General features: G+C 50.6%; 2 protein-coding genes across 9 annotated transcripts; both read left to right on the forward strand.

Annotated features, from left to right (window-relative positions):
• The first annotated feature begins 2,319 nt into the window (after positions 1-2,319).
• On the forward strand, positions 2,320-9,398 carry PSMA4 (proteasome 20S subunit alpha 4). The gene is made up of 9 exons (XM_078880911.1): positions 2,320-2,395; positions 3,709-3,735; positions 3,905-3,947; positions 4,226-4,388; positions 5,019-5,096; positions 5,624-5,712; positions 6,390-6,520; positions 7,366-7,489; positions 8,314-9,398. The coding sequence occupies exons 2-9, from the start codon at positions 3,733-3,735 to the stop codon at positions 8,475-8,477; spliced, it is 795 nt and encodes a 264-aa protein (XP_078737037.1). The 5' UTR covers positions 2,320-2,395; positions 3,709-3,732; the 3' UTR covers positions 8,478-9,398.
• An 8,876-nt stretch (positions 9,399-18,274) lies between these two features.
• Positions 18,275-38,550, forward strand: LOC144950799 (solute carrier family 25 member 44-like). 8 transcript variants are annotated; one of them, XM_078880902.1, is made up of 7 exons: positions 18,275-18,299; positions 21,410-21,681; positions 22,314-22,596; positions 23,227-23,427; positions 24,142-24,295; positions 29,297-29,424; positions 35,214-38,550. In XM_078880902.1, the coding sequence occupies exons 2-7, from the start codon at positions 21,541-21,543 to the stop codon at positions 35,663-35,665; spliced, it is 1,359 nt and encodes a 452-aa protein (XP_078737028.1). In that variant the 5' UTR covers positions 18,275-18,299; positions 21,410-21,540; the 3' UTR covers positions 35,666-38,550. The 8 variants fall into 8 exon arrangements, with proteins under 8 accessions (XP_078737028.1, XP_078737027.1, XP_078737026.1 ...); XM_078880901.1 differs by lacking the exon at positions 18,275-18,299 and adding an exon at positions 18,338-18,592; XM_078880900.1 differs by lacking the exon at positions 18,275-18,299 and adding an exon at positions 18,338-18,498.
• Positions 38,551-50,909: the final 12,359 nt, after the last annotated feature.

Below are 50,909 nucleotides of genomic sequence, written 5' to 3' on the forward strand. Positions count from 1 at the left end.
TCACAACACAAGCGGTCTTCATCAGGCAAAAGGGGGGTTAGCCTCTAAAGGCAAACTGTTTATAAAGGTTTAGGGATGTGCGTAGCCCAAGTGTGTCAACAGCATGGGCGGGGCAGCTAATGTTAATGTGGAAAAAAACCCCGACACCAGCAGTAGGTCTACAATAATCAAAGGGCCGCCAGGCAATCATTGCACCTCGCTCCACACATCCGCACTGCTGATGGTGGAGTTTGACAAGAAAACACAAATCAAGTCATGACCCAAAGTGGTTGATGACATCTTTCCATTGATTGCTGAGCTAATGACCATCTTATTGGTTGAAATTGTGTCTATATATATGGATGGCTTCATGAACGAAACTTTGTTGATAGCCAGTAGGCTTGCAAAGTACCATCGTCTTCATTAATCGAACTGACGAAACGGTTTTCCTTAAAATGTTCTGCTTCTAGACCACCCAGATTATATGGCTTACCAAAAATCCATAAAGAAGGTACATCCCTTCGTCCCATCGTCTGCACCATTGGCTCACCCACCTACAAACTGGCCCCATAACTTTAAAAACAAACTCTTAAAATAACATACAGCAATTGTACAATGTTCAACTTTACCTCAGCCACAGCCCGGATGTTAAAGTAACGGCGGCCATGTTTGCACAGGGGCTCGATGCAACAATGGCAGCCATAATACAGGTTTTTTTGGGGGGGTTAGATCGCGTAAATATAAATGTGGTGTCGTTTAAACATGCCAGCACCACCCGACACAGCCAATTAGTAAAGTTTATCACGTAAATAGAACGTGCCAACTCGTTACGAGTACAGCACTAGCCAGTGTTGCAGCCATTTTGTATCGGGATGTTTTTTTCTGACAGCTGATTGGCTGGTGGAGCACGAGCGATGACGTATCCATAGCAACGCTATTTTTTGTGTGTAATTGTATGTGGCTGGAGCACAGAATTCTTGTGTTTTGTGTGGAAATGCGTGCAGCCGCGGTGCAACAGCAACTTTACCTCAGCCACAGCCCGGATGTTGAAGTCACGGCCGCTATTTTTACACAAGGATTCGATGCAACAATGGCAGACATAATACAGGTTTTTTTGGGGGGGGTTAGATCGCGTAAATATAAACGTGGTGTCGTTAAACCCACCACCACCCGACACAGCCAATTTGTAAGGTTTATCACGTAAATAGAATGTGCCAACTCGTTACTAATACGGCACTAACCGGTGTGGCAGCCATTTTGTATCGGGATGTTTTTCTGACAGCTGATTGGCTGGTGGAGCACGAGCGATGACGTATCCATAGCAACGTTATTTTTTGTGTGTAATTGTATATGGCTAGAACACTGGATTCTTGTGTTTTGTGTGGAAATGCGTGCAGCTGCGGTGCAACAGCTAAACTAAAATTTCAAGCCTCAAATTGGCCGTTGTAGTTGCATAAATGTCAACCCATACGATTTACCCCGTATTCTTGTACAGGGAAATTTTAGTTTTCACGTCCATACGGCGTAAAACCGTTTCAATGCGGGCAAAAAAAATGTTTTGTCTATTCGTTTGTGTTTCTCCCTTGTGATGTAACTTTGTAGGATGAACTTTGAGATTTATAAGGGCACGGGTGACCAATAATGTCTGTAACAAAGGGGTTGAGAGATACGATAAGTCAAATAGTATTTATTTATTTTTATTGATATGAGCTAGTGCAAGTCATACACCTGCAGCCATGAGATTTATAAGGGCACGGGTTGAGGGCCTCCCCACTCCATGCTGGCCGTAGGAGCGATATGCCTCAGAATCAGAATATTTATTAATACTGGAGGAATCCGATGACCTATAAAGCTCTTTTTTTACAGATGTCCAGTCGGGACGGGTAAGACCTTGACAACAATACAAAAACATGAGGTTGTCGCCCATCGAAATACTACCCAGGCTCCAACTCTGCTTAGCTTTAAATTTCGATTTAAAGCTTTCGTGACTGCAGGGATTCATCTTCTTGGTTCTTTCGGTAAAGTCACGTAGAAGGAGAATAATAAAATAATAAAACATAATAAAATAATTCTCACGACGTTTCGACCACAACGCAAGCAGCCGTCTTCAAGTGGAGAACAGGTATGTCGATCATTTTTATTTATTTATATTATTATTTCTAATAAATAAATAAAAAGTATATTTTTATTATTATTTACTTTTACCTACGTGCCTTTACCGAAAAAACCTAAGAGTAGGAATCCTTGCAGTCACGAAAGCTTCAAATCTCGATTATAGTAACTACGAAATGTACTGCCGTACACCAATCTCAGTTGCGGTCGTACAGACTACGCTTTGTCGTAAAACCCCATGCCTTGTTCGGAGGAAATCCGCTTTACGGCACCCTGCCAGGCGACCCACGGGCCTAAAGTGACGGTAAGACTCGGTGTATCTTAGTCTCCGACAAAATATAAACGATTACAACATTTACGTTTCTCTCACGCGTAGCAGCTGCGTGGCATTGCAGTCGGAGAGCTTAAGGCTCGCGTCTAACGAGCGAAAGAGTGAGATTTAATGACACAGCTGCGATGCTAAATCTGCTGTTTCACTGTGCGGCCTTGTGTGGGCTCGAGCTTTTATTGCAACCACAGCGGCGGATATTGAATGGATTAGTGGCCGATTATTGATAACTGATTGTAAATTGGTGCGAAATTAACGGGCAGTTAATGCGGGATTGGCATAAATATTCGCGAGGAAAACATTAGCTATCGGATGTTGGCTAACAACATAGTCACGATAAGTTCAATGGACATGGACTGCATGATTAAAGCCTTAAGTGACATTAACGAAGGGTTCGAAATGGGGTTAAAGATATCTATGGGCACAACAAGACTCGCAAAACAAGTGTCGCTAAACGATTGTGCATCGTTGTTATCGTAGGGATACAGCTAGAGACGCTGCGCTAAGAATCCGGCTGCCCGAGTTCGATTCAGAGACAATTGTCTGAACCGGTTCTAGCTTCCCCTAGGTCGACTCGGCCTCAAATTAGTACCAGATACAAAGCAGGCCGGGCGCGGTGCTCACCAACAACCCCTTTGTGTGCTGTGCCGACCTTCATAGCACTTGCCCCAACAGTCTTTGAAGGCTATACGGGGGATCTTTGTCCTTGACACGATGAATTAAGAAACCAGAGAGCGGGTTTTTAGTACTTTTGGGAGGCTGAACCTAATAACGAAACTTTAAATATCAATGTACCTAAAATAAGCACATATTTTAAATGAGGCCATATACTGATTATTATCTGCTTTGACACTTGCATCAGGAAACCTCTGCAGTGCATTGACAAATACATATAAAATGCTGACAAGTAAGCAAAGAAGCAAGGAGAGGGGTACGATTAAAATTACACTTGAGGCAGAAAGAGGAGGAACACGTTGATTGGACAATATACGCAGGTTATTCACATCATTCGAACTGTCAAGAACAAAAGCCAACGTCCACTAGGGAGATGGAGCGATTTTAGTCATTTTATGTATAGAAGCTAGATGGATTCTTGGCTCGTGAGATAGGCATGATATTTTGGTGGCCTTCATCCGGCAGTGGATAGATCATGGGTTAGGAGTACGCTTACTGCTGCTAATTGGCTGTACTATTTTTCCTTATATTTTCCACGTCATCGCCTCCACACATGATCATTGTAACAACGTGTACATTCTTTTTCATTAACCTGGACACCTCTTTCTTTACAGACGTGTGATCACTGAACCGCCAACATGGTAGGAAGTTCATGATGTTTTTGTTTTATCATATAACCGCATTTACACGTACAGTATTTGATTGCTTTGTTGATGGTGGAACAGGTGGTGGTGATCTTGGTGGTTGCTTGATTTGTTTATCAATGTCAGCCTGACATTTTGCCTAACATTTTTTGTTCTCTGTCACTAGTCTCGCAGATATGATTCGAGAACAACAATATTTTCGCCGGAAGGTAAGAAAGAGCACATTTAATTTACGTGGAAACATTTTGCCTTCAGTAATTGGTGGAATCTTCTTTTAACCATATTCGTTAGCAGAAAAAAACATAGACCTGTTTGTGTGTCCCAATACAAATTGCCTCCCTAAGCATACACTAAATACTCAATCAGATGACTTAATAATCAAAGGAACAGAGGCCACTGTGGCCAGTCAGAGCATTAACCTATCCCTCTCTCTGCGTGCTGGAGTAAAGTAAGTGACGGTGGAGGGCGGTGTGCTCGCTGTGTGCAGGCCGGCTCTACCAGGTGGAGTATGCCATGGAGGCCATCGGCCATGCGGGCACCTGCCTGGGCATCCTCGCCACCGATGGTGTGCTGCTGGCGGCGGAGCGGCGCAACACGCACAAGCTGCTGGACGAAGTCTTCTTCTCTGAGAAGATCTACAAGCTCAACGAGTGAGTCGCCCGCAAACCGCTTGTTGTTGTGTTTAGTTTGTTGGCCTTCCTCCGCACCTCCCGATTAGCATGGTTGGCTATGTAAGGCGCGAAATACGTTGATGCAACAGCAACACGAGATTTGGACGAGCGGAAAATGTTATTGTGTGTTGGAGAACTCCTCCTAAACCACTCCACCTAAACCACTCCACCTATGATACGTAGTTTATGCGTATCATTTTATTATTGGTCACGAACCTCATACAATAGCCTGGCACGAGACCTGAGCCCCATTTCACAATTGTGAAACAGAAAGCCACGTGCCATTTGGGGAAGGGTAAGTGCAGGGGTAAGAGGAGCTGTAAGGACCATTGTAACCGTTTTCAAAATCGGTTACCGGTTGTTGCTTAACAACCCTAGTGTATACTGGTGTCTTACGAGGATCAGGAAAGTATCGTGTGTCATTACGTTTCCCCGTCCATGGGATAGTCTGTCTGATAGTTCTGTTGCTGTGATGTAAGTTAACGGTGGGCTTAACACTCTATAACAAGTCTTGGCAGTAGTAAAATGGTTATCATTAAGCATACTTTGTTAGCTGTTTCACGTGGAGCATATATTTGCTTATGTTGTTGATTTTTCTTTGTTTATCAGGGACATGGCGTGCAGCGTCGCAGGGATCACGTCTGACGCCAACGTCCTCACAAACGAACTCAGGGTAATCGCACAAAGGTAACTCCTCCGCTCTTGTCTAATATTTAGGCAACCCCCATTCTTTCGCGCATCATGTCTTAATATTTTATATCTTCATATTTTTTTTTATCAAATTAGGTATTCTCAACGTCAAGTGGTCATCATGGCCAATTCTGTTTGTGCCACCATACCTCAACATGGCTTTGTTCGTCTAGATTCCATAGTTGGTTGAAAGTCGCCACCCAACCATCAACAAACTATACTACAGTCTCATCCCCACCACAATATGTATTTATGTTTTATAATTGTTGAAACATTGTTCAAGAGACCATTCTTAATTGAATCGCTACCGCCATCTGGCTCTAGGTCTTCCTTTTAGTGGCCAACCTCTTGGTGGTTATTCCTGGAACTATTCACAAAGTGGCCTGCCAGCATTAGTGCAAATAAATAACATTTGTCTTTCACAATATCTTCAGCTGTATGGGTGAGGACATATTTTCGTGAAATTGCGATTCCCTTTGAAAAGCGAGTTAATGATAATTGTGTTTGTTTCGCGAATCCCACAGGTATCTGTTTCAGTACCAAGAGCCGATCCCTTGCGAGCAGCTGGTCACAACACTCTGCGATATCAAACAAGCCTACACACAGTTCGGAGGTATGGCATGCCAAAGGCAATGGAGCAGATCCACTTCAAATCCTGTTGCATACATCAACATCAGAGAGGCTACTATCGAGAGGGGGCCGTTTGGTGCATCCAGCTCGCTTGGGCAGGAAACCACAGACAAGCTGGAAGGCAGCTAGAAACTGCAGCCAATAATTTCCCAAGATCTGGTCTGTTAGTAGGGGGGATACTTGCTATGTCAATTGAATACTTTTTTTAATTTGGACCATGACACTGGTACACATTGGCCTATTCTTGTGAAAGACGTCATGTGATCGTAAATGTTCACTGTCAATGAAGCAGATGGCATGTAGTATTGTATATGGTTATTACACCCGCAGTATTATTCAGGGCAGCCGCTGAATTCAAACCACGAACCTCTGAAACAAGCGGCGAACGCGGTATTGGCTGCGTCACCGCCATGATGCATATGAAATGATGAAAATGTCGAATGTCACCCCAAATGCTTGCGTTTCCTCCCAGTCTCATCAGATCAGGCACATTCCTGGTGATTGTTGTGAAATGATGAAAATGTCGAATGTCACCCCAAATGCTTGCGTTTCCTCCCAGTCTCATCAGATCAGGCACATTCCTGGTGATTGTTGTGCGCAACGATGGTGTGTGAATCGCTGGGTAATTGTGATCTGAAACATTGTGTTTTTCCTGCGAAGGCAAGCGGCCGTTTGGCGTTTCCATCCTCTACATGGGCTGGGACAAGCACTACGGCTACCAGCTCTATCAGAGTGACCCCAGCGGAAACTATGGAGGCTGGAAGGCCACCTGCATCGGCAACAACAGCGCGGTCAGTGTGGCACCCCTGTCAAACGTGTCAACGCTTAGTCTGCGCAAAACATCATTCTTCCACCTCCCACTCACAATATTGTCTCCATTCGACATCATCGTCAGTGCTGTACCCCCGGCTTGCATGCTTGGCAACTCAAGAGGAGGCGATCGTGTTAAGACTTCAGTTGTTAATTAGTTGTGCTGTCGACATCATGCAATTAATTAAAGTTCAAAGTTTATTTTCTTTAACAAGGTAATAGAATCGGAGAGATCAGGATAGAGTGTAATTTGCAAGAGTGGTCTCTGTCACCAACATGACAAAAGCAAAATAAATTAAAATCATAACAAAAACAACTGCATCATATGATGAGGAATTGAAGATACAGCAAACGTAATTCCCTGCAGCGCAAATCGACTCTGGCAGATCATCTCCGGGTTGAACAGAGAACAAAGTACGCAACTACGCTGCGGAAATATTAAACAGATATAAGGTGACTATTATACTCATGAGTAAACAAACGATATATACGTCAAAGACATCCGTTACGAACCCTCCAGCTATCATCAGCCATGTTTTTGTCGCCTTCAATAGCTGTCCATTGTGCACGTATTATCACGTTTTTTCCAGTTGTGTCCCTCCAACCAATGTCACCAATTGTTTACCGAACTTGCAGCCCGTGTTATATGTTTCGCTAAGGTCACATACTTTCACGGGCAGTATGAAATCAAGTCACGGCCTTTGTGCAATGAAGTTGCATGGTGCATCAAATGAAGCAGCAGGACGCATCTGGCCCATGGACCATAGGTTCCCCACCTCTGGTCTAACGTGAGCTGTCTGTTCCCCCGCCACTCAACCTGTTGCAGGCATCCGTGTCGATGCTGAAGCAGGAATACAAGGAAGGAGATATGACCCTCCAGTCTGCTCTGGCTCTGGCTATCAAAGTACTCAACAAGACCATGGACGTCAGCAAGCTCACGGCCGAAAAAGGCACGCGTTCTTCATTCGTTTTCGTTAATCTTTTCCCCCAGTGTCATTCTCATTGTGCCATTGGCCTAGCGTTGTCACAAGACAAAATTGATTTCCGCTTTACGACACGTACAATTTGGATTGACGTAGTGTATACATTCGACCGCATCGCAAGATGCTGTTTCAGAAAAAGTGGGCGTACCGAGGATAAAGGGAAAGGTTTTCAGCTTGGCCCTGAACAGCCACAAGGAGTCAACATCTCCAAAGGCTATGGAACGTCAGTTCCAGACCATATGACTCAATTGGGATGACACACAGCAACCAGACAGCAATCATCGCCCCCTACTGGTAGACATACTTAATTGCAGGCTATAGTGCTAAATCATCTTGTCCACGGAGGGACAGATGTTTCTGGGGATGCTCCTTTCAAATTTGTTAAGTAGAGATGCGATGTAAGTCGCGTGTAAAGCACTATGAGACGCCCTGGCATGAAGTAAGGTGGCTCCAGAGTGTGCGTGGAGGGGAGTAGTGTGAGATAAGAGGTAGGAGAGTGCGTGGAGGATCTGGAAAATGGTGAGTGCGATTTTTTAATTGATCAAGGATTGCGTTATGAGCCAAGTGGGGGGACAAGAGTATTGGGGTGATGTCTCGTTTACAGGAGCAGGTAAAGCATCTAGTCGTGGAAAATAAATCTGGGTGGCTGCTGGTCACTGCCTTGCCAAGTAATCCCATGTGGAATACCAGGTTTCCAGGAAGGTGGTACTAAGTCGTTAAGAAAATGCACATTGTAATTACGTAATCATATTGCGTCTTTAACTTGTGCTTGCCTTCGTTTCCCTCTGCAGTTGAGATCGCCACCCTGACTCGGGAGAACGGCATAACCAAAATCAAGGTTCTCAAGCAGAAGGAGGTGGAGGCCCTCGTCAAGAAACACGAGGAGGAGGAGGCCAAAGCCGAGAAAGAGAAGAAGGAGAAGGAACAGAAGGAGAAGGAGGGGAAGAGTAGCTAGAGAACGCGTATGCGTGCAAATTCCCACGGTGTCGCCACTGAAGCACAGAATGTCCTCAAAGAACCAGGCTAATTCAGCGGCGTGCTGGGGTTGCCCCAGTATATAAATGCGTTTTCTTATTAAACAAAAAAATCCCTGTTATTTTCATGAAGACCAAATCGCTCCCAATGTACAGCTGGTAAAGATTTATATTGCTGTTTATGTGAAAGAACGCAATATAAAAGAAAAGGGGGATAAAAAAAACGACACTGAAACCCCACTAAAAAGTCACGATCAATTTCGGCACACAGTAATCCGTTGTCACTGCAGTAGTTGCCGTACGAAACGCCGGCAGCGGACTGGGACCGTGCCGGTGCGTGATGCTTGCACTCAGCATGGTGGCGCAGCATCGGGAGTGTGATTATGTCAACCCCGTTTGCAGGAAATCAGTTCAAAAGCAACTGTGTCTTCACATGAGAAATCGAACAATATTGCACAAACAAGTCAATGTTAACGATTTAATTCCTTGGAGTATAACATCGGCTCTAGCTGATCATTAGTGGAACATTGGTGTTCACTTGGAGCGAAATGTCGTCCTGCGTGCCAAACAACACGCGGCACGACCCGGGAACTGACCGGCGAGCCGTGCAGCACAACCAACCCTACGCAGTTGCATTTGTGGATTTGTGTTTTAACTTTTTGGGTCAAATTTTGGGGGGGGCGGCAGTGGTGGGGGAGGGGCGTTGCGGGCTCGGGAGCAGGTGAAAATAAGGAGACGAACCTTTCTGGAATGGCCGTGCCTGCCTCGTCCCAAAAGGTAGAGTTTTTTGCGCTTCTTTGACTTCGAAGTGTGTGCCCAGATGCAGTTGGCTTTAATTAAGGTTCATTGTTGACTCGATGTGTTGTCCCGTTCCAGCCAATAAAAGTGAGATGGTGATGTCACAGACTTTTGATGTGCCCTTCAATAGGTCTACTCACTGAATTGTTTCTGGATTGCAAGTCAATTGTGCAAAACATTTCACCACTGTGGCAGTTAAAATGTTAACGTGTTGTGTAGAATTCTCCAGATATTAATATGTGTGGAAAACTGGTATTAATCCGTAAACAAAAATTATTCAGTTACCAGATATGCAAAAACAAACATTTAACCCTTTTAGGAACAATGGAAAACCAACTTAATGGTCGAAGGGTGTCCCAAAACTTGAGACAAAGCAACAGTAAAAGGACCTGGCTCCGGCACCCCCTTCGTGTATATTTGAAGACAAAAGGAAATTTTAAAGTGCCGCAGCGATGGCTCTAGGCATGAGCACAGGAATAGGGTGCCAAGTAGCTCAATGGACCCAGGATTCATAAAAGTTACGAGTGAAGCATAGCTCAAATTCTGCCTACATCTCTCAACACGTCCATCACCTCTGCATCTTCTCTCATCTTATATTTCCAAGTGTCATTGACATGTATCTCATCTCGCTACATCTCTTATGTGATCTCACTCAAGAGTATACATTTAAAGGGGGGGCCTGCAAAAATAACGTCTGCTTAGCCCCCGAGTGGGCGACTACCACAACCCGTCATGCATATGCATGATTTTTCTTACTCAGCCTTGAGTGTTTGAAAGTTGACGGAAACTGACAGCAGTGGATAGGTAACTCCACACCAACGCGTCTCGAACTCCTTACGACCCACCGCTACTGTACGTCACTATGTTTGCCACGCGTCTCCTCTTCACCACACTCGGTGTTTTGAATTATAGCTATGCACAGGGTGGCCCAAAAGTCAGGACACAGGGTGATTTCATTTATCTTAATGCTGGCATTAACACTTTTATTTTCTTAATTAAATGTGTTGTCTATTATGAATATCTTATGTTTCTTCTAACTGTGGGGTCACCTCAAATCCATCATTTACAAGACTCGACCAAAAACCCAGAATGAATTGAGACGGAACTATTGATGAATGTTAAAAAATTACAGCTGAACTCTCAAAAAAAAAGTTAATTCCCAAACCAATTCATGTTTCTGGAAATGTTAATTTAAGTCAGTTTGAACATGTGTTAATATGGATTAAATATCCCTATGTGATTTGTTAAAATAAACAATTAACATGTGTGTCTTGATATTCGGGCCACCCTGTATATTCCAACGGCGTCATTTGCGGTGTGATTTTTATTTTATTTTGGCAAATTTGGACCACTCCTGCGAATGACGTTTCCAAATCTTTAACATCCACCGTGAGCGAAATAGTAGACTTCGTAAAGTGTTTAGTTAATACGCACTATAGTATTCATCAGAGCAGCCCGCTGGATCCGAACCAAGAACCTCTGCAACAAGCGGCGAATGTTGCCGCGATAGCTGGGTTACGCCGCCGCCCTACAAAGAGGGGCTCGCTGCTCATCGATCGGAGATGGCAAAGGAATTGACGGCTGGCAAAGGAATGGTTCTGCGATCGGCAAACTCACTACGCAGTTGGGCGGGCTAAACCCCAGGTGCAAACCTCCAGTGCAAATAAATTGTGACGAGTCCCAGTGCAGGGCTGACGTTCTCCATGCCTCTTGAACTCATCAGCACGGGGTAACTGGATGATAAACGAATTAGCCGGGTGTGAGGTTTCACCGACAGCTGACATTACCACTGCTATGTTGTTCTACAAGAAACCTAACTCTGGAAATGCCGGTGACCTGTAATACAACCTTTTTTTAAACGTGGGGTACGCCCTTGAATGTTGTACGTTGCGTTTACGCCCTGCTCATTGTTGTATCGACTTGCTGGGCTGAGTTCGTGGGTCGTTGCGACGCCGAGCGACGGTGGCTGCGCCGCACGTAGCTGCCTGTGATCCAGCGCTGGTGTGGATGCGGCAGCAGCGGCAGCGAGGGTTGGTGAATCACGCACAGATGTCGTGAAACTCCCTTCCCGTGGGCGTCGAGGAGGGGTCCGTACACTGGCTGACCAGGGGAATGCAGTCGAGCAAAATGTGAATGTCCATCTGTTCCATCTTCCATTCTCGTGGGTATCGAGGCGGAACAGCACATGTGGACCAGTCTGTTCCATCTGTATGGGATATAGTGTTGCCCCCATGCACGCATGGGGTTTTTTCCGGATGTTCCGGTGTCATTAATTGGCCGATAACACCGTAATATATAGAGGCTCGCAGAGCTCACCGCCTGGCTGCTGCTTTTCCCACTCGTCTGTGGTTGTCTTTTCGAGAGCGAGCGAGTTGACATTATTATTTACGTACCCGGCAACGCGAGTTTGATTCCCGTCCACGGCTAGTTACACGTTAACCTTCACCTCTTATTATCACGGTTGGCTGCGTATGGTACGAAAGAAGTTCAACACATACATCTAAACCAGTCCTCAGCCACCCTTCCCCCAATACACACTGGCCAGCGTGGTGAAGTATGGTGAAACAGCCACCTACCTGCAACACGGTGTGGGGAGGCCTTCATCCAGCAGTGGATTAAAAATAATTGACTTTGCATCAGTCAGCTGGAGGTCACGCGGGATGATGCGCAGAGCAGTGGTGCTTCTGGCAGTCACGCACAACGTGCAGTGGCATTAAGCGCAATTCGCCTTGCGGGAAAATACTCAGCAAATCAAACACGCCGAGAAAATGCTTTGAAACAGACATTGGGTGTTGACTCTCTGATGTACAATTACACAGGCACCTCCATGCCAATGTTGAGGTCTGCTCGCCACAACGAGGGGGCTTCGGGAGAGAGAGTTCGTGTAGTTGTGCTGTCCCCCCTCCTCCGGTGAAGGAGCGCAGACGCAGTGGTTTACCAAACGGTCCGTAGGGCTCACTGCTTATCAGAGATGGCAAAGTCATTTATTTTTGGCAAATGAAGCCTCTGAGATCACCAACCCAGGCTCAGTCTTCAGCACGGACATCGTGTATACCCCCACGCCCCCCCCCACCACGCCGCTGGACCATGTCCTGTGCGATGCTCGTCTCGAGTCAAAGGGCCCGCACGATATTTAACCGCGGACACCACTGCTCACCTCGTAGGGCATCCGCCGTGTATGTTTGGACAGGTCAGTGTCAGCAGGTGACCTTTCAAAGGGCGCGTGTACGGCCTGCAGGGCTGGAAATGCTAAACCCAGGGGCTCTCTCAACCCCACTGACACAGGTGTCAAACATTTCAGATTTACGGCTCACCTGATATTTTGGAGTGACTTTTACAAATGTGCATATCTTTGCGTGCGTGTCAGAGGCAATGGACGGCGTCTTAATGCTTCGGACGTTCTGCTACGAACCCGCCGATCCGAGTTCGATTCCTGCGCACGACCAACACCGGTGACGATTATCTGAATCGGTCCTGGGCCTCCCCGAGGTCAACTCAGCCTGAAATGGGCAACCTGGTGCGGTGTGTAAAAACCGCCACTAGGGAGACAAAGGCGGCCGGGCGTGGTGCTGGCCACCCACCCCCTCGTAAGCCATATCGGCCTGCATAGGTGCCCGCTAACAGCACTTTCCCCTCCAGTCTATTTTAGGCTAAACGGAGGATTTTTGTCAGAGGCAAAGAACGGAAGAATGGCTTGTACGTTCTGCTATTAACCTGGTGACCTGAGATTGATTCGCGGTCATGGCTGACATCTTGTGCTGGGTCACTCCGAGGTCGACTCAGCCTTACATTAGAACCTGGCGCTTGTTTTTGTAAATGCATCAAAGGCGACGACTGGGCGTGGTGTTGGTCACGCAACGCCCTCGAGTGCCGGTCCGGCCTTAATAGGCGCTCGCGAACAGCCCTTGCCCCAAGTGTGCACAGCTACGCAGGACAGTGTTTTTGTGTGCCTGGGTGTGTGTGTACATCAATCCGAGTTGCCCAATGTTTGGCGTTTCTTTGTGGCCATGGCCCTGAAAAAGGAAAAGTGGGGGGAGGGGGGGGATAGCTTTGTTTGTAAAGTTCACAAAATACAAATACCACCAACCTCCCTATTCTCCACCGTGGGTTAATTGCAAAGCGTGGGCGGTGGGAGTAAAGAGTGGGTGTTGTGTTGTCCAGGGTTTCTCAAACATCGCCCCTTTGACACCACCGTGGAGGTTGACATCTCTTTCTTTGTTTGTGGTTTTCCCAAAATGTTATCGGGTATCACGTGACACGAATAATCCAATCGGATTTCTTGCAGAGGAGTGCAAGCCTTCGTGTCAGAGAAGAGCCCGAGGAAGTGGACATCACAGAGCTTCTTATTCAGTTTCATTTATTTGGTATAGCCCTGTGAGCCATTCGGCTCTTGAATCGGGTGCAACCGCAACAAACAAAAAGCATGAACAAGAAAACATCTTAAAGTGACTATGCTCAAACAGAAAAATCCAGGAAAAAACTGCAAAATCTTCCAGAAAAAGCACCGTACACCAACGCTGCGTGCAAAAATCCCAGTGGGATGCAAGTCAAATAACAACAACCACAAGACAACTTAGATTAAAGCCATTAGTCTAACACCGTACTACAACAAACAAACATGGCCAAACCAAAAACACTTTTCGAAATCACCACCATGTTAATCAAATAAATATTTAAATTCTGAGAGCTGTAATTTAAGCAAAATTAAGTACACAGCACTGTATGATCAAATTTTACGTGGTTTTATTTTGTATGTGCAGTCGTTGGAGACCGGGCTAAGATCATGAACTCACCACACTTGAGAACTAGGTTTAATCGCAACTCAATCTATGTGAGTCTATGGGTCTCTATCTGACTCAGTGGGTTGCTATGTAACCCAATGGGTCTCTATGCAAGTCATTGGTGACTCGACTCAGACCATTAACTCACAACAATTGAGAACCAGGTTTAACCACGGGCGGCTGGAACACGGATTCGAACCCAGGTTTGCAATGGTGCTGGCTCAGCGTCTAAGCGTCTCTGACCTCTGACACACCTGCCGCATTTTTGTTTTAACTATTAACGTGCACCTGCTCTTCGCGAAGTGAACACGTCATTCTGAGTGGTGTATGTCTACAAGTAACCATAGCGCCTATAACTAAACAACATCACAGTCTGTTGGCGAGCATGATAAGAACGTGCGTGGAGGAGGACGTCGTATTATAGACAAAACGTTTTTTAGGGCGGGAATTTAAGACAAAAATGACACGGTACAATTATTACATGTCTAGCCAAAGGTCAGCGAATGGCTTAGGGGCGAAATCTAAACGCAGACGATGGTGGTAATGAGACCGTAAGATAGGTCACTTGAAGGATGTGTTGACTTTAACAAGGGGAAGACCTAAAGTGGTGGAGCGGTAGTTCCCGTGATCCGAGTTCGATCCCCGCTCATGGACAACACCAGCGGCGATTATCCGAACTGGTCCTGACTCAGCCATAGATTATCAACTGCGATGTGTAAACATAAACTAGGGAGACAAAGGCGGCCGGGCATGTACTGGACACCCACCCCCTCGTGTGTCGTGCCGCCCTTCAAAGTTGCTCGCTAACAGCACTTGCCCCAACAGTCGGTTGAAGGCTCGGCGGGGCGTCTATGTCTTTGGTAGGGTTGCCACCTGTTCAGGTTTTCCCAGGATCATCCTCTTTTTGGTGACGCAGCTGCAGTCGTGGGAAATTCGTCAGTCTTCCCGCCACATTACAAGTCTCATATTTTGTCAATTGTCGAATAATACAGCACGCAAGACCAATGCGTCAACGTGCAGTTCTACCCTCTGCTGCTTTTGTGAGATATTTTCACCATATCACAATAATAATTTACTTATTTATCCAGGAAAATCACACTGAGCAATGTTACTTTTTTTCAGGAGGATCCCGCTTGCTGGTTCATTTGGTTTTATTTTAAGATGGGGTTTTCCTCCCATACAATTAATGATGAGTGTTTATTCTACAAGTGTGAGGAAAATCGGATGGAAACATATGGAGACAAATTTTTATTTAAAGCTTTCGTGACTGCAGGGATTCATATTCTTGGTTCTTTCGGTAAAGTCACGTAGAAGGGAAACAATAAAAAAAAATTGCTTTAGATTTGTATTATTTTATTGTTTCCCTTCTACGTGACTTTACCGAAAGAACCAAGAAAGATGTAGATAAGTTCACTTGCCGCATTGCCGTTTGGCGAGCCGGGGGTACGACACCTCGACACCAAAATGGAAGGGAGTTTCACAATATTTGTGCGGTTGATCCATCAATCCTCGCTGTGATCCACAGCTCTGGCTTAGAAGCCACGTGCATCGTAGCCACCACTCACCTACAGACATTTGTTTGTGCAACCTTGCGGTGGCAACTCTATAGGTGGGGGAGGTGATGACAAGACTGCAGGAGTGGTCCTTGCATGGAGAAGACTTTACGGCGTGTGGTCAGGCAGCGTGAGCGATGACGGTGGTGGTTTTTGTTTGTTTATGTTTCACAAGGGCCCTGCTTTAATAATAAATAAAAAAAATCTGCCACATTTGTTGCTGATATTTGAGGTTTGAACAAAAATGAACATCTCAGATTTCAGCAACAAGGGTCATCAGTCATAACCTATCCACCGCTGGATGAACGTGTCAAGCAATTACTGTCTTGAAAGGCACAATTTCCGATGTATCTCTGATCTCAGTAAGCAGATGTCATCGCAATTTCTCCGTGGTGGACGTGACACCTACCCGTTTACGTTTGATGAAATCAAGAGTTTCAGGTGACCGAGGGTCGTGTTTCAGGCTGCATTGCCAACAGGAGACAAGTGACCATACTTCACCAAGCAGTCAATTTGGGGTTTGGCAAGATACACCAGCTGACAAGGGGGGAGTGGCGTCACTCACTCAGGTGGAGTCGTGGTCTCCAGTGCCCCCTACAGACCACCCCCTTGCTGGTCATGCAGCTGGGTGTAAAGTGGGGGTGGGGAAATGTTTTCTTACTGAGGGCCGATTTGGATCTTCAAAATAACTTGTCTTATTTATAAATACACTTGTTAACCCAGAATAGCGTCACTGAGTCTCTTTTTCAGGAGTGTCCTGCCAAGTTTTAGCAATATTGCGATAGTAATCCCAATTGAGCAATGTGCATGTAATGTTTGCACCAACAGGATGTCCGTCTTGGCCAAAACTATCGTTAAAATGTATGGGGATGGGAGCTGATGCTGCAGGAGGAAACCGGAGGAAATCCATGCAGAACAGGGGGAGAACATACAAACTCCACACTCACTCTGCAGAACATGGGGATTTAGCATTCGCCAGGATGGTCGGCGTTTGCCCAGGGAAGGACGGACGATCGATGCTCGCCGCGACCAAGGGGTCTCCGGGAGAGGACCAGCTGCTGCTACTGCAGGGTGGGTGGCTAAGTGATCCAAGTCTGCGGCTGCGTTGTGTTTTGGTCGGGGCACTGTTGAAGACGCCAGCCAATCCCGAGAATGTCGCCGTGTGGAGTCACTGCGTTGAGTTGTTGAACGTGCGATTAGTTGGAGGCGCCGGCCAAGTTCCGACACTGTCGTGGTGCCCTATAACATTGAGGGAATTGCATGGGAGAGAAAATGTACCCGAACTGCTATTTTTCCCTTATTAAAAAAAGAGCAATCCTCACAGTGTCTTTATTTATTAAGGGCCGTCTGGTATTCACCACAATGCATTGCAGCTCTTGAAATATTGATTTTTTTTATTTACCGAATTTGAAGAAAATGGCTCTTGTTTTTTAGTGGCCGACCCCTCTCCCCCCTGGTCCATTGGTCCAGAACTATCGCTCAGCACCGCCACGCGGTCTCCACGTGTTACCTCCACGTGAAGACGGCGTTGCCTAAGCCACGTGGCTCGTCTGCCCTCTCAGCGATTGGACGCTGGCTCACCCCTCCGCATTGCCAATTGATCTGCGACTTCACGGGCCACTGTCCAATCACAGCCGCCGCCCTGGACACACCCTCCTAATGTCGCGCGCTGATTGGCTGGCGTTTCACAACTCCCCCGCCCCCCTCTGTTACACTAGAAAACGTCAAAACACGTTGCGAAGTCAATAATAACGCTATGTGCGTGTGGCCTCCATAGGAGAAATATGATGTGACGTTTCGAGTAATGGCCCTTCTTCATAGCACATACATGGAGAGGTCAGAGAGACGGTAGATATTAAGAGTGGGGTGCTGCACGTGTTTATTCCATGTATTAAATACATTTTTGGTGACCATTTTTAAATAGGCAAAGTCACATAGATAGGTTCAAAAACTAATAAAATAAGCAAAAAACTACGACGCCTGATGACGGTCGATTGTGTTGCGATCGAAACGTCGTGGTTTATTATTTTATTATTTTTTGAACCTACCAACGTGACTTAAATAATACCCATAAACTTCCGTAGCGGCGCTTGCGATTGGCTGAGAGCGCCCACCTCAGGGCGTCTCCGCCTATGCGCGATTTTGATTGGTTCCGCGAGACGTCGTCTCGGCGCACCCCGCCCCCCTCCGCGCATGTGTGACGTCACGCCGACGCCTAAAATTACGGCGCCATCTTGCGTAGGGGATCACCCCCCCCTGAAGTGCGTGGGCGTCGTCCGTGGGAGCGGTGGTGCAGCGGTTAGCGCACTGGCGCTCCAGGGATCGATCCGAATATTCACGCGTACTGCGGGAATCCGATGAGCTACGAACTCACGCGGCCCATGTTCGATTCCGGCTCACGACCACTACTATCTGAACCGGTTCTGGACCTCCCATAGGTCGACTCAGTCTGAAATGAGTACCTGGGTGCGGTGCGTAAAACACCACCACTGGGGGGGGAGACAAAGGCGGCCGGGCGTGCCACCGTGCCGGCCTGCTACTCGCTAACAGCAGTCTTATCACGGGGCTACGACGGGAACTAAAAGTGTCCCAAATAGTTTGACGGCTTCCGCAATGCACGCGGGCGGCGCTCTACCCTGACCAAGATGGCGACCGGAAGAGGCTTCGATAGGTGGTGGCGAGCGAGGGGGGGGCGAACGGGGGGGGGGGGATGTTGTTGTGGTGGTGATGGTGGTGAAGATGATGGTGGGTGGTGGTGGTGGCGATGGTGGTGCTATTGGGAGTCTTTCTCTAACCACGGGGGCTGTCGTCGCCGCGGTGACATTTTAACTGACGCTACGAGCCCCCAGCCCCCGCCCCCTCGTTTCAAGGTAATGTTGTTAAAACTACAACAGCAACAATAAAGAAAGTTTTCGTCTAGTTTGTTAATCCACTGCTGGATGAAGGCTTCCCCCTCCACGCTCGGTAATTGCGGGTTTATTTAGCCATACTTCACCACGCTGGTCCGTGCGGTGTTGGTCTCTCGTACCGTGGGTGGCTTTCTACTCTCGTACTGTGGGGGGCTGACTCCTCTCTCGTACCGTGGGGGGTTTAACTTCTCTCTCGTACCGTGGGGACAGCGGTGGTGGTGGTTTCACTCCACACGTGAAACCACAACTCTAAGTGGACCGCGATCTAAATTATGTACAGTAATATAAAATAAACAACGACTCCATCGACAAAGTCCGTCTCTCCGCATGAAAGTTGAAACGCACTTATTTTTTTACACGTTCCCATCCATCAGCCGACATTTTTTCGCAGTGCATAGGTTTCAGCGTTGATGAAATGCAATTTAAAACTTTGGGTCGGTTTCACGAGGCAATGCCTCGTTCAACTGGACTGGAATTACCCCGATGTGTGTGTAGGCTGGGACCCTCTCTTGTGTCAGATGAATGGGTATTCACTACAACGTTGTGTAGGGATATGTAACTCGAAGCAGTCGAACGGTTTTTGGGGTATTACCAAGTTGTTTAAAGATTGTCACGTTTAACACATTCCTGCGAAGGGAGCTGGTAGCAACGTTGGGTTGCTCGGTCAATGGCCAGGGTCATTGACCGATATTCCGTAAATATGGCCGACTGTGAGGGCGGGCACAAGCCGGCGTGAGTAGGTTAAACGTTGAGTATTCTTAGGTTTTTTCGGTAAAGTCACGTAGGTAAAACATCAAAATTAATAAAAAAAGAAAATAAAAATCACGACGTTTCGGAGGCAACGTGACTTTACCGAAAAAAACCTAAGAATATGAATCCTTGCAGTCACGTAAGCTTCAAATCTAGAATAAACGTTGAGTTTTATAAGGGCACCACGGGGTGACCAGCCCCTCCCCAGCCAGCCCCACCCCTCCCACCCCCCACCCAGCCCCACCCTCCCCACCCAGCCCCACCCTCCCCACCCCTCCCACCCCCCACCCAGCCCCACCCTCCCCACCCAGCCCCTCCCTCCCCACCCAACCCCACGTCTCCCATTATTGGATTCATGACGGACGGACACAATAATCCTCTGTGGGCTGATGGAACCAGGAGGTTCCTACCAGTAAAACGGTTCCTCCAGTCAACTTTACTTTTGCATACCTGTCAACCCATACGATTTATCCCGTATTGTACAGGGAAATTGAGTCGTCAGGCGTACAGCCGTTTCAATAAGGGCATTTAAACAATGACTTTGTGTTTCTCCCTTGTGGTGCGACTTTGTAGGATGAACGTTGAGATTTTAAGGGCACCGGGTGACCAATAAGGTCGGAATTGGTCTCTAATAAGGTAGGGCACTGATAAGGGGATGATAGGTTGTAATGGTGAGTGTCGTGGTGGTGAGTGTAGTGGTGGTGAGTGTTTATTTGTTTGTGCTCCCTTGTGATGGGACTTTGTAGGATGAACGTTGAGATTTGTAAGGGCACGGGGTGACCAATAAGGTCGGAATTGGTCTGTAATAAGGGGTTGACAGGTTTGCTTTTGTCAATCCACTGCTGGATGAAGGCCACCCTCACGCCTGCGCGTGTCATGAGGGCCGTTCCCCGAAACGTCTACAATTTTTTTTTTAAGACTGTAATTGACGAATGTGATCATTTGACGATCGAGTATTACTTTAATATCACAGTGCGTGCGTGCGCACCGTTGCCAAAGCAGAATCGCCGAATAATGATTGTGTTTAGGATATAATGACGCTTTGGGAGGAGCCTCTTTGTGGGGTTTTATCACTGAATCATGAGGGCGGTCGGTCAATAGAATGCCCTTCTCTGCCGTGAGAAAAGAGGAATGTGGATGAGGCCGTTCTCGAAACAAATAGGACTTGGTGCGGCTGTTATTGTTCTGCGCGCGAGTGAGCATTTTCGTTTTTACTCGGCTGGAACTCTGCTATTGCCACACGTCAATATGCTGTAATTTTTGTTGAACGTAACAAGAGTTGAACAATTACACGCATACGCCCTCGAATTCTTTACACACCTCGCATGCATGACTTACAGAAAGTCTTGTTCCGGACTGACGTCTCATTTATTGGAGAAGGTGCAGAATATTTCATCAACGTTTCGGTACAGTAGTGATATTAAACATTATTCGGTGACGATGCGGCTTTGATTTGTGGCGCACAAGCGATTTGTGCTTTTAAGAAGGGCCATATCCCAAAACGTCACCTATTGTATACGCTTCCTGTATTTCTCTTTTAAGGCAGTGTTATTGACAAACATGAGTTTTTTTGTTCATAGCAATTTGAAAACCAGACCAATACAAACCAGTAAAAGCCTGACTGAGTCCTCAAGCCTCGTGTTAAGGAGCATCCTGCGTTTGGATGTTTGACCAAGTCAGTTTTAAGAAGTGTTTATTTTTGCCAGGAGGGGGCGATGTTGCTACGTAAGTCGCGATGAAGAATGGGTTTTACCCTGTCTGGAAATTAAACAGGTGTTAAGATGTTCAAGCGCCAAATAGAACCCTTTTGATACTGGGCAAAAAAAAAGGTCCCATGATATTGTGAGTGATGTTTAGAACTTGGACCGTGACTTCAGCCCACGATGCCCTACGCTTTTCGAACGTCACTCCATCGTTAACGCCGTGCCGCGAAGCAGACGGCGCGTAGTAATTTATGGTGAATACACCTGCAGTATTAACTAGGGTGGCCTCCCGTTACGAGCCTCGAACTTCTGCAAACAGCAGCGAACGCTCTACCGCCGAGCCACGCCACTGCTCGCTACGCCCCCTTCCTTCTCATCAAGCGTCTCAGTATTTCCTGCTTGTAACCTTTCTCACTCAGCACTTGGTGATGATGATGACGGAGGGCGGCGATGACGGACAGCGGTGAGAGGTCAAGGGTTTGAGGTCGAGGAGCGGCGGGGGGGGGGAGGGTGGCAGACATTGCCCCCCCACATTGCCAAGGGCAGCAACATGAACGCTGACGGCCGAAGCGTTCGCATCATCGAGTGGGAGGACCTGGACAAGCGCAAGTTCTTCACCTTGGGAATCGTGATGACCCTCGCGATCCGCGCCGCCGTCTACCCCGCGTCGCTTATCCGCACGCGCCTGCAGGTGACGCCCCTCCTCCTACCCCTCCCCCCCCCCCGGGTGTGCGATGTAGCGCGATGCGATCGCACTTATTATTATTAACGCAAAGCAGTCGTGCAACGTCGATTGCGACGGATGTGGCCGCGTGTTTGGTGGGAACGACGTCGGTCCCGACGTTTTGTCCAGCGTGCCGGAAGCTTCTGCAGAGCGGATCCACCCCAGAGCACAACCGCAAAAACCTTACGCAGTGCATTTTGACATTTATACCGCACGTTGTGGAGTTGTATAGCGCCTGCATAGAACTGCATTGGAATATTCTGGACAGAAACAGTGGCCATATTTGTTTAACGAGAGTCTTATCAGTCCCTATGGGAACCTGTGGGTCTCTTTTATAGGTCTGTGGCTATCTATGTCAGTTTTTGTAAGTCCATGCAAGTCTTTGGATGTCTGTGTTCATCTGTGTGTCTCTATACGAGTCTACGAGACGCTGTGTGAGTCTGTGGGTCTCGGTGTGAGTCTGTGGGTCTCGGTGTCAGTCTGTGGGTTTCGGTGTGAGTCCGTGGGTGGGTCTCTTGTACGGATTTGTCGATCGCTATGTGACTATTTTATAAGTCGGTGGGTATCCATAAAAGTCTTTGGATGTCTGTGTTGTTCAGGTGCAGAAGGGCAAGAGCGTGTACAAGGGCACGGCGGACGCGTTCGCAAAGATCGCACGCGCCGAGGGCGCCCGGGGCCTCTACCGCGGCTTCCTGGTCAACGCCCTCACCATCGTCTCGGGCCAGGCCTACGTGACGACTTACGAGCTCGCGCGCCTGTACGTCTCGCGCTTCAGCGACAGCAACGCGCTCAAGTCGCTGGTGGCCGGCGGCTGCGCGTCGCTAGTCGCGCAGAGCATCACCGTCCCCATCGACATCATCTCGCAGCACCTCATGATACAGGGTGCGTGCCCCCCTACTCCTGCCCCCGCCCTGCTCCCCTGCGGTGCCTGTGGCAGTTAATGCTGTTGTCTGATGATGACTGTGACGTTTGTATATACGTTTGTATTAGAGTCTCGAGAGGCATTTTTGTTCAAAAAGTTCGCAGTCGAAATGGCGATGTTGCCGCCGAGTAATTTACCGGTAGTTTTTCCAGCATTGGGATGTTGTTGGCCAATACCGGCTACATTGTGCGGGTGTTGTTTCAGCTATGGGGAGGAAAGCGGAGAACCCGGGGGAAACCCATGCAGAACAGGAGGAAAACGTACAAACTCCACTCTCACTCGCACACACACTTGCACGCACTCTCACACAATCACATTCTATAAAACAGGAGGAGAACCAGCCACAGTAGAGCAATTGTGGCCATGCAACCCAAACTGTGGACCGTACAGTAAACCGCTGCAGTCTGCGCTTCTTCAACGGAGGAGGAACAGCGACACGACGCGAACTCTCTCTGCTGAAGCCTTCTCGTCGTAGCCAGCAGCCGCAGCAGACCTTGACATTGGCATCGAGCTCCTGAACCACATTGCCGCTGTCATCACACGCGACAGCAGACTCGAGCGGTTGTTGACGTGTCGATTAAACGGTGCAGGGAAGGACAGCGGCGCGATGGGCCGGTTCCACTTGTGCGCCACGGAAGGCTCGGCCCTGCCGCTGGGCCGCTGGCGCATCGTGGCGGCGCAGATCCTGCGGGCGGACGGGCCGGCGGGCTTCTACCGTGGCTACACCGCCTCGCTTCTCACCTACATCCCCAATAGCGCCGTGTGGTGGCCCTTCTACCACGCCTACACTGGTGAGACACCGCGCCCCCACCACCACCACTGCCAGGCTTTTGCTTCCCCACCATCGTCATCATCAGCCATGATCGATCCACTGCTAAATGAAAGCCCTCCCAAAGCCACCACCGTCGTTGTTGCCACATCTTACAATCCTGTGATTTCTAGTAATCAATCCAGCACCGGCGCACGAGCTGTTTTCATCACTCCGTCTCCATTCCTAGGCTGGCATTCCAGAATTTTCCATTCCTTAAAAACATCCCCCATCTCTTCTCCTCTAGCCCATCCTGCTTCCACTACTCCCTGCTCCCGCCCCCCAGCTACGACCAGACCTCCCCCAACTCCTATCACTGCTCCGATCACTTCCCCTATCACTACCCTGATCACTATCCCTATCACTACCCCAACCCTTGCTTAATCACTCCTAGCTTTTATCCTCTCACCATAACTACACCACTGCTTTTAATATCCCCACTCTTTATTTCAACCACTATCATCTCATGTGCAATGTTATAATTGTTGTAAAGCGCCTTGGATTAAGACACTATATAGATCTATCTATATAGGATTAGATGGTGCGTCATCCGTCCTTGCCAATGAAGCGTCCTGCCCAAGCCAAATTACTTTACTTTACAATTTTATGTCATCAACCTCCATCCCGATTACGTCGGGAGGGACGCAGGTTAACGAGATGTCTGTGATTGCGTGGAATTTGTCACGCGTGCCTACAGCACCTGGCAAGCACAAGTGGTCACCGATCCAAGTACTCACCACGCTCCACCCAGAGGAGCTCCCTAGGTCGCAGGAGATAGGGTGTAGTCAGGGGCGTGGATCTACTCGCATTGTCTGGAGCGCTGCACTTCCAGTACCATCGCTCTGCAGGAGGTGGCAGGCTTGCATCAATTTGCTCTTTGCACGGTTTATAGTAAAATAATTTGTGTTCATCCGACTCAACAGCGGAGGAGAACTAGCAACTTTGTAACCGTGGCGGCACACCACGGGAAGGTGAGTACGGTCGGTGAATTAATGTACGTGGAAAGGAAAGAGAAGGGGTGGGAAAGAGACGAAAGGGATGGAGGAGCGGAGGAACGGGAGCAGAGACTGCAGGAGAGGGGGGGGGGAGGGAAAGGCTGCATCAGGGACTCGATGCTACTGCACAGAGTGGAGTCTGTTTTCACAGTGGGCAGTAGGCAGAGAGGGGGAGGGTTTTAGAGTGGGGGTGGCCACACACAAGTCACGTGGATTACAGGAGGCTTGAGCTGGTTTGGATTTAGAGTTGATTCATTGCTCCCGGCAAGTAAATCAATTCAGTGTGGCACTAAGAATACATGTCTTTTTTTTAAATGATCGCTCTCTAACATTTTCACGACTGTGCTATCGGTGTTGCAAAAGCACAGACGTGGGGAACGGTCCACAAAAGTGTATATCACAGAGATCCCTTCATCAAGCGACCTCTGCTCCACGCCGCTGAAAAGACATCACTCCCCCACCCATGATGCGGCCAATAGTAACATTCGGTGCACGGCAGTCAACCCAATGTGTTTAATTCTCAGAGAATTTAGCCGTGCTAAGCGCCGAACTAAATGTAACGTGGTGGGTGGTGTTTTTTTTTATAGCAGACATTGGCTACGGAGTACAAGTTTCCCTCGCTCTGTGCAGTAGTAGTAGCAGATGCTCTCCGAATAAAGGGCACACGCACACAAAGCAAAACCGCATGAGGAGACAGCTTGGCGAGTACACACAGTACACAATGTTGTATCTGTGTGTGTGTATCTCTCTGTGTATGTACTCTATATGTATCTCTGTCTGAGACAACTTCCTGCCGAGTAGCGCATACAAGACACACTGTTGTGCCACGTACGACCGCATAGCCGCATGTAGAGTGAATTAAAACCGCGTAGTCGAGCAAATGTTGGGTCGAAAGAGGTTATCCGCATCTACAGTGCGAAGTCGCACAAACCGAACCCACGTAGAGCAAGGGACACCTGTACCAAGCTGGGCACATCAAGTCAACCAACCGCGCTTGAGATCCCGGTCTAAATCACAGGCAGCGGCTGAAAGCTGGGTTCGAACGGAGGATCTCGGCGACGACGGCTCTGCGGTCTCATTTCTGATTCCCGTGCCGGCGTATTTAGCAGCCGTGAAATTCCTCAGCCTGTTTTAACCTCTCTGAGCCTCATCAGCAGATGCGATGCGAGTTCACGGTTTGATGCAAATGCTGCTGGAAAGCATTGATCCAGAGAGTCCCGTAGGGTACTGAAACCTAATGGGTATTTTATTTCTTATTTGTTTTGCGTGATGACCGATAGGTCAGCTCGTTACAAATGTATCGACGGGATTCCACTCGACCTGGTAACCAATGACTGCACCAACAAAAAAAAACGGATGTCGATTTAAATTTGGTTTCACATTTAAATTTGACGAACATTCCATCCCTGGGAAGTGAAACGTCGGTTTGACCGCCGCGTGACGAGCGTCGCTCTTTGTCGCAGGGCAGAGGGAGAAAGTGCTGCTTCTTGCTGACCGAGTGTAAAAAGGAGAGGTCACTTGGAAGGGACGTCAGAGGAAGCTCTGCAATATCTCCTTCTGCGGACCGTTCTCCGGGAGGCGTTAAGCTGCTCTGTGAGAGCTCGGATTGCTGCATCGCACGATCATGATACATTTTTGGGTCATTTATCATCGAGGTTGGCTTTGGCTGAAGCAGTGATAAACCGGTCACGTTTGCTCATCAAGTTAAACACTTTATTAACTGGCTGTGTCAAGTGGAGGAGGGTGTACGAGACAATGTTTTACTTAAGCGAACCTGACCAAAAAAAAATCTATTCCGAATCGCAATATTGCTCGCGAAAGGCCGACGTGTTTGGGATCAAATTGGGTAAAAGATGAAAATAAATTATTGACCGACACCCCCGCTCGCCCACCACCCCCGTCACTGTTTGTGGTTTGCACAACAAAGGGGCAACTAATTGACATCAATAGCCGCTCACGTGGAGAGAGGCCCTTTAATGGGCGCCAACATTAGCGCTCTGAAGGCCAGTAATGGTTTAATCGCAGCCTGCCTCTCTCGCCCTCTGTCGCCCTCGGAAAGGGCATTTTCTTTTGGCTTTTTCCAAAACGATATTTTATTATTGCACATTCAAACGCACAGTAAACTCCAAAGGCGGAACCGCGCGGAGAAAGACGCAAACAAAAACGTTAAATCGTAACAAATTGTGTCGTCAGTGTAAATGTAAGAACGGGGATGGCGAGTGTATCCGTGGGTAGTGTTTGAGTGGTGAACAGAGCCAGGTCCCTTGTCGCGATAGTCTGCTCATAGTAGACAGAGTTAAGACAACGGAGCGAGTTGAGACCATCGCACTACCCTGAGGCTGCCCATATTTCCCACGCAAGTTTATCACATTTAAGTATTTAACCCCCACACTAAGGGCGTTTATTCTGCCGTCCAATCATGCGGGGTTCATTAAGCAGGAACAAACAAACAACGGCGGGAGGGTTTCCCCACTTTCACTGCGGGGACGTTTTGGCCGAGCGGCCCTTTTTCAGGAACACGTCGAGATCCCCGTCGTAAACCTCGCTTTGAGTTGACGCTGACATCCATTTGAACTGCGCCCTCATCCAGCGGTGGATTGTCGCAGGCGGCCACAGCTCGTACGTGAACTCTCGTTCATGGCAAAGGCCTAAATAATTATTTTTAAGCCATCTCGTTATTCCGGCCGCTGCTGCCCCAACCGCAGAAGCGCGCTCTACGTTTTTACGGCTCACTCAGGCTCGGCGTAAGAATGCACTTTGAGTGCCTGAGTAGATTTATTTATTTTTTAACCGGCAACGCGATATCTCTCGGCGCTCAGGGGGAAAGTTCAGGCGGAGGGTTTGGCCGTCTCGCGTACTCTCTCTCTTGCTTTCTCCCTCGCCCTGTTCCCTCTCTCTCTATCTCGATCTCTTACATGCTTCCACTCTCTCACGCTCTTACTTTCTCACTCCAATTCGCCCGCCCGTTCATTCGCTCTCTCTATCTTGATCTCTCCCTCGCTCGCTTTCGCTCTACTCCTCTCGTTCACCCTCTCGCTCACCCTCTCGCTCACCCTCTCTGTCTTTCTCATTCACTCACTCTCTCGTGAATTCGCTCACTCAATCTCTTATTCAGTCACTCTCTTTCATTCTCATGCTCTCGCTGTTTCTACTTTCCTCCCTCCCTTCCCTCCCACCGCCCGCTGCCTCATTAAAGATGGGGGGGGGGGGGGGAGGCTGCATGAGAACCACATGTTGAGATGACAGACGCACAGCGCTTGGCCTGCCCCGGTTTGCCCCACGTAGACTCAACACGAGACGCCTCGCTCACCCCCCGCTCAGGGTTGGTTCGATCCCAACCCTGACGCCTGTATATTTGGAGTTTGCGTGTCTCTCTCCCCGTGGTTGTGTGGATTTTTCTCCGGGCCCTCCGGTTTTTCACTCCACATTTAGAAACATGTATTTTGAATATTTGGCTGCTATAAATGTCCGCATGATAATCCACTTCGTTGAGCTATCATTTGTGGCCAGGTCGCTTCTGAAAAAGAGCCATATAGCTCAGTGGGGCCTTACTTGGTAAAATAAAAATCGTTTATTCTTGACCATGTAAATGAATGGCAAGTATTTTTCTGCTTTTTTACTATGGCAGAAAAAATATATGAGCATAATTTGTTTAAGCACGCAAACTCTGCACCGGTTGCCTGCAACCTTCCGGTTTTTCAACAAAGGCTCCCAGGTTACCAGATGCTTTTGGCAAGAGCACTCCATATAAACTGTGGAGCCCTCTTCAAGGAAAGAAAACTGACTAACTTTTACCCGTACCGCAACGAGCACGAGCACGAACATGTATTGGAAGGCCGAACGCATGTTTCTCAATCCTTTGCCTTTATTGAATTAAAGTCGTCCCCGCGACGCGTGGCCGATGTTCCGCTGGCCAGCGCGGCGCTTGCCCCAAGTGATCACGTGGCCCAATTTTCCCCGGATTCCTTCAATCCCCCCCCCCACCCAACCGCGTCCACATTCTCCTCTCGGTTTTCCCTCCGCCGCCCCCGCAGCAGCAGCTTACCTCCGCGCGCGCTTTATAATGCGAGAGGCGTGTTGTGCGTTTCGCGGTGTTTTGGCAAGGAGGTCCGTTTAACCCCAGCGGGATCGCATCGTGCCAGCGGAACTGCTGCTGCCAATGACGATTGGCAGGTCCACAAAGGCACGGTCAGCAAGTTTAAAATCACTCCTCATGCAGCGCTCTACCTCGGTGGCCCTCTCTGCGTGCTGTGCACAAGGACTGTTGCCCGAAACTTCGCCTTTTGTACAATTGATCAATGCTCTTAGTTTTTGTCTTTTTTATATCTATATAAAATCTCTGTCTTGTCAAGTTTGGCCAAGAATCCATTGACAGGTCTGTATGTGTGTGTGTACGTTTAACTGCTTTCGCACCGTACGTAGCCAATCGGGGATGCGAAAATCAACGCAGCTTCGGTGCAGTGCAGGCCGCACCTGCGCAGCCAGAGACGGCACCGGCGGGAGATGTGCGTCATCCGCCAGCCTGGTCACATTCACGGCCGCGGTGAAATTCAAAACCCTCCCGTGATTGTTCCCTTCCGCCTTTCTGCAACATAATAAAAAAAAAAGCGATTTCCCCGTCCTTTTTTTGCGAAGCGGACGACCACGTCCGAGGCACGTTGCGAGTTGCTAGTTTATGTTCAGTGTAAAATTCCAAGGTGTCGCTGGGAAATCGCACGTCGGGGAGAATTGTTTTTTTAGAAGTCAATCCGGCTTGTGATGCAGAACGACAAGTTCATAATGATGTCTTCCTGTTCGTACACGCGAGTTGGCCCAACGTCGCCCCCGTTGTTGTTGTCGTTTGTTTGTTGCGCACAGAGCAGCTGGCGAGCGTGGCGCCCGAGGGCTGCCCGAGCCTGGCCCTGCAGGCGGTGGCTGGACCCCTTGCCGCCCTCACCGCCAACACCGTCACCAACCCCATGGACGTCGTCCGCACGCGCATCCAGGTCAGGGCGGCGGAGGTCACGACGGGGTATGGGGACGGTGGGGGTGGCGGTGGGGGTGGTTGGGACGATGGGGGGGGCTGACCCGGAGTGCCACGGGTGCCAGAGGGACGATGGAGGCGTTGGCACAGCGAGATCGCGCCCCACCCTCATGCTAACCACGCGCACCACCCTGCTAGCGCCAACCTGATCTCGTGTTTCTATTCTGCACACCTTTCCTATCCCTCTTAAATCTCCCCTCATAAATGCGCCACTTTTCTCTTTTCTGAATACGTCTCATGAATCTTATACCATCCACCCACCCACTTCAGGATTATCCGGCCGATCTGCGTGGAACTCACTCTATGTGATTCGTCTCTTAATTTTCGGCCAGTTCAGCGGCAGTGGAACTCCAGACAGAAGTGGATCGGCAAAGCTCACAAAGCGTAACCACGGCGCCTTCCTCCGCGACAGCCTTGGCGCTGTAAGAAAGGCGCCGATACCAAACCCACTTATTTATTTACGGCCCTTTCATATGTTACCCGAGTACATCTGAATACACGCTGCTGCTGTCCCACTGCCCCTCTCTACACTCGTTGTGTTCACCTCGTGCTCCGCCGTCTGGTCCACTGCTCTGGGCTCTTCAACCGTCCCCGGGCCTCGTGGCTGGACCGGTCTCCGGTTATTTTCTTTTAATTTCAAAAGCGACGCTGCCGTTGAAACGAAGAGACGCGGCAAAAACAACACGCGACACGATCCTGGCTCCTTCGCTTGGGAAGTCACGTGACTGTGGGGGCGGGTGGGGAGGGTGGGTGGATGGGGGATCCTTTGTAAATCCGTTCTCTCGCTGGCTGCGAGATGTTTAAACGCTCCGCTAAATATTTTAGCAGTGTGACAACGAAAAGAAACTTAAGCGCGGTGCGGGACAATTTTTGCAATTTTTCTCTTCCCCTCCCCACTCCATATTTGTTTTAACATAATCCGCACGCACGCATGGCTTCGCCGTCCAGACGTTTCAGCTCTCTCCGCTAGAGCTGCGTTTGTTTGTCTAAGAACCTGCCGGCCGTTTAGCGGCGATTCTTACAACAACAAAGAAAGCCACAACCAAAACAGAGAGCGCCCCAATGTCCCGCTCTGCCAAGTTGCTGCCACGGTGGATTTCGTCCGCGCGGTGTCTTGGAGAGTTTTCCCGAAGCGAACGCGAACCATCTGCTTCCCCGGCGAGCCGCTCCATCGCTCAACACCGCTCACGCTTGTGTTGCGGGGGGGGGGGTAGGCAGGGTTGGGTAGGGGGGGTGCCGTATCTGATGAGGCTGTTGCCCGTGGTGTTGGCGTTGCCGTGGTTTTGTCTCTTCCGCCGCACGCTGTTCGGGTCGCACCGCCGCAATGCGTGTCATTTGGCGCGATGTCCGACGTTTCGCTCCATGTGCTGGGAGCGCAGGATTCACAACACACCTCCGATAAAGCATTGCGCCGATACTCACATTCACAACAAACCGGTTTTACACCGCCCTTCAAATTCATACCCACTCTTCAGATTACCGCGATTCGCATTTGCAAAACATTGCTTTACTAGGATTAACATTCATGACATGTGTCTCTGTGTAAGTATATGGGTTTCTGTGTGAGTCTGTGGGTCTCTGTGTAAGTCTATGGGTCTCTGCGCAAATTTATAGGGGTCAACGTGAGTCTGAATCTCTGTGTCTTTGGTCTATATGCGAGTCTGGAATTCGCGATGCACGGATCGGGCGATTCACTTAGATTCTTGCACCCGCGGTGCTCCCATCGAGCCCTGTGCATGAGAGGCGATCATTTATAAAGCGCGCAAATTACATGCAAATGGTATGCTAATGGTACTTTAATGAGATGCTAATACTACAGTTAGGCTAATGGAGCAGGGAAAGAAGAAACCGTGCAAATGAGCTGGAAATAAAATTGATGAAAAGAAAAAATTCTAATGAAATGGTCGGTGATGAAGGAAGCAGCCCCAGTTGTGAACCTGGGTATGAGTTCTGGTTAAACCAGGTTCTCAAATCGAGTGCGTTCATGGCCTCCACCAATGACTCGCATAGAGACCCATAGACTCGCATTGAGACCCTTAGACTGATGTTGAGACCCATAGACTCGCATTGAGACCCATAGACTCGCATCGAGACGCATAGACTCACATGGAGACCCATAGACTCACATCGAGTTCCATAGACTCACATGGAAACCCATAGATTAACATGGAGACCCATAGACTCACATTGAGACCCATAAACTCACATGGAGACCCATAGATTAACATGGAGACCCATAGACTCACATAGAGACCAATAAACTCACATCGAGACCCATAGACTGGCATTGAGACCCATAGACTCACATGGAGATCCATAGACCTCACATAGATGGAGTTTTTTATGGAAATTAAGTCTGTGTAATGATCAAGCGAATCTCTCTTTGATTAGAGGCACAATATAGCAGTCCAGAAAACGGAGAGAGAGGAAATCCGTGTGGGCGACCCTTCGCGATATTGTCTCCCGTGGCTCGCCAGGAGAAGCAGGGAAACGTCGTGGTTTTTGTTTTTATTTTCATTTAATCTAACTTTTTTTATTCACTTGATTTTTTATTATTATTTTTTCTATTCACTTGATTTTTTATTATAATTTTTTCTATCTACGCGTCTTTACCGAAAGAACCAAAGAATATAGAAGCAGGGACCCGCTGTGCCGCCGTGGGCCATCCTGGGCCGTTAATCCGCGCTAAACAGCGGGGTCGCCATAAAGGAGGGGAAATGTCACGTCCTGGGGGCTCGTTAAACAAGCCGACATCCTGGGCTATTGTGCGGCCGTTGGGTGAGCTCTTAAAGAGAGAGCCGCGCGGAAAATTGCCCCCGGTTTTATGGGCGCCGGGCGATGTGGCCGCCGTCGCTTGCGTGTGCCGAGGGAGAGAAGAGGGGTGGGGGGGGGCATAGGAGTAGCAGGGACAACGAGGAGGAGGAGCCGGCATCTGACACGGCCTTGGCTAGTGGAAAAGTTAATGCCACAGCCGTTGAGTGTGATTCGAAATTGGTTTGGTCGATTAAAAATTCCGATTCTATTTATTCGTCACCTTCCGGCACACTGCCAGCTCTCAGAGAATGGCTTCCTGGAAGGTGGCATTGCAACCGTCCGTTTGTTGGACCATACTTCACCGCGCTGGTCTGGGGTGGAACAACACTCCACTGTGCTTGATAGAATTCAGAGTTCAAGCAGCAGTCTAGGTTGATTGATGATCCAGCCCTCGCTCATTCACTCGAGTTACCTGCTCACTCGGCTGTGGTCAGTCGCCTCCCTGTCACTCTTCTTTCGCCAGTGCCATGAACTTCACTCGTTGGTTTCTCTACCCACATTGAGGACTTGGGTCTAGACCAGACGCTGGCTCTCGAATCTCATCCACCATCACGCTCTGTTCAGCCAGCACACTGCAGGTCACCACATTTTGTCTTCCTGCTGTTTCCTCTCTCACCCACTACCGTGTGGATTTCCCCACCGTCTTCTCTTCCCCCCGCCCCCCCCCCCCCCAAGCTTTTACAACGATAACCGTGATCAATAAAAAAAAAACACGCGTCGAAGCTCTCTCACCTATTGGCACTTATAGTGCTGTTTGTTGCTGGCTGCTTGACGCTGCTCGGCAACTGTAACATTTTTTTTCTAAATCCACCCAACTTAACCGAGAGGTGGAAGGCAGCAGCTCCGGAGAGACCTCCATCCTCACCTGCACAAACACGGCCCGCTGATTGACACGGCAGATAGGCGAGGAATGTTAGTTGGTTTACAGAGAGACGCCAGGGAGAGTCCGCGGCCCCAGGTTCTACTGCGGAGTACGACTTAGAGAGACAGAGGTGGGGAGCAAGGAAGGGAAAGGGGACAGGCGTTTAACCCCCCGCTAATCACACACGCACACGTACACACACGTACGTGTGCACACCCTTTTATTTGCTCCAAATTCCTGTCTGGTCGCCTTGAGACTGCCAGGTGATGCGACCTCTGACCCCGTGGCACCGCCGCTGGGAACGCGAGCGGCAGTCACGCCCGTAAAGACTGCCGCCCCCTCCGCACGTTGTGACCACCGTGTGGGATGGCTTTCATCCAGCAGCGGATTGATATATGCCAATGATATCGGTGATACCGACGATGCCGATGATATCGATGATGATTGCGACGATGATGATGGTGACCGCGATTGCTGTGAAAATCCCGCAGCTCGATCGTCGCCTGTGACCGCTTTGTCCATGCCCGAGCCGACAGTTGCGCAACAGAGAAATCGAACGGTGCGCTCGCGATCGCGACAACCAAACGCGTGTTGGCAAACGCGTCGCTACGAATCTACCGTGGACAACTGGTTGCGACGGCGTCCACGTATCCGCGATTCAAGTTGCACGCGGCCAAATTGCTTGCAACCGATCGCTCACGTTTTGCACGGCAGCACACGGGGGCCACAGGTTAACCCCAACCACCCCGGCTTTAATAAGAAGCGTCCACTTTTTTTTTAGTTTCCGCACGCCTGCGCGTGCGCGTGTGTGTGTTTGAGCTGGAGGGGAGAGGGCGGAGCAGGCCAACGTGGGAGCGCGCTGGGGTCACGTGACCCCTCTACCCGGGTGGGCGATCTGCCCGGCGTTGAGAGAGAGGGTAGGAGACAAAATTGACGGCGGCGGGGCGGCGGCGGCGTCGGCGAGGGTTAAATAAAGTGACCGCGTCTCTGCGGAGATGACTCAGAGAGCCGTTCTGAGTGACCAGCCTCTGAGCCACCCGGATTAGGTTTCCCCCGCTCCCCCCCCCCCTTGCCCCCTCCCCCCCTCCCTCCCAACGTATGTTCTCCAGTCGGTGTCACGTTCTGCGCTCTCCTCCTCGCACGTTAATGGAGGTTGGCCGAACATCGCAACGTAGGGCCGCAGAGCTTGGGCAATTGTTGTCGGCGCCGGTTCTGTCTGCCGCCTTCTCTGAGCGCCCATCTGTGGTTTCCCGCGCCTCTGAATCTACGGGATGTGCGCGGCGGCGCGTTACGCGCTTGTCACTTCCTGCTGTGAGACCGAGGAATCAATGGGGAAGTCTTTGGCGGAGCGGCGCGAGACCCTTCGTGTCAAAGAACGGCCCGCAGAAACGGATATCCCAGAGCTACTGCTGGGATTCCTTTGAAGTGACTTCTGTTCCACGCAGCGAGGGGGGGGGCAGCACTGTGAGAGAGTAATCATTAGATTGTAATGTTTGAAAAAAGATGATTATGATGACGACGACGATAATGATGGTGGTGGCAGTGATGGCGGTGGTGGTGATGATAAGGATGGTGAAACTCACAATAATGATTGTGATGAGAGTGTTGATAATAACGATGTTTATGATGACGATAATTAGAACAATTGTAATAATGATTTGTGACGGGAAAAAAATGCTCAAGAAAATGTACCACATTGAATGTGTTATGAAGTAGGGCTATTGCCTCAAACGTCGCCTACTATATAATTTCTACTTTAAATTAGAGCCAGATCGTTACCAGGTGACCCAATCGAAAATCAAATCATGATTCTCATCACCGGCAGCGAAACCCACAGGGTAAGACGACCGTGGCCTCCTCCTTCGTGTGGCCGCTGACGTCGTTGATGTACAGCAGCAGCCCTCATTGAGCCATAAGATTGCGTCCGGAGTAGTCGAGCGGTGAATTTTTGCTGCGACGATGCCCCCTCCTCCTCTTCCTCCTCGGCGTGTGTGTGAATCGGAAACGGCAACAATGACGTCGGCGGCGATAACGACGTCGACGATGACGGTCTCCCCTACCTGGCGGGTGTGCAGGTGGAGGGCAAGTCGTCCATCGTGGGCACGGTGCGGCAGCTGCTGGCCGAGGAGGGGGCCTGGGGCTTCACCAAGGGCCTGTCGGCGCGCCTCATCTCCTCGGTGCCCACCACCGTGGTCATCGTCGTCGGCTACGAGACGCTCAAGAAGCTGAGCCTGCGCGCCGAGCTCATCGACTCGCGCTGCTTGTGACGCCTACCCGCCGTCCCGCCCGTCACGCCGCGACCCACCCACCCCACTCCCCCCGCCAGTATCGCGACGAGGCTTCCTTGCGTTTCGACTCCAACGGGAAGAGACAACGGACGATGAACAGGCAAAGCCATAGAGCCACTCAATGTGTTGTAATGGTCAAGTTGCAGCCCTGCCGTTATTTTGGCTCATGCGATAGCCACGCTCGCCCAGACGTCTCGGTGGTGGGGGGGGGTCTGATGGGAGCGGCCGCCACGAATTGACCTCCGCCGCTTGACGTGACTGCGGCCGTTCCTGTTTACGCTGCTGGGAGATGGAATTGAACCGGCGACCTCCGAATTGCAGGTCCGCTCGGTGTGCTGCTCACCCCTTGCACCGCCGTGGCAGCAGCGTCCCAACTTATTTATGTTTTTACTTTTTACTTACACTAATTTAACGACGATAATTTTTTTATATATATCACTGGCCCGTTAAGCTCCGCGGACACAGCGGCGGTAACTTGGCGATTGCACGGGCGGTGCAACCTCACCGGGGCCCCACGAGGCGCTGGCATCTTGAGCCACCACGCTAATCGGGTGCTAGAGGGGGAAGTATTTTATCCCCGGCTACGCGACACCTGCCACGTAAAGACCACCACTCGCCATCGACGTTTACCCGTTACCGTGGGCAATCCGAGCTGCACTGATTGGGTGCTGGGAGGGGGAGGGAGGGAGGGGAGTTGGCGGGTGAATATGTTGAACCTGGCAACAATGCCGCGTTATTTTACGTGATCTGAAGAAAGTCCATTGCCTGAAACGCCACCTATTACTTCATCTCCATTTTAAGGCCACAGTGTTATTGACGAACGTGAGTTGTTACTTGTGTACCACTGCCAACGCAGCCTCAGCAGCAGCGTCGCCCAACAGCTATAATACGAGTGAATTACTTGATAACCGCATTTTCATTTCACACGGCCATCGCATGGATCCACCGTTGCTGGCCACACGGAGACGTCGGAACGGCGGCCAGAGTTACGCCACATCGGGTGGTACCGCTCAGCGAGACGTCTGCCCCAGGTTAATGGAGACACGTGGCTGACAAGGTTACAAATATGTCCAATTGACAAACTGCCCCCTCCCCCCTTCGATAACCATTATGCCCCCCCCCCCCCCTGTTCATAGAGGGCGAGGTTAAGAGGTCGTTGTTGATGTCACCACAGCATACACACACACACACCTCGCAATCATTAAAGTCAAATCCTGAACGTCGAGGTGTGGGTTCTCTCTTCCCCTCGGTCGCTGACCTCTGGATGTCGGTCCAACGCCGGTCTTGGTGACCTGGCCTCCTCCTCGACCACACGTCCCACCCATCACATGCTCCGCCTATCCCCAACCGACAAGTTTCTTACTCAATCGTCCACCCTGCACACACATCCCACTCCATCACAACTTCCTCTTCCTGGTTACATCTACGGCACTTTCGAAAAGCCACGTTCTACTCACAACCCCCTTTTGTGGAGATTAAAACAGAGCAAAAAAAAAATCAATGCTATGCGATTATATATATTTTTTCCCCAGTAATGTAGCTTGATTGTTTTAAGGCAAGCAGCTAACAAAGCGTCGAACGCCGCTACCTCTCGGACGCGTTGCGTCGAGCGTAAATTTGTAAACGTAGAAATAAAGTGATGCTCGAAGTGCCCACGTTGCACGCAGCTCCCAGAGAGCGCCGGCGATTGTCTCCGTCCGGCGACGTCCCTGGATTCGTCGCGTGCCGCTGCGCCGTCGTCGTAAAAAAAAAAAACTTTCTCGTCCTTCGGCTCTCCGCGGTCGCGTTTGGTGGCCCTTTTGCCGAAACGCTCCGGAGGTTTTATTTCTCGCGCAGAGAACGTCGACGGGTTTTCGGGCTGCTGGTGTCAGATGTCCCCTCTTTGCAGAAACGAAGAATGTTTAATGGTTCTCTCTTCCTCTTGACCTTTTAACAAACAAAAAAAAATGGTTGGGGATGTAAAGCGTAATTGTTGCCAGATCCGCACGCGGGTTTTTCTCCGTAACCCTAATTCTCGGAATCGGATGCAATTTTTGCACTTATTTTTTTACACATTTTCTCCGATGTCTTGGCGATCGATGCCAGCACCGTCGTCGTTACGCGAGGCCTGAAAATCCATTGGAATCCTTCGCAGGGCAGCGCGACCCCCTTCGTGTTCGAGAACGGTCCACGGAAGCGGATATCGAAGCGCTACCTCTGAGATCACCGTCAAGTGAGCTGTGGTGCACGCAGAGGGCAGCACTTTCCCACCCGTTCTGCCGTACGAGCGTAACGCCCGTCACATGACGATCAAACTGAGATTTTAAGCCTCAGAGTTTGGTTTTAGCCAAATTAAGTGCCGCACCAAATTTTTACATCATGTTTTGTGCAGTTATTGGCGACTGGGTTGAGATCACCAACTCGTTCACTAGATAACCCAGTTTGACCACAACTCGATCTATGATGTGACTGTTACTGAATCTGGTTTTATTTTAGCAGGTAATGGCCACTGAGCCATATAGCCATATTTCAGAAGCGATCTGGCTACAAATGATAGCTCAGTAATAGCTCAACGAAGTGCCTTTTCACGTGAAAATCTATAGCAGCCAAATTCTCCAAACACATGTTTCTAAATGTGGAGGGGAAAACCGGAGGATCCGGATAAAAAAAATCCGCGTGACCACGGGGAGAACGTGCAAACTCCAAATATACAGCAGCAGGCTCCAGGGTCTGGACCGAACCCACGACCTCCTGTATACCAGGCGACGTAGTCAACATCTCGCCACCGTGGCGCCCTGTACAATGGGTCCTCGTGTAAATCTGCGATTCTCGGTGTGAGTTTCGTTCGAACCCAGGATCTCAGAGCGGTCTGACCTCTTGAGCCCCAGCCGCTGTCGGACACACACACGTTAAAAAAAAAAACGATCACGTGTGACACGTTAAGTCTCGCATGCCCAGCGTGTGCTTTTAATTATGTACATAGCCTCGTGTGTACGCGTGTACGCGCGTGTGTGCGCTCTCTGCATCGTGCGACGATTTGATGGTCTGTTGGAAACGCGGCCGCTCTGTGCGCGGCCAACGCTCGTGGTTGCGGCCTGGAGAGAGGAGCGAATTAAAAACCCTCTTTGATTCGTACAACGAGAACCGGCTCTGGAATTTCTCCGTCGTCCGTATCGGGTGTCCCCTCTTTTCAGGAGAGAAGGGCGGTGGTGGGGGGGGATGACGATCGTTTTGGACAAAAGAGAGGAGAAGCCTCTCCCCCCGAGTGGGAAGCGAAGCCGGCTGCAGCCCGGCTCGGCTGCTGCTGAGATCCGACACCGACTGACGCACTCGGAGCCCTGGTCACGGCTTAGAGCGACTGCGCTAAGGTTGAACACGTCCACTCGCTCTCTAATCGTCCCCTCCCCCCCGCCGTCTGTTGTTGTGCAGAACTCCGGGGGGACGAGGTGGCGGTGGTTGCTCGAGCGAGCGGTCGCACGGTCGCGAGTTCAAATCCGGGTTCGGAGCTAATTCGGCCCATCATCCCACCAGGGTCGATAAAGTGATGACCACCACGTTGTGGGAGATGTCAACAGTGGTTGCCCTACTTTGATCACGGTTGGCTACGGTGCGATAGAAGTTCAACATGCATGCATTTTTTATACACTCGCCTGCTGCCGCCATAGGAACGTGGAATTTCAACCGCTGCCTCTTAGAAGACTATAGAAAGCACCGATGCCTCAATGCTCCGTTGAGCAGGATGTTCACTCCGACCTGCGCTCTGTAAGAGGGCTGGAGCGATGCATCGGTGAAGCGGTTATTTTTTCCTCTCTCGAATTCGCAGCTCACAGCTCCGAGCGCCGCTGTGCCCGTTGCATTTTGACGCGGAGTCCCAAAGTTGCCGTCAACGGATTCGGCGGAGTCGCCGGGACAGCGCTGGGGGGGTCCAAAATTTTAGTCGAATTGATTTCTCGCGACCGCGTCTGCCACCGGTCCCGTTCGGCACGGTGTCCCGCGCTCCTTCAGGGACCGCATTCGTCGCTTGCCGTCGCTGTGTTCACTTCCCGATGCCGACGTAGCGCCCGGCACGCAGAGCCGGAACGTCGGGACGTCGTGCCGGACGGCCCCGTGGCGGAGGCGAGAGGATTGCCAAGTCGACGGAGGGGAACGCAACCAACGCCCGTGGTCCCAACGCTTCCGAGGCGAGGGTTGGCGGATCGCGACCAACATTTGTGTGAGATATTCTTTGGTTCTTTCGGTAAAGTCACGTAGGTAGAAAAATAATAATACCGAAAGAACCAAATAATATTAATTCCTGCAGTCACGAAAGTTTTAAGTCAAAATTTGTGTGGCTTAAAAAAAATTGTGTGACACGAGGTGTGCAGCACAGCAAGTGGGTTCGGGAGTGGAGCCAGAGTCTTGCGTCGCTTGCCTTTAATCGGTGTTATCCCGTGGTACGAGCGGTGGATTTTCTCTGGGCTCTCGGGTTACCTCCCACACAAAAGCAAAAAAAAAACACTTATCATGAAAGAAAAAAACCGTTAAATGGATAAACATTTCAACGTGGCAGGAACCTCCCAACAGAGGTCTTGAGACTCGGCGATGCTCGTCCAGGCGAGTAGCTGACGGTGGAATCGTGGAGCCTGCACGTGACGTGCTTTACGTTTCGGTTCTTGTTCCGCGTTCTTTTTTTTGTCGTCACATTGCGACGCTTCTGATGATCCACTTGTCACAGCAGGCAACGGTCACTGTTGAAGAGCGTGCGAAGCCTCATGAAGAGTGGCATTTCTGGGATGACGCTGAGAGGCAGAGGGAGGGAACGCTACAGAGACACGCGTGGGTCGCGCGTGTCTCTGTCGCCAATGCCACGATACACGCTCTGTGTTTTGGGGTCGGGCCACGTGGTGGTCGTGTTTTTGTTGTTGTTGCCAAATTGGCTGTCGGGTGAAGGTGGGCGCACGGCACATCTACGACGCAATCCAACCCCACAAAGACGTTACCATGAATAGGTGTTTGTACTGTATATATCCCAAGGCTATATACAGTACATACTTATATCCAAAGCCGTAGCCATGGAGTCAACATTGGGGGGGACCAAATCTTCTAGGGGGTCTGGGAGTCCCCCCCCAGAAAAAAATCTAAATTTGAAAACGAATTTCCTGCCTAAAATATTAAGAAATTTACTTACCAAATAGGATGGACTTTTTTCTTACAATAATGCCTAATAGTGTATTGTATTACATTGCTCTGTTTTTCCTTTTTTTCTTGTTTCATTTTATGTCATGGCAGAGATTAGGGATTTATAAAGTACAACCATAACCACAATCATATAAACAGAAATCTATTTTATAGCAATATATTGGGGGGGGGGGGGGGGGGGACATTGTGAGCATATTTGAATATTGGGGGGGGGATATGTCCCCCCCTCCCCGCCAATATATATTATAACTACGGCCTTGCTTATGTAGTACGACTGTATATGGGAAAAAAGGGGGGGCGTGGGGTGCTGGTTAGTAAGTGCTAACCGCTGCGCAACCGCTCCCGACGGAAGAACCAAGACAGTTTGCAGATGTTGATTAAAGCGGATTGTGGTGATGGCCATGGGTTGATTACTTTTGACGCGAGTTTGCGGACTCACATTTCGCGAGAGAAGCGTGCTTGCTCCGGGCACATGTTGGAACAATCCACGGCTAACCGAGAGAGACCAGCGTGTGTGTGTGTTAGTGTGCGTGTGTTAGTGTGTTAATGTGTGTTAGTGTGTGTGTGTTAGTGTGTGTGTTAGAGTGTGTGTTAGTGTGTGTGTTAGTGTGTGTGTGTTAGTGTGTGTGTTAGTGTGTGTGTTTGAGTGTGTTAGTGTGTGTTAGTATGTTAGTGTGTGGTAATGTGTGTTAGTGTGTGTGTGTTAGTGTGTGTGTGTTAGAGTGTGTGTTAGTGTGTGTGTTCATGTGTGTGTTCATGTGTGTTAGTGTGTGTGCTAGTGTGTGTTAGTGTGTATTAGTATGTTAGTGTGTGTGTTAGGTCGACTCAGCCTTAAATGAGTACCTGGTGCGGTGTGTAAACATCGCCACTGGGGAGACAAAGGCGGTCGGGCGTGGTGCTGGCCACCCACCCCCTCGTTCGTGTACCGTTCCGGCCTTCATAGGTGCTCGCTAACAGCACTTGCCCCTACAGTCTGTTAAGGCTATACGGGGAATCTTTGTCATCTTTGTTAGTGTGTTAGTGTGTGTGTTTGAGTGTGTTAGTGTGTTAGTGTGTGTGTTTGAGTGTGTTAGTGTGTTAGTGTGTGTGTTTGAGTGTGTTAGTGTGTGTGTGGCTGTTAACGCGCTGCGCTACGAACCTGGCGACCCGAGTTCGATTCCCGCTCACGGCCAACACCAGTGGCTATACTATCTGAACCGTTAATAGGGCCACTCCTAGGTCGACTCAGCCTCAAACGAGTATCTGGTGCGGTGTAAAACATCGCCACTGGGGAGACAAAGGCGACCGGGCGCGGTGTTGGCCACCCACGCCCTCGTGTGCCGTGCCGGCCTTCATAGGTGCTGCTGCTGCTACCCGCTAACAGCACATGCCTCCGACAGACTGTTAAGGCTATACGGGTGATCTTTGTCTCGTGGTTAAACCACATATATATATAAAAACATTAAATAAATAAAATAACTCCTGACTACGACGGAAATTCCGAGTTGCGGACCCGGTCCAATTTGGAACAAATTAAAAGCCTCCCCCCCGCTAGCACTGTGGGAGCCAGGCGTGGGCTCAGTGGTAGTGGTGGTGGTGGGGGGAAGTTTCATGGAAGGAGCAGGAATCCTCTTGTGACCCCGGCAAGGCAAGGCTTAGCCACGACCCGGCTGACTCCACTTTCACCGTAACAACTCCCATTTCATCTCGCACAATTCCGAGTGTAAGATGCATTTTTTTGTTGTTAAAACACCACCGATAGAATGTCGGGTGAGAGCGAGAGAGACGGAGACGCTGCTGCTGTTGTTGGGCAGATGCCCATGGGTCTCGGAGATTCTGCGAGTGCGCGGCGTGATGATGCCCTCCCCCACAACCCTGCCAACCTGAGTTCCATTCCCGTCCACGGCTCACGATTAGCTCGGCTGAGCCTAGCTTCGTCCCTACAGCCTCTCGTAAACTGTTGCTGTTGGTGCCAAGTGCTGTTAGCGAGCACCTATTAAGGCTGCCACGGGGTATGAGCCTGGCGTGGTAGAGGAGGTGGGGGGGACAGTGGACCGCCTTTGTCTCCCCAGTGCTGACGTGCACACAGCTAAAGAGACAAAGACAAAGATCTCCCGTGTAGCCTTAACAGACTGTAGGTGCAAGTGCAATAGAGAGCACCTATAAAGGCCGGCACGGCACACGAGGGGGTGGGTGGCCAACACCACGCCCGGCCACCTTTGTCTCCCTAGTGGCGATGTTTACACACCGCACCAGGTACTCATTTGAGGCTGAGTTGACCTAGGGGAGGCCCAGGACCGGTTCAGATAATCGTCACTGTTGGTGTTGGCCACGAGTGGGAATGGAACTCGGGTCGCCGGGTTCGTAGCGCAGCGCGTTAACCGCTACACTACCGCTCCCCACTACACACACACGGCTACACACACACACCTACACACACAGCTACACACACAGCTTCACACACACAGCTTCACACACACAGCTACACACACACCTACACGCGCGCGCGCATTCCTCGGCCGTCATTCGCCAATACGCGCACGAGATGATGGAATGCTTCTCGTGGCGAATGAATGGGGCGAATGAATGAATGGGGAGAATGAATGATTTGAAGGATCGCGTGAGCGCCCTGCGGTGAAAAGAGAGCGCCTCCTTCAAAGCGCTTCCCGGCAACAATGAGCGTCGCGAACACAAACGCGACCGCCACTCGTTTATAAGCGAGCTGACAGGTTTATTGAGGGGGGGTGGGTGTGGAGTGGTGGCATTTAGGTGGTTGTATGGAGTGGTTGGTGGTGTCGCAACCACCACCACTACCACTATCATCATCACCACTCAATATGCTCCGGATAGCTTCTATGAGCCGGCGTGGAGTAGAATAAGGATTGTCGGCATAAGGCACTAGCACGAGAGTGCAGGGCACGCCTATCCATCACAACGCGAAACGAGTGTGAGGTCGTAAGTCCTGGTCAGTAGCCCAACTTCACGAGTCCGTGTGCCTAGGTAGCGGTAACCACTGCGCCACTGCTCCCTATTAACAAAGATCCCGCGCATCGCCCTTACGTGCTGGGGAGACAAAGGCGGTCGGACGTGGTGATGGCCACCCACCATCTAGTGTACCGTGCCAGGCCTTCATAGGTGCTCGCTAACAGCCCCAAGCAGGCTATACGGGTGACCTCTGTATGTGTGAATGTGTGTGTATTGTGTGTGTTAATTGTGTGTGTATTGTGTGTATTGTGTGTGTGAATGTGTGTGTGAATGTGTGTGCTCTTACGCCTCTGCGTGTTCTTATGTCTACGAAGGCCGACACGGTACACGAGGGGGTGAATGGCCAACACCACGCCAGGCCGCCTTTGTCTCCCCAGTGCTGATGTTTTACACCGCACCAGACACTCATTTGAGGCTGAGTCGGCCCAAGGGAGGCCCAGGACCGGTTCAAATTATTGGTCGTTAGCGGGAATCGAACTCGGGTCGCTTTCTTCATAGCGCAGCGTACTAACCACCGCACCACCGCTACCCACAGACCAAGGCCGTAATTATAATATATATTGGGGGGGGGGGCACATTCCCCCTCCCCCAATATTCAAATAAGCTCAAAATGTCCCCCCCAATATATTTCTATAAAATATATTTCTGTTGACATGATTGTGGTTATGCTTGTACTTTTATAAATCCCTAATATCTGCCATTACATACAATGAAACAAGGAAAGTAAAAAAGAAATAACAGAGCAATGTAATACAATACACTATTAGATATTATTGTAAAAAATAAAAAAAAAGTCCATCCTATGTGTTAGTGATTTTTTTTTATTTTAGGCAGGAAATTCGTTTTCAAATTTAGATTTTTTTCTGGGGGGGGGGGGCCCAGACCCCCTGGAACATTTGGTCCCCCCCAATGTTGACTCCATGGGCTACGGCCTTGCCACAGACGCAGTAACGCGCACACCACCGGCGGCACACAACAAAGACAACGATTCCCCGTATAGCCTTTGGCAGATTGTTGTGGCAAGTGCTGTTAACGAGTAGCACCTAGGAAGGCCGGCACGTCACACGACGGGGTGGGTGGCCAGCAATAGCACACACACTCACTCACCACCCCCAACACACACACACACTCACCACCCCCAGCACACACACACACTCACCACCCCCAGCACACACACACTCACCACCCCCAGCACACACACTCACCACCCCCAGCACATTCACTCACTCACCACCCCCAGCACACACACTCACCACCCCCAGCACATTCACTCACTCACCACCCCCAGCACACACACTCACATTCACCACCCCCAGCACACTCACTCACTCACCACCCCCAGCACACACGCACACTCACCCCCAGCACACACACTCACTCACCACCCCCAGCACACACACACTCACCACCCCCAGCACACTCACTCACTCACCACCCCCAGCACACACACTCACACTCACCACCCCCAGCACACACGCACACTCACCCCCAGCACACACACTCACTCACCACCCCCAGCACACACACTCACTCACCACCCCCAGCACACACACTCACCACCCCCAGCACATTCACTCACTCACCACCCCCAGCACACACACACACTCACCACCCCCAGCACACACGCACACTCACCCCCAGCACACACACTCACACTCACTCACCACCCCCAGCACACACACACTCACCACCCCCAGCACACACACTCACCACCCCCAGCACATTCACTCACTCACCACCCCCAGCACACACACTCACTCACCACCCCCAGCACACACGCACACTCACCCCCAGCACACACACTCACACTCACTCACCACCCCCAGCACACACACTCACTCACCACCCCCAGCACACACTCACTACCCCCAACACACACACACACTCACCACCCCCAACACACACACACACTCACCACCCCCAGCACACACGCACACTCACCCCCAGCACACACACTCACACTCACTCACCACCCCCAGCACACACACACTCACCACCCCCAGCACACACACTCACCACCCCCAGCACATTCACTCACTCACCACCCCCAGCACACACACACACTCACCACCCCCAGCACACACGCACACTCACCCCCAGCACACACACTCACACTCACTCACCACCCCCAGCACACACACTCACTCACCACCCCCAGCACACACTCACTACCCCCAACACACACACACACTCACCACCCCCAACACACACACACACTCACCACCCCCAACACACACACACACTCACTACCACTGCTACCCCCAACACACACACACACTCACCACCCCCAACACACACACACACTCACCACCCCCAACACACACACACACTCACCACCACTGCTACCCCCAACACACACACACACTCACCACCACTGCTACCCCCAGCACACACACACACTCTCACCACCCCAGCACACACACTCACTCTCACCACCCCCAGCACACACACACACTCACCACCACTGCTACCCCCAGCACACACACACTCACCACCCCCAGCACACACACACTCACTCCCAGCACACACACACACTCACTCTCACTACCCCCAGCACACACACTTACACACCACCCCCAGCACACACACACACTCACCACCCCCAGCACACACACTCACTCACCACCACTGCTACCCCCAGCACTTTGTGTCACGGCTCCGATTCTCATTGCCGCGATTCATAATGCCTATCGGGGGTCATTTGTCATGTGAGTCCCACGGGCTCACAGATCTGTGTCTGTCAGTGTGTGTGTGTGTCAGTGTGTGTGTGTCAGTGTGTGCGTGTGGGAAGCGGTAGTGTAGTGGTTAGCGCGCTGCGCTCCGAACCTGGCGACTCACATTGAGACCCTTACACTGACATTGAGACCCATAGACTCACATCGAGACCCATATACTCACATAGAGACCCATAGACTCACATCGAGACCCATAGACTCACATCGAGACCCATATACTCACATGGAGACCCATAGACTCACATTGAGACCTATAGACTCACATCGAGACCCATAGACTCACATGGAGACCCATAGATTAACATTGGGACCCATATACTCACACTGAGACCCAGACTCACATACAGACCCATAGACTTACATAGAGACCCATTGACTCGCACAGATATCTATAGATTCACACCGAGACCCAAAAACTCACACCGACACATATTCATGGAGGCACCGTCACAGCTGCTGCTCAACATCAACAGCAGCTGCAGCAGCCGCACGGAGAAGGAAGACGTTTGACGACGACGATGATGATGATGATGACGATGTGTGATCGAGTCAATTAATTTGTAGGGACCTGAGAATTGACGTCACCTTACAGAGGCCGTTCTCCGGCACACCGTGATGCACTCCTGCCTGCTGCTGTAGCCGCTACTTTAATGCCGTACACCTCGTGACGCCGATACAAAGACATCATCGTCAGCGTGTGATTTGATCAATCCACTGCCCGACGAAGGCCTCCCCAGGCCCGCCGGCGGTGTTCCATCTATCCACAGAGTCCTCCGAGGCAACCAATCCGTGAATGATCCACGCAGCAGCGCGGGGCGGAGTTATCGCTCCGTCTCCTCGGAGCGCGTGTTTGCGGTGTTCTGGGCGTTAAAGAGCAAAAATAAACAATGCACCCCAAATGAAACGAGTAAACACTCACGTATGAATAAAAGTGCAGTTGTTATCGTCACGTGCGTGCTGTACTGTCTCCCGGCATAGTAACGTGGAATGTCCGCGACAATTAATGAGCGCCACTCAATTTGTTCTCGCTCAGTGAGACATTTACACCTCCCCCCACCCCCGCGCCCCCCATTAAAACAGCCCCCCACCACCAATCACAATGAGCGTGGCAGGGCGTGCTACGCGTGACTATTAGCGAGGTCCCGATGCGAGCGATGGGGGACACGGGGGGAGGGGGGAGATGGCTGGGGGGGGGCTGCCCCCCTCCCTCCATCCCTCGATCCTCCCGTCGCGTGACTGATGAGAGAGTGTGAGGGTGTGGGGTGGGATGAAAGGATGCGAAGCGATGGAGCGTTTGTTTGATGGGATAGACTCCGGGGGGGGGGAGGAGTTGGTGGATGTGAAATGGTGATGAGACCGAGAGATGTGAGAAATGGGAAGCAGTGATTGGAGGGAGAGAGGGATATGGGGGGGTGGGGATGAGGGAGGGATGGACGAGAGGGAGAGAAGGATGACATTGAAGGAGATCATTCGGGATGAATATTACATAGCAAACAGGGGGAACATAGACATAGAGTAGGGAGAGAGGGGGTAGAGAGAGATGGGGGGAGAGAGGGGGGTAGAGAGAGAGGGGGGGTAGAGAGAGAGGGGGGGGGCTGGAGGAGGCCGTGTGCTCGGTGGCAGATGACGGGGAGCTCTGCATGCAGATATGAGCTACCCGTCGGAGGCCGTTGGACTGCGAGAAGGGCTGCGTGCAGATGCAGCACTTGTAGTAGTAAAAAAAAAAGAGAACTAGAGCGAGAGAGAGCGAAAGAGAGAGGGGGGGGGGCAGAGAGCGGGGGTTACATAAAGGAAAGATAAAAAACATGAAAAAACGAAATGATGAACGAAGCAAAGTGCCGACTACACCGAGCATCTTCTTGTTTCCTCTGATCGTAAAAAAAAGAAATAGAGATGGGGGGTGGGTGGCGGACTGCAGCGGTAGAATCTGCAGAGGGGAACACGCGAGGGTAAGGGGGGCAGAAGGAGGCATCTGTGGACGCGAGTGAGGAAGGAGTGAACGGAGGAAGGGGGTGAGGAATGAATAGGAGTGGAGGGATGAGAAGGAAGGAGGAGCGGCGGCAGGGGGGTGAGGAGTGAGTGAGTGGGAAGTCACGCACGGCACACAGGGGGGGGGGGCTAGAAGGCGCTGGTGCTGTCCCGGTGGGGTTACAGTGTTACCGCCCCCCCCCTTACACCCCTGCCCCCCCCTCTATCGTCATCTCCTCCGCTCTCACCCGCGCGCCCCCAAAGAGCTCTCCACGCCCTCCGCATCTGAGTGCCGGTGGGGAGAGACGGCCTCCAGGTGCGGGAACATCGCGGTGCCTGGTGGATGAAGGCGCGCGGCGCGCTGCAGATGCGCCGTGCGCGGCGTTCGAGGAGAGCGAGCGAGAGAGTGGAGAGAGAGAGAGAGTGGAGCGGCAGGTGGAAGGGAAGGGAGAAACAGGGGGAACGTGGACATAGAGTAGGGAGAGAGGGGGTAGAGAGAGGGGGTAGAAAGAGAGGGGGGGTAGAGAGAGGGGGTAGAGAGAGAGAGGGGGGGGGGGTAGAGAGAGAGGGGGTAGAGAGAGGGGGGGTAGAGAGAGGGGGTAGAGAGAGGGGGGTAGAGAGAGAGGGGGTAGAGAGACAGGGGGGTAGAGAGAGGGGGTAGAGAGAGAGGGGGTAGAGAGAGAGAGAGGGGGTGTAGAGAGAAGGAATGGGTAAGAAGGAGGAGAGCAGAGCGTGAAATCTTTTGTGAAATCTTTCATTTAAACAGGGGGGGAGAGGGGGACACATAAAGCAAAGCATTGGAAAAAAAACGAAATGATGAACGAAGCAAAGTGCCGACTACACCGAGCATCTTCTTGGTTCCTTTGATCGTAAAAAGAAAAGAGAGTGGAGAGAGAGTGAGCGAGAGAGTGAGCGAGAGATGGGGGTTTACATAAAGCAAAGTTATTTTTAAAAAAATACGAAATGATGAACGAAGCAAAGTGCCGACTACACCGAGCATCTTCTTGTTTCCTCTGATCGTAAAAAGAAACGATAAAAAAGGAAGAAAAAAAAGAGAGAGATAGGAGCGGCAGGTGGAAGGGAAGGGAGAGAGGGGAGGAGATGGAGCGCGCTCGGGGATTCGGCCGCGTTGGCCACGCAGACAGCGGCCTCGGAGGTTTGTTTCTCCCACGCGAAGTTCGAAATGCTCCATTGGGGGAGCTGGCACAAACATTGCGACATCACATCACAAACAGCATCGCCGCCGTCGTCACCACCACCACCACCGATGTCACCGTCTCCACGCCGTTATCAACACTGTCCCCGAAAGACAGAAAAAAAGGATGATCCACCCGTGTTGCCTTAACAGACTGTTGGGGAAAGTGCTTTTGGCGAGCACATATAAAGGCTGGCCGCGGGGGTGGGTGACCGGCACCGTGCCTGGCCGCCTTTGTCTCCCCAGTGGCGATGTTTACGCACCGCACCAGGTACTCATTTGAGGCTGGGTCGACCTAGGGGATATTTGCGACTGCGATGGGTCATGAGCGGGAATCGAATTCTGGTTGCGGGGATCATAGCGCAATTGGCAAACCGCTACACTCGCCACGAACACCACCACCATCAACACCACCATCAGCATCACCACCGTGACCACCACCACTGTGACCACCACCGTGACCAATAACAACAGCAACCGCCATTCCCCACTAAGTGGCGGTGACGTCACCATGACGTTTGTGCCAGGCTATGTGCACCTTGAGGCAACGTAAAGTGTCGAACGCCCGCTGGCAGGAAGTCACGGGGCAGACCCAGGTGCCACGGGTCGACTGACTGAGATGATTGAGATGACTGGCTGATGCACCACCTGTGCCCCCTACTGTGCTAACTTGCTGTGCTTAGCCACCCGGCGCTCCGCTCGTTGTTGTGAGCGTCGCTCCTCCGCCCTCCGTTGTTGTTGGAGGACGACTGCCTCCAACTGCCCAGTAGCATCCTCCACAGAGGTCGATCTTGACACCGCTGGTACCAGTCATCGGCAAATCCACTCAGCTCCACATCCTCCTGTACCACATCACTTCGCCTGTTTGGCCCCCTCTATCCAGCCAAACAGAATCTGTTTAGCCATGCGGTGACTGGGCATGCGGGCTACATGACCCAGCCAACGCAGCCTTGCCTGCCGGAGGAGCTCACCGATGGGACTTTGCCCAGATCTTTCAAAGATTTGTGAGCTCTTCACACAATCCAGCCTGGTTAAACCCAGGATGAATCGTAGGCAGGCCAGCCAAAATGTTTTCAATCGGCGAAGATGCTCCGTTAGGGGGGTCCACGTTTCGCAAGCGTAGATCAGGGAGGGAATGACCGTGGCAGAGAAGACCCAAAGCTTCGTGCGGAGTGACAGACCAGGTAGCTTCCACTCAGCGTGAGGCAACCGATGAAAAGATAATGCCGCTCGACTGATTCTGAGTGAGACCTCTGCTGTCAAACCGTAGCCGGTCATGAGCACACTGCCCAGGTATGGGAAACTCTCCACTCTCTCCACAACTGCCCCATCACCGATTGGGAGTTGTGGGGGTGGAGTGCCCGATGGTACAAAATACCCAGGCAGATGCTTAGTTTTGGTGGGGCTGATGGTAAGGCCCCAACTCTTAGTGGCACGCTCCAGGTTCAGCAGCAGCAGCGCCTT

This window comes from Lampetra fluviatilis, chromosome 59 (assembly GCF_964198595.1).
Source record: "Lampetra fluviatilis chromosome 59, kcLamFluv1.1, whole genome shotgun sequence".
Classification (NCBI taxonomy): domain Eukaryota; kingdom Metazoa; phylum Chordata; class Hyperoartia; order Petromyzontiformes; family Petromyzontidae; genus Lampetra; species Lampetra fluviatilis.

What these genes read in the sequence shown, in the direction of transcription:
- PSMA4 (XM_078880911.1), top strand. An exon ending in AAGATCTACAAGCTCAACGA is followed by an intron (nt 4,389 to 5,018) that starts GTGAGTCGCCCG and finishes TTTGTTTATCAG; the next exon opens with GGACATGGCGTGCAGCGTCG. An exon ending in CTCAGGGTAATCGCACAAAG is followed by an intron (nt 5,097 to 5,623) that starts GTAACTCCTCCG and finishes CGAATCCCACAG; the next exon opens with GTATCTGTTTCAGTACCAAG.
- LOC144950799 (XM_078880902.1), top strand. Translation starts at nt 21,541, where the DNA reads ATGAACGCTGACGGCCGAAGCGTTCGCATCATCGAGTGGGAGGACCTG. An exon ending in GCAGCACCTCATGATACAGG is followed by an intron (nt 22,597 to 23,226) that starts GTGCGTGCCCCC and finishes TAAACGGTGCAG; the next exon opens with GGAAGGACAGCGGCGCGATG. An exon ending in CTTCTACCACGCCTACACTG is followed by an intron (nt 23,428 to 24,141) that starts GTGAGACACCGC and finishes GCGTGCCTACAG; the next exon opens with CACCTGGCAAGCACAAGTGG.